The following is a 72,089-nucleotide window of genomic DNA, read 5'->3' on the forward strand; positions in this document are numbered from 1 at the left end:
CTGTGATATTTCATCTTCCTCGCAAAGGACTGTTGGACAGTCAATTGCTTGGTGGAAGTAGTAAAAGTGGTCTTACGACTTCCCCTCTGGGATGACCATCGACTCCCAGCAGCAACAACAGCAGCGCCAGCAGCAGTAGGCGTTACACGCAAGGCTGCATCGGAGGAATCCCAGGCAGGAGAGGACTCGTCAGAATTGCCAGTGACATGGCCTGCAGGACTATTGGCATTCCTGGGGAAGGAGGAAATTGACACTGAGGGAGTTGGTGGGGTGGTTTGCGTGAGCTTGGTTACAAGAGGAAGGGATTTACTGGTCAGTGGACTACTTCCGCTGTCGCCCAAAGTTTTTGAACTTGTCACTGACTTATGATGAATGCACTGCAGGTGACGTATAAGGGAGGATGTTCCGAGGTGGTTAACGTCCTTACCCCTACTTATTACAGCTTGACAAAGGCAACACATGGCTTGACAAATGTTGTCCGCATTTCTGTTGAAATACTTCCACACCGAAGAGCTGATTTTTTTGGTATTTTCACCAGGCATGTCAATGGCCATATTCCTCCCACGGACAACAGGTGTCTCCCCGGGTGCCTGACTTAAACAAACCACCTCACCATCAGAATTCTCCTGGTCAATTTCCTCCCCAGCGCCAGCAACACCCATATCCTCCTCATCCTGGTGTACTTCAACACTGACATCTTCAATCTGACTATCAGGAACTGGACTGCGGGTGCTCCTTCCAGCACGTGCAGGGGGCGTGAAAATGGTGGAAGGCGCATGCTCTTCACGTCCAGTGTTGGGAAGGTCAGGCATCGCAAACGACACAATTGGACTCTCCTTGTGGATTTGTGATTTCGAAGAACGCACAGTTCTTTGCTGTGCTTTTGCCAGCTTGAGTCTTTTCATTTTTCTAGCGAGAGGCTGAGTGCTTCCATCCTCATGTGAAGCTGAACCACTAGCCATGAACATAGGCCAGGGCCTCAGCCGTTCCTTGCCACTCCGTGTGGTAAATGGCATATTGGCAAGTTTACGCTTCTCCTCCGACAATTTTATTTTAGATTTTTGAGTCCTTTTTTTACTGATATTTGGTGTTTTGGATTTTACATGCTCTGTACTATGACATTGGGCATCGGCCTTGGCAGACGACGTTGATGGCATTTTATCGTCTCGGCCATGACTAGTGGCAGCAGCTTCAGCACGAGGTGGAAGTTGATCTTGATCTTTCCCTATTTTTGGAACCTCAACATTTTTGTTCTCCATATTTTAATAGGCACAACTAAAAGGCACCTCAGGTAAACAATGGAGATGGATGGATACTAGTATACTTATGGATGACGAGCGACTGCCGACACAGAGGTAGCTACAGCCGTGGACTACCGTACTGCGTCTGCTGCTAGTATAGACTGGATGATGATGATATAAAAAATATATATATATATCACTACTGCAGGACAGGTATATATTATATAATGACGGACCTGCTGGACACTGTCAGCACTGCAGACTCCTAAAGTAAACTACTAGTATGAAGAAGATAGAAAAAAAAAAAAAACACCACAGGTAGGTATACAATTATGGATGGACGAGCGACTGCCGACACAGAGGTAGCTACAGCCGTGGACTACCGTACTGCGTCTGCTGCTAGTATAGACTGGATGATAATGATATAAAAAATATATATATATCACTACTGCAGGACAGGTATATATTATATAATGACGGACCTGCTGGACACTGTCAGCACTGCAGACTCCTAAAGTAAACTACTAGTATGAAGAAGATAGAAAAAAAAACCCCACCACAGGTAGGTATACAATTATGGATGGACGAGCGACTGCCGACACAGAGGTAGCTACAGCCGTGGACTACCGTACTGCGTCTGCTGCTAGTATAGACTGGATGATAATGATATAAAAAATATATATATATCACTACTGCAGGACAGGTATATATTATATAATGACGGACCTGCTGGACACTGTCAGCACTGCAGACTTCTAAAGTAAACTACTAGTATGAAGAAGATAGAAAAAAAACAAAAAACACCACAGGTAGGTATACAATTATGGATGGACGAGCGACTGCCGACACAGAGGTAGCTACAGCCGTGGACTACCATATTGCGTCTGCTGCTAGTATAGACTGGATGATAATGTTATAAAAAATATATATATATCACTACTGCAGGACAGGTATATATTATGTAATGACAGACCTGCTGGACACTGTCAGCACTGCAGACTCCTAAAGTAAACTACTAGTATGAAGAAGATAGAAAAAAAAAAACACCACAGGTAGGTATACAATTATGGATGGACGAGCGACTGCCGACACAGAGGTAGCTACAGCCGTGGACTACCGTACTGCGTCTGCTGCTAGTATAGACTGGATGATAATGATATAAAAAATATATATATATCCCTACTGCAGGACAGGTATATATTATATAATGACGGACCTGCTGGACACTGTCAGCACTGCAGACTCCTAAAGTAAACTACTAGTATGAAGAAGATAGAAAAAAAAAAACCCACCACAGGTAGGTATACAATTATGGATGGACGAGCGACTGCCGACACAGAGGTAGCTACAGCCGTGGACTACCGTACTGCGTCTGCTGCTAGTATAGACTGGATGATAATGATATAAAAAATATATATATATCACTACTGCAGGACAGGTATATATTATATAATGACGGACCTGCTGGACACTGTCAGCACTGCAGACTCCTAAAGTAAACTACTAGTATGAAGAAGATAGAAAAAAAAAAACCACCACAGGTAGGTATACAATTATGGATGGACGAGCGACTGCCGACACAGAGGTAGCTACAGCCGTGGACTACCATATTGCGTCTGCTGCTAGTATAGACTGGATGATAATGATATAAAAAATATATATATATATCACTACTGCAGGACAGGTATATATTATATAATAACGGACCTGCTGGACACTGTCAGCAGAATGCGTTTATAGAATAAAAACACCACACGACGAGTGTTTAACTTTTTCAGGCAGACAATCACAATATACTGGTGGTCAGTGGTCACTGGTCAGTCACACTGGCAGTGGCACTCTGGCAGCAAAAGTGTACACTGTTAAATATGCACTCCTGCTATAACTGCTCCCCAATCTCCCCCACAATTAAGCTGTGTGAGCAGTGAGCACTCAGCACAGTCAGATATACATAGATGATGCAGCACACTGAGGCTGAGCACAGATATGGTATGTGACTGTGTATCGTTTTTTTTCAGGCAGAGAACGGATTATATTAAATAATAAAAATAAATAAAACTGCACTGGTGGTCAGTCACTAGTATAACTATCAGCAAAACTCTGCACTCTCTGAGTACTCCTCCTAATGCTCCAGTAAATCAAGTGTCTCACTCTCTATCTATTCTAAACGGAGAGGACGCCAGCCACGTCCTCTCCCTATCAATCTCAATGCACGTGTGAATCCGAGTCTCGCGATAGAATCCGAGCCTCGCGAGAATCCAACAGCGGGATGATGAAGTTCGGGCGCGCTCGGGTTAACCGAGCAAGGCGGGAGGATCTGAGTCGCTCGGACCCGTGTAAAAAAAGGTGAAGTTCGGGCGGGTTCGGATTCCGAGGAACCGAACCCGCTCATCACTAGTAAAAAGGGGACACTGTCTGCCATAATGTGTAAAAAAGGGGGACGCTGTCTGCCGTAATGCGTAAAAAAGGGGACGCTGTCTGCCGTAATGTGTAAAAAGGGGAATCTGTCTGCTGTAATGTGTAAAAAGAGGACGCTGTATGCCGTAAGGTGTAAAAAGGGGACACTGTCTGCTTTAATGTGTAAAAAAGGACGCTGTCTGCCATAATGTGTAAAAAGGGACGCTGTCTGTCGTAATGTGTAAAAAGGGTACTCTGTCTGCCGTAATGTGTAAAAAAAAGGACGCTGTCTGCCGTAATGTGTAAAAAAGGGGACGCTGTCTGCCGTAATGTGTAAAAAAGGGGACTCTGTCTGCCGTAATGTGTAAAAAAAATGATGCTATCTGCCGTAATGTGTAAAAAAGGGGACGCTCTCTGCCGTAATGTGTAAAAAAGGGGACGCTGTCTGCCGTAATGTGTAAAAAGGGGACTCTATCTGCCGTAATGTGTAAAAAAGGGGACGCTGTCTGTCGTAATGTGTAAAAAGGGGACACTGTCTGCCATAATGAGTAAAAAAGGGACGCTGTCTGCCGTAATGTGTAAAAAAGGGACGCTGTCTGCCGTAATGTGTAAAAAGAGGACGCTGTCTGCGAGTAAGGTGTAAAAAGGGACTCTACCTGGTGTAGTGGCGCTACTGTGCGGCATAATTTGAATAATGGAGACTACTGTGCACCATTATATGAATTGGTATTATTTTGTGGCCATACCCATTTCCCGTTAAGCCACGCCCCTATATATTTTGCACGCACTGTTGTTGGTTTACGTTAAGGGGGGGGGGCGCCGATGCCGTTTCTTGCACACAGCGCTAAAATGTCTAGTTACGGCACTGGTCATGGGTTTAATTCCCACCATGGCCCTAATTGTGTGGAGTTTGTATATTCTCCCCATGCTTGCCTGGGTTTCATCCAGATACTCTGGTTTCCTCCCACAATCTGCTGGTAGTATAACTGACTACTGGTGTAAGTGTGTTCAAGTCAGGGCCGGATTAAGCCTTGGGGATGCCCAGGGCACTTTAGACAGGGGGGGCCCTGGTGCCATGGGGGGTGGGGGCTGTGTATAAGATTGCGTATACCTCCCAACATGATCCATTCCAGGAGTGAAAATGCTCTTTACATGAATGCTCTTTCCCTCTTAATATATGATTGTAGTCACCAGTGTTGAACTATTTAATTGATAAGAAAGGTGTTTCAGCTGATTGCAATCATAACTTAAGAATCTTGCCCCCCTAGAATGGGTCATGTTGGGATGTATGGATTGTGTATATTAAATTTAGCCCAACGGTGTATATTAGATTTACATCAATAGTTTAATAAAGCCTTGGCACTGATTATAGTTCCTCATAATTGAAAGACGACTATTTTATAAAATGTACTTATAGTGGAACAAACTTAAAATACCCATTAAACAACCTTAAAATATACATAGAAAAATAAAATCTATAATTTATCTTGTCACATGCAAAAATAGCAGCAGCCTCTGTACTACTTACACACTGTGACAGGACTCAGGAGGACTCTGTGTGTGTGTGTCTCTCTCTCCAGACCCTCATTAGATAACAAGTTACACAGGACTCAGACACCCAGGTGTGGAGAGAGCTGTAAGTGACGCAGGGATCCCACCCTGCTTAACAGCTCTCCCCACCCGCCTATCTCTCCTCTGCTTGGGAAGCTTGGTCAATAGTTCATTAAATCTGATACTCCTGTGTCTCTGCCTGCACTGCATACTGTCCTGCTTGCATTCTGGCTGTCTGGTTCTGCTGTTGCATAAGAGGGAAAGCTTGTGATGTCAGTGTGCTCTGGCCGGGGGGCCCCCTGACAGAGGGGGCCCGGGGTACAGTATGCCCTGCATCCCCCCTTTAATCTGGCTATGGTTCAAGTACATGTGACTAGGGAGGACTAGATGGGCCAAGTGGCACTTTGCTGCAAATTCTGTTTTTCTATGATACAGTAAAAGGGTTGGTTGTCATTCTTCTGTTTTTTATCATTTCTTTCATAATTTATTAATGCACCAGTTTAACAAAATATAGCCATAAGGATGATTATAAATCATTGCCTGTTCCTTCAATAAAAAACATCACTTATCACCACAATATATCAATAACGTATTACCAGGCATGTGCCAGCTAACCACTTTCACTGCCACTAGAAAATAAATTGTAAAAAAAAATAAAAAATAGATAAAAAATATGCAAATATGTAACAACCCTTCAACATTGGAAAAAAAGTCTGCATTGATAAAATGTGTTTCAAAATTGATGCAGTAAATGTAACACCTCAATGTTTGCTGAATATCACCTGGGGACAGCATTGGTATATAACTCCTGGATATACAGTATATATATAGCAGGAATGTAGCCAAAATGTCGACATTTACAATGTTGACAGTCTTAATGTTGACATCACAATGTCAACCGATATAAATGTTGACATTTTTAAAATGTCGACAGGCAGCATGTTGACATTGTCAGAATTTTTACATTATTGGCGGTGGCCTCTACCTTGGTGGAGGAGGAGGGCTGTCACTGGCAATGCTCCCGAGTATCCACTGCCGGGATCCAGAGTATGCACAGTAGCAGAAATTATACCACGCATGCGCAAAATCACGAGTTCTATGGACTACATCGGCTGCAGTCCATAGAAGCTGGCTAGGGCTAACGAGGCAGGGAGCAGGCTTCCTACAGGAAGCCAGCACTTTGCCTATTACAGCCCGGTCTGGCAGTCCCGGAGGGAGAAAACATCTCCCAATGGGACTGCCTGTTGTATCTGTGACTGGCAGGTAGGACTTCCAATAGGAAGTCACTGTCAGTCACACTCAGTGGAGCCAGTGCAGTCTCATGGACTGTTTATGGTTTCACTGATAGTGAGCTGGGTGGCAGATTTTACCTGGAGGGTACCTAGCCCATAGGTAAAAACCGCTGTGGGGGAGGAGGGGGGGTGTTAGGCACTAGAGGTAGGGTTAGGGATAAGGGAATAATACATATCGGAACGGAGGTTTGACCCAGAAGTGACGGTCACATGACCACTGGGACCTGGAAAAGATTGCAGGAGCTGTTGCAGCTGTTGGGAGCAGATAAGAAACCTCTAGGCTACCAGGGATGATATGTCAATATGCAAACATGTCGACATTTCATCACTATCTACATAATGAATGTTGACATGTCATACTGAACCCATATAGCAAAGTAATAACAAATCCTATCCCTTTTTGCTCTCGAATTAATATGTCCCTTAGCGTACCTCCCAACTGTCCTGCTTCCAGCGGCAGGTTGGGAGAGCCTGTGATCACCGTTGCTCTGCTCTGCAAAGTAGCCGGTGTTCACTGAATAGATGCTGTGCACAGGTACACAGTGGTGAGGTGAGCTGGGGGGCTGCCCAGCTCCACAGGGACTGCTGGGTACACCGCCAAAATGAAGGTAAGGGGGGTTGTGAAGCGAGGCCACGCCCCACCATCTGAGGCCCCACCCCTTTTCCCGGATTCGGTTGCACCACCGCTTGATAGCTTCAAAAGTTGGGAGGTTTGTCCTTAGTATTACTGTACTACTGTATATTACTTTTAGATTTCTCAGATAGAAAATTTCCCTGCAGTAGCATTACTCCCTATACACAGACGTAACGCCTGTACACGATTGTTTTTTCAATATTTTATTTTTTTTGCAGTATGTTGTTTTCACTTTTTACCCCTGCACAGTATGTTACCAGCGGCAGAAACGTTTTGTGCATTGTTGCTGTGCTATAGAACACTTTTATTTCCTGTAGATGGCACAAGTAGCATTTAAGTTATAATTTGGGCTCAATAGGATAATGTTCCCATTGTACTTGATAAAGGGAGTGTGTACGCTAACATTATTTAATGAATTGCATTATAAATGTTACTTAAAAACAACATTTTTGTTTACTGAAACAATAAGAAATCCAGGTCACCTTTATTACGGTAATAAGTCATGCTTAATTGGCTCTCCTCAGGATAGAGACTCTGTGGGATATGTGAGACTCATCGGTACTTTGTAATAAAAACGCAATATGAAAGCAAAACGCTTGAGGCTGATTAAAGAAAAAACATTCATGTCTGAAGCTGGGTACCGCTGTGGCATCAACAGATCAGTCAATTTAGGTAAGCATATACTGTACACTTACCGATCAGCTGCTCAATATGTCATCCTGACGTAAAACAACTGGGCAGCGAGTCCTGCAGCCTGTGTGCATGCAGAAATATCGTGCATCAGTTGTAATGCAGGGCCAATGCAATATGTCTGTGAACAAATGATAGCTGACCCGCTAGCAGGGCCGGCCCAAGCCTAAATTTTTTGGTAAGCGAATATAGATTTTGGCGACCCCCCCCCCCCCCCCCTATGGTTGATGGAAAATATTATACACACAAAAGCTTAAAGCGCGTTAAGCAAAATATGGGTGAAATCAACTGCCTACCATAAAGTTAAAACTTAAAGGGCAAAACCGTTAAATAAGTGTTTTCTAATTAATCTAACTTTTAAAAATTGGGGTCCTACCTGTCCGTTTCTGGGTCCCATTGGAATGAAGGTTTTTATTAATCTTATTAATTATTCAAATATAAAAACAGAGACTTGATCTGGACACTACAAAGCGTTGAAAGGGGGAGGAGGGGGTGACAGTGCTGCTGGGCTGTGTAGCATGCAGGACACTGCACCAGAGCTATAACTAGACATTTTGATGCCCTTTGGCAGAAAGTAAATTGATGCTCCCCCTCCATATTCGAAACAAGGACAGTGCGCGCCAAAGGCGAGCACCAAAAATTTTGGGGCGTGGCTTCATAGGGAACGAGCATGGCCACATAATAGTACCAATTCACATTACACCACACAGGTAGAGCACGTTACACACATTGCACTAAGTAGAGCACGTTACACACATTGCACCAGGTAGAGCACGTTATACACATTGCACCAGGTAGAGCACATTATACACATTGCACCAGGTAGAGCACGTTATACACATTGCGCCAGGTAGAGCACGTTATACACATTGCCCAGGTAGAACACGTTATACACATTGCACCAGGTAGAGCACGTTATACACATTGCACCAGGTAGAGCACGTTACACACATTGCACCAGGTAGAGCACGTTACACACATTGCACCAGGTAGAACACGTTATACACATTGCACCAGGTAGAGCACGTTATACACATTGCACCAGGTAGAGCACGTTACACACATTGCACCAGGTAGAACACGTTATACACATTGCACCAGGTAGAGCACGTTATACACATTGCACCAGGTAGAGCACGTTACACACATTGCACCAGGTAGAACACGTTATACACATTGCACCAGGTAGAGCACGTTATACACATTGCACCAGGTAGAGCACGTTACACACATTGCACCAGGTAGAACACGTTATACACATTGCACCAGGTAGAGCACGTTATACACATTGCGCCAGGTAGAGCACGTTACACACATTGCGCCAGGTAGAGCACGTTATACACATTGCACCAGGTAGAGCACGTTATACACATTGCACCAGGTAGAGCACGTTATACACATTGCACCAGGTAGAGCACGTTATACACATTGCACCAGGTGACCATTTAGACACATTGTAGCCACCATCTCGGACCCCCAGTTGTCATCCCCAGACACAGTGATTGCGGGTGTCAGTGGAGGGGGTGTCTACAGTGATTGCGGGTGTAAGCGGGTGAGGGTGGTGTCCACAGTGATTGCGCAGGAAGGGGGTGCCCATAGTCATCGCATGTGTCAGTGGAGGGGGTGATCGCAGGTGTCAGCGAGGGAAGGGGGTGCCCACAGTCATCACAGGTGTCAGTGGGGGTGCCGAGGGGAGGAGTGATGACTGAAATGCAGCGCAGCAGCTCTGATTCTCTTCCTGCTCTGGTGCTGCAGCGATGGCCACTGAGCCCAGTGTGACAGATGTAGGAGCCCGCTCTAAACCCCCTACCCAGCACATATAAAGCAACTAGCTCTCCCCTCTCCCCCCGCACAGCGCACACACAGTCACCGGAGCTCACTCCCCCCTTCACCGCAGCACATACTTAGCACCAGCTTTCCCTTCACACAGCGCACACACAGTCACCGGCGCTCACTCCCCCCTTCGCCACAGCACATACTTAGCACCAGCTCTCCCCTCTCCCCTTTACACACCGGGTTCACTGGCTGCAAAGACAGCCCGGCGCCGGCACGGCAGCCAGACCTTTCAGTGGATAGGTCCGGCAGCAACCCGGCAGCCAGTCCGGGGCCGTGCAGTGTGTAAGGACACTACTCCTCACACTGTTCATTACAATGCCGGCACGGGAAAAAGCCATCCGGCTTTTTCACGGGCGGTAAAATCCGTCTCTTGTGTTTTAGCCCATACTCTTACGCGTAACCCGCGTAATGGGCGGGCCGGCCCTGCCCGCTAGTGATATATCATTCACTCTAACGATCATATAATACCCGGTGTGTACTCAGCTTTAACATCCAAATGTGTTGCAGTTACTTTACTGTTATTTTCCAAAACACAATCTGGAGGAAGGCTGTCCCAATCATCTACTACTCTTACTGCAGTAGCTCCGAGAGGGAGAGGGAGGGTGCCGTGCGGGTACTAATTTCCCAGGCCCGGAGGGGGCCAGGGGCGGATTTAGCGGGGGGCGATCAGGGCGAACGCCCCCCTAGATTTACCGGCAGCGGGATGGAGGCCGGGTCCCGCCGCGGTATTGGGAAGGGGTTGTAGAGCGGTGTAGAGCGGTGCAGCGCGGCGGCGGAGGAGGAGAGAGAGGAGCGTCCTGACGCGCGTACAGTGGCCTCTGTTGTGAGCACGCCCCCTCCTCCCTGTACGCGCGTCAGGACGCTCTCTCTGTCTCCGTTCCTTGGCGCGCTGCACAGCTCTCCAACCGTTCCGAATACCATGGCGGGACCCGGCCAGGTCTGTACGGAGGAGGTGTGTGCTATGCTAAAAGGTGGATTTAGGATCATTTACTGTGCTGCACTGTTTTTTTTTTTTTGCCTTATATTCAGTGTGTGCTACAATCTGAGTTTTGGATCATTCCGTGTGCTATCATGTTAATTTAGGATCATTCTGTGTGCTATCATGTTAATTTAGGATCATTCTGTGTGCTATCATGTTAATTTCGGCTCATTCGGTGTGCTACAATGTGAATTTCGCCTCATTCTGTGTGCTATAATGGGAATTTCGGCTCATACAGCGTGCTATAATGGGAATGTCGGCTCATTCGGTGTGCTATAATGTGATTTTCAGCTCATTCAGTGTGCTATAATGTGATTTTCAGCTCATTCAGTGTGCTATAATGTGATTTTCAGCTCATTCAGTGTGCTATAATGTGATTTTCAGCTCATTCAGTGTGCTATAATGTGATTTTCAGCTCATTCGGTCTGCATTATTTTGTCTCATACAGCGTGCTATAATGTGCATTTTGCAGCATTCACTGTGCTAAAAGGTGAATTTCGGATCATTTAGTGTGCTACAATTTTATTTTGGCCTTATTCAGTGTGTGCTACAATGTGAGTTTTGGATCATTCCGTGTGCTATCATGTTAATTTCGGATCATTCCGTGTGCTACAATGTGAATTTCAGCTCATTCAGCGTGCTACAATGTGAATTTCGGCTCATTCAGTGTGCTATCATGTTAATTTCGGCTCATTCAGTGTGCTATGATGTGAATGTCGGCTCATTCAGTGTGCTATCATGTTAATTTCGGATCATTCCGTGTGCTACAATGTGAATTTCAGCTCATTCAGCGTGCTACAATGTGAATTTCGGCTCATTCAGTGTGCTATCATGTTAATTTCGGATCATTCAGTGTGCTACAATGTGAATTTTGGATCATTCAGTGTGCTACAATGTGAATTTCAGCTCATTCAGCGTGCTACAATGTGAATTTCGCCTCATTCAGTGTGCTATAATGGGAATTTCGGCTCATACAGCGTGCTATAATGGGAATTTCGGCTCATTCTGTGTGCTGTAGAAACAGAATTTGTCGGCAGATAAGAACCACTTGGCCCAGCTAGTCTGCCCCTTTTTTTTCTTTCTTTTTTTTTACATTATTTTTTATCTCTAACCTTATCTGATCCTTATTTCTTTGTAAGAATATCCTTATGTCTATCCCATGCATGTTTAAAATGCCCTACTGTCTTATCCTCTACCACCCCTGATGGAAGGAATGGTGATTCGCCAGTCTGTATCACCAGTGCGCAGGGTTCTCTCCACTAACTGGCAACATTTTATTAGTAATGGCAACAATAGGAAATTTTAGAAGCGAACGGGAAGGGCATTACTAAGTGGGAGGGGCTATGATTAGGGGGAGGAGTCATAATTCTTAAACCGCCCCCCCCTAAAAGTTAAGTCTAGATCCGCCACTGGAGGGGGCAAGGGGCCTAATTCAGATTTGACCGCTAGCAAGCAATTTTTGCACTGCTGCGATCAGATAGTTGCCGCCTACATGGGCAGTGTATTTTAGGTGTGCAAGTATGCGAACGCATGTGTAGCAGAGCTGTATAAACGGATTTTGTGCAGTCTTTACGCAGCTCAGGACTTACTCAGGCGCTGTGATCACATCAGCCTGTCCGGGACCGGAATTGACGTCAGACACCCGCCCTGCTAATGCATGGACACGCCTGCGTTTTTCAAAATACTCCCTGAAAACAGTCAGTTGCCACCCACAAATGCCTTCTTCCTGTCAATCTCCTTGCGATCGGATCCGTTGCACAAACCCATCGCTGAGCGGCGATCCACTTTGTACCCATGTGACGCGCTTGCGCTTTGCGGTGCATAAGCATGTGCAGTTTGGACCTGATCGCCCGCTGTGCGAAAAGCCGAAAACGCACAGCAGTGATAAGGTCTGAATTAGCCACAAGGTCCGCAGTTCATGCAGGGCGGCTGCTACCACTGAGCAGCCTAATGGCTACAATATTGCAAATTGGTCCCTAGCCACTAGCATGTGTGCAGCCTAATGGTCGTGCAATTCCATTTCATCAAAAGGGTCAGAAACACAGACGTTACTGAATCACTGGAAAAGCTGGATATCGAAGAGCTGTCTTGGCAAAATTAAATGCAGCATGATGTACATTAATTAACAGTGGTTGCCATCAGGGTTGTATCTAGGGGTCTAAGCGCCCCTGGCAAAGTAAGGGACTGGCACCCCCCACCGCCCCTCCTGTATTCTAAATAAGCATGGTGCGCTGCCAAACATAAAGTAGTGTGGCCTCATGGGGATATGGCGTGTCCACACATTAGTACCAATTCAAATTATGCAACGCAGTAGTGCAACCTTATTCATATCACACCACAAAGTAGTGTCCGCTATTCTGCGTTATTCCACACAGTAGTCCCTGCTATTCACGTTACACAGCATTGAAGTGCCCCTTACTCACATCACACGTCACAGTAGTCCCCTTAATCACATCTGGAATGCCGGGAATGAGGAAAGTATTGGAGATTTGTGATGAAGGAGGCAGAGGCATGAATAGGTCAAGGCATTATACTAGTGTGTATATTATATATAGTGGCATTGCACTCAGAGGGACCAAACCTTTTCAGCGGCATTGCAATAAGATCGAATCAATCTCCAGGCAGTGGCGGATTTAGCGGGGGGCAATTAGGGCGAACACCCCCCCTACATATACCGGCAGCGGGATGGAGGCCGGGTCCCGCCGCGGTATTGGGAACGGGTTGGAGAGCGGTGCAGCGCGGCGGGGGACGAGGAGAGAGAGGAGCGTCCTGACGCGCGTACAGCGGCCTCTGTTTTGAGCACGCTCCCTCCTCCCTGTACGCGCGTCAGGACGCTCTCTCTCTGTCTTCGTCCCCCGCCGCGCTGCACCGCTCTCCACCCGTTCCCAATATCGCGGACCCGGCCTGCATCTATGAGTAGGTGTGTGTGTGTGTCCCAGTGTGTGTCCCAGTGTGTGTCCCATATCTCCCCCCCCCCCTCCCTCTCTTCTCCCTGCATTATGTCCCTGCATTATTTTGCCTCATTCAGTGTGCTATAATGTGCACTTCGCCTCATTCAGTGTGCTATAACGTGAATTTTGGCTCATACAGTGTGCTATAATGTGAATTTTGCCTCATTCTGCGTGCTATAATGTGAATTTCGCATCATTCGGCTCAGTGTGCTATTATGTGAATTTTGGCTCATACAGTGTGCTATAATGTGAATTTTGCCTCATTCTGCGTGCTATAACGTGAATTTTGGCTCATACAGTGTGCTATAATGTGAATTTTGCCTCATTCTGCGTGCTATAATGTGAATTTCGCATCATTCGGCTCAGTGTGCTATAACATGAATTTTGGCTCATACAGTGTGCTATAATGTGAATTTTGGCTCATTCTGTGTGCTATAATGTGAATTTCGGCTCATTCTGCGTGCTATAATGTGAATTTCGGCTCATACAGTGTGCTATAATGTGAATTTCGGATCATTCACTGTGCTACAATGTGAATTTCGGCTCATTCAGTGTGCTACAATGTGAATTTCGGCTCATTCTGTGTGCTGTAGAAACAGAATTTGTCGGCAGATAAGAACCACTTGGCCCATCTAGTCTGCCCCCTTTTTCTTTCCTTTTTTTTTTACATTATTTTTCTCTTTAACCTTATCTGATCCTTATTTCTTTGTAAGAATATCCTTATGTCTATCCCATCCATGTTTAAATTGCCCGACTGTCTTAGCCTCTACCACCTATGATGGAAGGAATGGCGATTTGGCAGTCTGTATCACCAGTGCGCAGGGTTCTCTCCACTAACTGGCAACATTTTATTAGTAATGGCAACAATAGGAAATTTTAGAAGCGAACGGGAAGGACATTACTAAGTGGGAGGGGCTATGATTAGGGGGAGGAGTCATAATTCTTAAACCGCCCCCCCTAAAAGTTAAGTCTAGATCCACCACTGTCTCCAGGCCACCACGTTCATGATCAGCTGCAGCAGCCTGTTCCCGATCAGCAGTAGCCTATTCCCAATTGGGGGAGAGGAGGGGAGGGGGGAAGGTTTGAGGCACTGGTAAGATGAGGGGTAGAGACACAGATATGGTGAGGTGTAGAGGCACAGATGGAGAGGGGGGACAGAAGATGAGGGGGCAGAGGCACAGATAACTGAGGAGGCAGAGGCACAGATAAATGTAGAAGGAACAGGGTCACATATAATGGAGGGGTGGCAGATGCACATATAAATGGAGGGGGGTACAAGTATAGATAATGGAGGGGTGGAGGTGGAAGAGGCACAGATAAAGGAGTAAGGGAAGACGCACTTATAATACAGAAGAGTGACAGCTGCAGCGCTGCCCATTGTAATCAAAGTATATATGGCGCCCATAACTTTATTGTGATTAACATAAACCTTTCTTAAGCTAGCTTATCACTAAAATAAAACGACACACACACTGAAATAAAGACACGGACACGGTAGCTGGAGTTAAAGGTCAGACGATATTTATTGATCGCTGACCAACTCTTTAAACTATAATTGTAATTGAAATTGGAATTAATTTAGATTGTAAAGTTAAATTTAGATTGGAGGATGGCAAAGGAAAAGTCGTTACCAGACACCAGCTCCAGTCACTTAGATAAAATCCAACAAACCAAGGAGGGGACTACCAAAACCCCGCCTCCTTCCTGCATAACCCGCATTGTGCTGGCCTCACCACTCTTTTCTCTGGCAAACGTTCGGTTCCCGCAGGGGAACGTCTAAATGTCCAACCGCAAGAGAAAGACACACCTGCCGTCCTTCTAAAGAGGGTGCCCCACAATGACCACTTATGCCTGTTTGACCGCTGGTTGGTAGCGACTTCCCGCCAATCTGGCTGTCAATAGCCAACTGTAGAGGAGAAGAACAAATAAAAAATAATCAGGGAGGGCGGGAGGGCATACAATAAATGGCAAGAGGAAGTCTGAGGCACATGACCATGCACCATATACTATCCTGAGACCAACCCCTTAAAGCTTGACAGACAACCCTATGATCCTATAGGAAAAAACAACCGGAAACCATGATCTACCTAGCAACTGCTTAGTCATAAAACAACCAATCACAAAAAATTGGGCTCTTATATGGCCTCAGGCTTATGCAGCCTTCAGCTAATCTAAGGCGCCCATAACTTTATTGTGATTAACATACACCTTTCTTAAGCTAGCTTATCAATAAAATAAAACAACACACACACTGAAATAAAGACACCGACACGGTAGCTGGAGTTAAAGGTCAGACGATATTTATTGATCGCTGACCAACTCTTTGAACTATAATTGTAATTGAAATTGGAATTAATTTAGATTGTAAAGTTAAATTTAGATTGGAGGATGGCAAAGGAAAACCAAGGAGGGGACTACCAAAACCCTGCTTCCTTCCTGCATAACCCGCATTGTGCTGGCCTCACCACTCTTTTCTCTGGCAAACGTTCGGTTCCCGCAGGGGAACGTCTAAATGTCCAACCGCAAGAGAAGGACACACCTGCCGTCCTTCTAAAGAGGGTGCCCCACAATGACCACTTATGCCTGTTTGACCGCTGGTTGGTAGCGACTTCCCGCCACAAAGGTTTAACAAAACCGCCACCACCATCCAAACAAGCAAACAAGAACAAACTAACGAGCCCTAACGGAAAGGACCAAAAACATCCTCCAGGAAAACCTGAACTCTGTCCGGAAAAAGATGAACCCCATCCTCCTTGTAGAACTGCCTATTAGGAAAAAAACTGTGTTCCCTAATGCACACCGAGTGAATAATATTACTATATAATAATAGTCAGATAATACGGAGATCTTAGTTGCGTATATCTGCAGATATAGGGTTAAGCCCCCAGGCCGATCGACAAGGCTTCTCCGTCACTGGGGGTCCCTAATACTAGGTATGGGCCTGGGGTGCAGGACCCCACAATGTCGGCACAGGTCGGCCACCCCAGGTCAGCACACAGGTGAAAATTAATAGGGGTTAATAAGAAGCACAGAAGTGCTATGTAAGTGATGTGATTAAAATAATATATACAAAGTGATAGGAAAAATAATAAGTGTAAATAAAGTGTTAGGGTGTGCCGACCTGCAGCAGCCCACCCATACCGACACAGGGGCCACTGCACCCCACACCCACCCCATAAATAATTACATATATATATCTGGGTTAAATTCCCAGTGTAAGGCCACATGGTAATGGCACCTACAGCATCTGAGAGCCAGCTTACCTGGGGATACCCCTGGCTTCCCCTATGGCACTACTAGAGTCAGCAATCCCTCCTAATGCTGACCCATTTCTGCCTCTCTATATACAATACACAAGGTGGAAAGCTGCTCAATCAGATTGTAATGTCACTCAGGTGCTAAAAGGGGAGGGGTAATTCTGTGTAGGAAAAAAACTGTGTTCCCTAATGCACACCGAGTGAATAATATTACTATATAAAAATAGTCAGATAATACGGAGATCTTAGTTGCGTATATCTGCAGATATAGGGTTAAGCCCCCAGGCCGATCGACAAGGCTTCTCCGTCACTGGGGGTCCCTAATACTAGGTATGGGCCTGGGGTGCAGGACCCCACAATGTCGGCACAGGTCGGCCACCCCAGGTCAGCACACAGGTGAAAATTAATAGGGGTTAATAAGAAGCACAGAAGTGCTATGTAAGTGATGTGATTAAAATAATATATACAAAGTGATAGGAAAAATAATAAGTGTTAATAAAGTGTTAGGGTGTGCCGACCTGCAGCAGCCCACCCATACCAACACAGGGGCCACTGCACCCCACACCCACCCCATAAATAATTACATATATATATCTGGGTTAAATTCCCAGTGTAAGGCCACATGGTAATGGCACCTACAGCATCTGAGAGCCAGCTTACCTGGGGATACCCCTGGCTTCCCCTATGGCACTACTAGAGTCAGCAATCCCTCCTAATGCTGACCCATTTCTGCCTCTCTATATACAATACACAAGGTGGAAAGCTGCTCAATCAGATTGTAATGTCACTCAGGTGCTAAAAGGGGAGGGGTAATTCTGTGTAGGAAAAAAACTGTGTTCCCTAATGCACACCGAGTGAATAATATTACTATATAATAATAGTCAGATAATACGGAGATCTTAGTTGCGTATATCTGCAGATATAGGGTTAAGCCCCCAGGCCGATCGACAAGGCTTCTCCGTCACTGGGGGTCCCTAATACTAGGTATGGGCCTGGGGTGCAGGACCCCACAATGTCGGCACAGGTCGGCCACCCCAGGTCAGCACACAGGTGAAAATTAATAGGGGTTAATAAGAAGCACAGAAGTGCTATGTAAGTGATGTGATTAAAATAATATATACAAAGTGATAGGAAAAATAATAAGTGTTAATAAAGTGTTAGGGTGTGCCGACCTGCAGCAGCCCACCCATACCGACACAGGGGCCACTGCACCCCACACCCACCCCATAAATAATTACATATATATATCTGGGTTAAATTCCCAGTGTAAGGCCACATGGTAATGGCACCTACAGCATCTGAGAGCCAGCTTACCTGGGGATACCCCTGGCTTCCCCTATGGCACTACTAGAGTCAGCAATCCCTCCTAATGCTGACCCATTTGTGCCTCTCTATATACAATACACAAGGTGGAAAGCTGCTCAATCAGATTGTAATGTCACTCAGGTGCTAAAAGGGGAGGGGTAATTCTGTGTAGGAAAAAAAACTGTGTTCCCTAATGCACACCGAGTGAATAATATTACTATATAATAATAGTCAGATAATACGGAGATCTTAGTTGCGTATATCTGCAGATATAGGGTTAAGCCCCCAGGCCGATCGACAAGGCTTCTCCGTCACTGGGGGTCCCTAATACTAGGTATGGGCCTGGGGTGCAGGACCCCACAATGTCGGCACAGGTCGGCCACCCCAGGTCAGCACACAGGTGAAAATTAATAGGGGTTAATAAGAAGCACAGAAGTGCTATGTAAGTGATGTGATTAAAATAATATATACAAAGTGATAGGAAAAATAATAAGTGTTAATAAAGTGTTAGGGTGTGCCGACCTGCAGCAGCCCACCCATACCGACACAGGGGCCACTGCACCCCACACCCACCCCATAAATAATTACATATATATATCTGGGTTAAATTCCCAGTGTAAGGCCACATGGTAATGGCACCTACAGCATCTGAGAGCCAGCTTACCTGGGGATACCCCTGGCTTCCCCTATGGCACTACTAGAGTCAGCAATCCCTCCTAATGCTGACCCATTTGTGCCTCTCTATATACAATACACAAGGTGGAAAGCTGCTCAATCAGATTGTAATGTCACTCAGGTGCTAAAAGGGGAGGGGTAATTCTGTGTAGGAAAAAAACTGTGTTCCCTAATGCACACAGAGTGAATAATATTACTATATAATATTAGTCAGATAATACGGAGATCTTAGTTGCGTATATCTGCAGATATAGGGTTAAGCCCCCAGGCCGATCGACAAGGCTTCTCCGTCACTGGGGGTCCCTAATACTAGGTATGGGCCTGGCGTGCAGGACCCCACAATGTCGGCACAGGTCGGCAACCCCAGGTCAGCACACAGGTGAAAATTAATAGGGGTTAATAACTTTATTAACCCCTATTAATTTTCACCTGTGTGCTGACCTGGGGTGGCCGACCTGTGCCGACATTGTGGGGTCCTGCACCCCAGGCCCATACCTAGTATTAGGGACCCCCAGTGACGGAGAAGCCTTGTCGATCGGCCTGGGGGCTTAACCCTATATCTGCAGATATACGCAACTAAGATCTCCGTATTATCTGACTATTATTATATAGTAATATTATTCACTCGGTGTGCATTAGGGAACACAGTTTTTTTCCTACACAGAATTACCCCTCCCCTTTTAGCACCTGAGTGACATTACAATCTGATTGAGCAGCTTTCCACCTTGTGTATTGTATATAGAGAGGCACAAATGGGTCAGCATTAGGAGGGATTGCTGACTCTAGTAGTGCCATAGGGGAAGCCAGGGGTATCCCCAGGTAAGCTGGCTCTCAGATGCTGTAGGTGCCATTACCATGTGGCCTTACACTGGGAATTTAACCCAGATATATATATGTAATTATTTATGGGGTGGGTGTGGGGTGCAGTGGCCCCTGTGTCGGTATGGGTGGGCTGCTGCAGGTCGGCACACCCTAACACTTTATTAACACTTATTATTTTTCCTATCACTTTGTATATATTATTTTAATCACATCACTTACATAGCACTTCTGTGCTTCTTATTAACCCCTATTAATTTTCACCTGTGTGCTGACCTGGGGTGGCCGACCTGTGCCGACATTGTGGGGTCCTGCACCCCAGGCCCATACCTAGTATTAGGGACCCCCAGTGACGGAGAAGCCTTGTCGATCGGCCTGGGGGCTTAACCCTATATCTGCAGATATACGCAACTAAGATCTCCGTATTATCTGACTATTATTATATAGTAATATTATTCACTTGGTGTGCATTAGGGAACACAGTTTTTTTCCTACACAGAATTACCCCTCCCCTTTTAGCACCTGAGTGACATTACAATCTGATTGAGCAGCTTTCCACCTTGTGTATTGTATATAGAGAGGCACAAATGGGTCAGCATTAGGAGGGATTGCTGACTCTAGTAGTGCCATAGGGGAAGCCAGGGGTATCCCCAGGTAAGCTGGCTCTCAGATGCTGTAGGTGCCATTACCATGTGGCCTTACACTGGGAATTTAACCCAGATATATATATGTAATTATTTATGGGGTGGGTGTGGGGTGCAGTGGCCCCTGTGTCGGTATGGGTGGGCTGCTGCAGGTCGGCACACCCTAACACTTTATTAACACTTATTATTTTTCCTATCACTTTGTATATATTATTTCTCTATCGTCCTAGTGGATGCTGGGATTCCTGAAAGGACCATGGGGAATAGCGGCTCCGCAGGAGACAGGGCACAAAAGTAAAGCTTTCCGATCAGGTGGTGTGCACTGGCTCCTCCCCCTATGACCCTCCTCCAAGCCAGTTAGATTTTTGTGCCCGGCCGAGAAGGGTGCAATCTAGGTGGCTCTCCTAAAGAGCTGCTTAGAAAAGTTTAGCTTAGGTTTTTTATTTTACAGTGAGTCCTGCTGGCAACAGGATCACTGCAACGAGGGACTTAGGGGAGAAGAAGTGAACTCACCTGCGTGCAGGATGGATTGGCTTCTTGGCTACTGGACATCAGCTCCAGAGGGACGATCACAGGTACAGCCTGGATGGTCACCGGAGCCTTGCCGCCGGCCCCCTTGCAGATGCTGAAGTAAGAAGAGGTCCAGAATCGGCGGCAGAAGACTCCTCAGTCTTCTAAAGGTAGCGCACAGCACTGCAGCTGTGCGCCATTTTCCTCTCAGCACACTTCACACGGCAGTCACTGAGGGTGCAGGGCGCTGGGAGGGGGGCGCCCTGGGAGGCAAATGAATACCTATTTTGGCTAAAAATACCTCACATATAGCCTCCGGAGGCTATATGGAGATATTTAACCCCTGCCAGAATCCGTTAAGAGCGGGAGACGAGGCCGCCGAAAAAGGGGCGGGGCCTATCTCCTCAGCACACAGCGCCATTTTCCCTCACAGAAAGGCTGGAGGGAAGGCTCCCAGACTCTCCCCTGCACTGCACTACAGAAACAGGGTTAAAACAGAGAGGGGGGGGCACTAATTTGGCGTTAGAAATATATAAAAAAGATGCTATAAGGGAAAACACTTATATAAGGTTGTCCCTATATAATTATAGCGTTTTTGGTGTGTGCTGGCAAACTCTCCCTCTGTCTCTCCAAAGGGCTAGTGGGTCCTGTCCTCTATCAGAGCATTCCCTGTGTGTGTGCTGTGTGTCGGTACGTGTGTGTCGACATGTAGGAGGACGATGTTGTTGAGGAGGCGGAGCAATTGCCTGTAATGGTGATGTCACTCTCTAGGGAGTCGACACCGGAATGGATGGCTTATTTAGGGAATTACGTGATAATGTCAACACGCTGCAAGGTCGGTTGACGACATGAGACGGCCGACAAACAATAGTACCGGTCCAGACGTCTCAAAAACACCGTCAGGGGTTTTTAAAACGCCCGTTTACTTTAGTCGGTCGACACAGACACAGACAGGGACACTGAATCCAGTGTCGACGGTGAATAAACAAACGTATTCCTTATTAGGGCCACACGTTAAAGGCAATGAAGGAGGTGTTACATATTTCTGATACTACAAGTACCACAAAAGAGGGTATTATGTGGGATGTGAAAAAACTACCATAGTTTTTCCTGAATCAGATAAATTAAATAAAGTGTGTGATGATGCGTGGGTTCCCCCCGATAGAAAATTATGGGCGGTATACCCTTTCCCGCCAGAAGTTAGGGCGCGTTGGGAAACACCCCTTAGGGTGGATAAGGCGCTCACACGCTTATCAAAACAAGTGGCGGTACCGTCTATAGATAGGGCCGTCCTCAAGGACCAGCTGACAGGAGGCTGGAAAATATCATAAAAAGTATATACACACATACTGGTGTTATACTGCGACCAGCGATCGCTTCAGCCTGGATGTGCAGAGCTGGGGTGGCTTGGTCGGATTCCCTGACTAAAAATATTGATACCCTTGACAGGGACAGTATTTTATTGACTATAGAGCATTTAAAGGATGCATTTCTATATATGCGAGATGCACAGAGGGATATTTGCACTCTGGCATCAAGAGTAAATGCGATGTCCATAACTGCCAGAAGATGTTATGGACACGACAGTGGTCAGGTGATGCAGATTCCAAACGGCACAAAGGTGTATTGCCGTATAAAGGAAGAGGAGTTATTTGGGGTCGGTCCATCGGACCTGGTGGCCACGGCAACTGCTGGAAAATCCACCGTTTTTACCCTAGGTCACATCTCTGCAGAAAAAGACACCGTCTTTTCAGCCTCAGTCCTTTCGTCCCTATAAGATCATATCTGCCCAGGGATAGAGGAAAGGGAAGAAGACTGCAGCAGGCAGCCCATTCCCAGGAACAGAAGCGTTCCACCGCTTCTGACAAGTTCTCAGCATGGCGCTGAGACCGTACAGGACCCCTGGATCCTACAAGTAGTATCCCAGGGGTACAGATTGGAATGTCGAGACGTTTCCCCTTCGCAGGCTCCTAAAGTCTGCTTTACCAAGGTCTCCCTCCGACACGGAGGCAGTATGGGAAAAAATTCACAAGCTGTATTCCCAGCAGGTGATAATTAAATTACCCCTCCTACTACAAGAAAAGGGGTATTATTCCACACTATATTGTGGTACTGAAGCCAGAAGGCTAGGTGAGACTTATTCTAAAAAAAATTTTTGAACACTTACAAAGGTTCAAATCAAGATGGAGTCACTCAGAGCAGTGATAACGAACCAGGAAGAAGGGGACTATATAGTGTCCCGGGACATCAGGGATGCTTACCTCTATGTCCCAAATTTGCCTTCTCACTAAGGGTACCTCAGGTTCGTGGTGCAGAACTGTCACTATCAGTTTCAGACGCTGCCGTTTGGATTGTCCACGGCACCCCGGGTCTTTACCAAGGTAATGGCCGAAATGATGATTCTTCTTCGAAGAAAAGGCGTCTTAATTATCCCTTACTTGGACGATCTCCTGATAAGGGCATAGTCCAGGGAACAGTTGGAGGTCGGAGTAGCACTATCTAGGATACTGCTACAACAGCACGGGTGGATTCTAAATATTCCAAAATCGCAGCTGATCCCGACGACACGTCTGCTGTGCCTAGGGATGATTCTGGACACAGTCCAGAAAAAGGTGTTTCTCCCGGAAGAGAAAGCCAGGGAGTTATCCGAGCTAGTCAGGAACCTCCTAAAAACAGTGCATCATTGCACAAGGGTCCTGGTAAAAATGGTGGCTTCCTACGAAGCAATTCCATTCGGCAGATTTCACGCAAGAACTTTTCAGTGGAATCTGCTGGACAAATGGTCCGGATCGCATCTTCAGATGCATCAGCGGATAACCCTATATCCAAGGACAAGGGTGTCTCTCCTGTGGTGGTTATAGAGTGCTCATCTTCTAGAGGGCCGCAGATTCGGCATTCAGGATTGGATGCTGGTGACCACGGAGCCCAGCCCGAGAGGCTGGGGAGCAGTCACACAAGGAAAAAATTTCCAGGGAGTGTGATCAAGTCTGGAGACTTTTCTCCACATAAATATACTGGAGCTAAGGGTAAATTTATAATGCTCTAAGCTTAGCAAGACCTCTGCTTCAAGGTCAGCCGGTATTGATCTAGTGGGAAAAACATCACGGCAGTCGCCCACGTAAACAGACAGGGCGACACAAGAAGCAGGAGGGCAATGGCAAAAACTGCAAGGACTTTTCGCTGGGCGGAAAATCATGTGATAGCACTGTCAGCAGTGTTTCATCCCGGGAATGGAAACTGGGAAGCAGACTTCCTCAGCAGGCACGACCTCCACCCGGGAGAGTGGAAACTTCATCGGGAAGTTTTTTCCACATGATTGTAAACCGTTGGGAAATACCAAAGGTGGACATGATGGCGTCCCGTCTGAACAAAAAACGGGACAGGTATTGCGCCAGGTCAAGAGACCCTCAGGCAATAGCTGTGGACGTTCTGGTAACACCGTGGGTGTACCAGTCGGTGTATGTGTTCCCTCCTCTGCTTCTCATACCTAAGGTGCTGAAAATTATAAGACGTAGAGGAGTAAAAACTATACTCATGGCTCCGGATTGGCCAAGAAGGACTTGGTACCCGGAACTTCAAGAGATGCTTACAGAGGTCTTATGGCCTCTGCCGCTAAGAAGGGACTTGCTTCAGCAAGTACCATGTCTGTTCCAAGACTTACCGCAGCTGCGTTTGTCGGCATGGCGGTGGAAAGCCGGATCCTAAGGGAAAAAGGCATTCCGGAAGAGGTCATTCCTACCCTGGTCAAAGCCAGAAAGGAGGTGACCGCACGACATTATCACCACATGTGGCGAAAATATGTTGCGTGGTGTGAGGCCAGGAAGGCCCCACAAAGAAATTTCAACTCGGTCGTTTCCTGCATTTCCTGCAAACAGGAAGTGTCTATGGGCCTCAAATTGGGGTCCATTAAGGTTCAAATTTCGGCCCTGTCGATTTTCTTCCAGAAAGAATTGGCTTCAGTTCCTGAAGTCCAGAAGTTGTCAAGGGAGTATTGCAACCCCCTTTTGTGCCTCCAGTGGCACTGTGGGATCTCAACGTAGTTCTGGGATTCCTCAAATCACATTGGTTTAAAACCAGTCAAATCTGTGGATTTTAAGCATCTCACATGAAAAGTGACCATGCTCTTGGCCCTGGCCTGGACCAGGCGAGTGTCAAATTGGTGGCTTTTTCTCAAAAAAGCCCATATCTGTTGTCCATTCGGACAGGGCAGAGCTGCGGACGCGTCCCCAGTTCTCTCCCTAAGGTGGTGTCAGTGTTTCACCTGAACCAGCTTATTGTGGTGCCTTGCACCTACTAGGGACTTGGAGGACTCCAAGTTGCTAGATGTTGTCAGGGCCCTGAAAATATGTTCCAGGACGGCTGGAGTCAGGAAAACTGACTTGCTGTTATCCTGTATGCACCCAACAAACTGGGTGCTCTTGCTTCTAAGCAGACTATTGCTAGTTGGATGTGTAATACAATTCAGCTTGCACATTCTGTGGCAGGCCTGCCACAGCCAAAATATGTAAATGCCCATTCCACAAGGAAGGTGGGCTCATCTTGGGCGGCTGCCCGAGGGGTCTCGGCTTTACAACTTTGCCGAGCAGCTACTTGGTCAGGGGCAAACACGTTTGCTAAATTCTACAAATTTGATACCCTGGCTAAGGAGGACCTGGAGTTCTCTCATTCGGTGCTGCAGAGTCATCCGCACTCTCCCGCCCGTTTGGGAGCTTTGGTATAATCCCCATGGTCCTTTCAGGAACCCCAGCATCCACTAGGACGATAGAGAAAATAAGAATTTACTTACCGATAATTCTATTTCTCGGAGTCCGTAGTGGATGCTGGGCGCCCATCCCAAGTGCGGATTATCTGCAATACTTGTACATAGTTACAAAAATCGGGTTATTATTGTTGTGAGCCATCTTTTCAGAGGCTCCGCTGTTATCATACTGTTAACTGGGTTTAGATCACAAGTTGTACGGTGTGATTGGTGTGGCTGGTATGAGTCTTACCCGGGATTCAAAATTCCTCCCTTATTGTGTACGCTCGTCCGGGCACAGTACCTAACTGGCTTGGAGGAGGGTCATAGGGGGAGGAGCCAGTGCACACCACCTGATCGGAAAGCTTTACTTTTGTGCCCTGTCTCCTGCGGAGCCGCTATTCCCCATGGTCCTTTCAGGAACCCCAGCATCCACTACGGACTCCGAGAAATAGAATTATCGGTAAGTAAATTCTTATTTTTAATCACATCACTTACATAGCACTTCTGTGCTTCTTATTAACCCCTATTAATTTTCACCTGTGTGCTGACCTGGGGTGGCCGACCTGTGCCGACATTGTGGGGTCCTGCACCCCAGGCCCATACCTAGTATTAGGGACCCCCAGTGACGGAGAAGCCTTGTCGATCGGCCTGGGGGCTTAACCCTATATCTGCAGATATACGCAACTAAGATCTCCGTATTATCTGACTATTATTATATAGTAATATTATTCACTCGATGTGCATTAGGGAACACAGTTTTTTTCCTACACAGAATTACCCCTCCCCTTTTACCACCTGAGTGACATTACAATCTGATTGAGCAGCTTTCCACCTTGAGAACTGCCTATTACGCAGCACAAGTAAAGGATGCCTGACAGCTACCTATCTCAGACCACACAATACGGACTCCTGGTCATTGCAAACGAATCGCCACCAAATCCGCCTTAATTGAAAAAATTAAATCAATGCCTTTAACTCGGCCCAAATCATTGCCTCCTAAATGCAGGAAAATACAACTGGGGCGACCCCAGCAGCGCTCACGGTGAAAAAGGAGACCCAACAAATCACCCCAAAGCATGCCCCTGACACCTAACCAACGCAACTCTCTAGACCCAAAAACATCAGCCGCCCTAAGTGCCATAGGATGCCTTGCCGCTCTAAAAAATATAAGAATGGCCAACCAGCCACACATGCTCCCCAAAATCAACGACAGCTGAAAAAGAAAAACACCCTAACATCAGAAATTTGAACACAAAACTTATATAAATGCAATAAACAATTAACCCAAGTGAAGGAGAAAACTCAAAAAACCTCCCGTGGACCTTAAGAGAACAGCCAATTGAAATTAGGCACCCTTGGATGAAAATGTAAAAATTCACTTCACACCCTCGATTCCTGAATGGTAAGCGTTCAAAAACCGACGAGTAAACAAGTTTTTGGGTTCGCGCAACAGGCGCACCTAGATCTTATCAAAATGAACATAAGACTTATAGGAGGCAGACTTCCAACGGCCCAGCTCCCGAATAGCCGACGGGTATGAGCCCGTAGCCGCGGCATGAGTAGCTGCCCCATTCCAAAAGGAATGGGTACCGAAGTCCGTCGGCGCAAGCCTAGCGCCTCCAAACATTTCTTAAACACTGCAGCAAATTGGAACTTAGTCAGCGGGCCAGCATGCGCATGCACTAGCAACTGTTCGCCACCCGAAGGCCTCAACCAGAGGTACTCCTGCGCCAGCTGCAGCGGGAAAACACTAGAGATGTGCACCGGAAATTTTTCGGGTTTTGTGTTTTGGTTATGGGTTCGGTTCCGCGGCCGTGTTTTGGGTTCGAACGCGTTTTTGCAAAACCTCACCAAATTTTGTTTGTCGGATTCGGGTGTGTTTTGGATTCGGGTGTTTTTTTCAAAAAACCCTAAAAAACAGCTTAAATCATTGAATTTGGGGGTGATTTTGATCCCATAGTATTATCAACCTCAATAACCATAATTTACACTTATTTACAGTCTATTCTGAATACCTCACACCTCACAATATTATTTTTAGTCCTAAAATTTGCACCGAGGTCGCTGGATGACTAAGCTCAGCGACCCAAGTGGCCGACACAAACACCTGGCCCATCTAGGAGTGGCACTGCAGTGTTACGCAGGATGGCCCTTCCAAAAAACACTCCCCAAACAGCACATGACGCAAAGAAAAAAAGAGGCGCAATGAGGTAGCTGTGTGACTAAGCTCAGCGACCCAAGTGGCCGACACAAACACCTGGCCCATCTAGGAGTGGCACTGCAGTGTCACGCAGGCTGGCCCTACAAAAAACTACTCCCCAAACAGCACATGACGCAAAGAAAAAAAGAGGCGCAATGAGGTAGCTGTGTGAGTAAGCTAAGCGACCCTAGTGGCCGACACAAACACCTGGCCCATCTAGGAGTGGCACTGCAGTGTCACGCAGGATGGTCCTTCAAAAAACTACTCCCCAAACAGCACATGACGCAAAGAAAAAAAGAGGTGCAATGAGGTAGCTGTGTGAGTAAGCTAAGCGACCCTAGTGGCCGACACAAACACCTGGCCCATCTAGGAGTGGCACTGCAGTGTCACGCAGGATGGTCCTTCAAAAAACTACTCCCCAAACAGCACTTGACGCAAAGAAAAAAAGAGGCGCAATGAGGTAGCTGTGTGACTAAGCTCAGCGACCCAAGTGGCCGACACAAACACCTGGCACATCTAGGAGTGGCACTGCAGTGTCACGTAGGATGGTCCTTCAAAAAACTACTCCCCAAACAGCACATGACGCAAAGAAAAAAAGAGGCGCAATGAGGTAGCTGTGTGAGTAAGCTAAGCGACCCTAGTGGCCGACACAAACACCTGGCCCATCTAGGAGTGGCACTGCGTTTTTGGTGTTGCTCCAGTCTTCTGTACGTGGTGCCTGTACGCCGAAAGTGTCCCGCAATTCTTCTGGCCACCGACAGCATCTCCTGCACGCCCCTGTCGTTTTTTAAATAATTCTGCACCATCAAATTCAAGGTATGTGCAAAACATGGGACGTGCTGGAATTTGCCCAGATATAATGCACGCACAATATTGCTGGCATTGTCCGATGCCACTAATCCACAGGAGAGTCCAATTGGGCTAAGCCATTCTGCAATGATCTTCCTCAGTTGCCGTAAGAGGTTTTCAGCTGTGTGTGTATTCTGGAAAGCGGTGATACAAAGCGTAGCCTGCCTAGGAAAGAGTTGGCGTTTGTGAGATGCTGCTACTGGTGCCGCCGCTGCTGTTCTTGCGGCGGGAGTCAATACATCTACCCAGTGGGCTGTCACAGTCATATAGTCCTGAGTCTGCCCTGCTCCACTTGTCCACATGTCCGTGGTTAAGTGGACATTGGGTACAACTGCATTTTTTAGGACACTGGTGAGTCTTTTTCTGAGGTCTGTGTACATTTTCGGTATCGCCTACCTAGAGAAATGGAACCTAGATGGTATTTGGTACCAGGGACACAGTACCTCAAACAAGTCTATAGTTGGCTCTGCAATAATGATGGATACCGGAACCACGTTTCTCACCGCCCAGGATGCCAAGGCCTGAGTTATCCGCTTTGCAGCAGGATGACTGCTGTGATATTTCATCTTCCTTGCAAAGGTCTGTTGGACAGTCAATTGCTTGGTGGAAGTAGTAAAAGTGGTCTTACGACTTCCCCTCTGGGATGACCATCGACTCCCAGCAGCAACAACAGCAGCGCCAGCAGCAGTAGGCGTTACACTCAAGGATGCATCGGAGGAATCCCAGGCAGGAGAGGACTCGTCAGAATTGCCAGTGACATGGCCTGCAGGACTATTGGCATTCCTGGGGAAGGAGGAAATTGACACTGAGGGAGTGGGTGGGGTGGTTTGCGTGAGCTTGGTTACAAGAGGAAGGGATTTACTGGTCAGTGGACTGCTTCCGCTGTCACCCAAAGTTTTTGAACTTGTCACTGACTTATGATGAATGCGCTGCAGGTGACGTATAAGGGAGGATGTTCCGAGGTGGTTAACGTCCTTACCCCTACTTATTACAGCTTGACAAAGGCAACACACGGCTTGACACCTGTTGTCCGCATTTCTGTTGAAATACTTCCACACCGAAGAGCTGATTTTTTTGGTATTTTCACCAGGCATGTCAATGGCCATATTCCTCCCACGGACAACAGGTGTCTCCCCGGGTGCCTGACTTAAACAAACCACCTCACCATCAGAATCCTCCTAGTCAATTTCCTCCCCAGCGCCAGCAACACCCATATCCTCCTCATCCTGGTGTACTTCAACACTGACATCTTCAATCTGACTATCAGGAACTGGACTGCGGGTGCTCCTTCCAGCACTTGCAGGGGGCGTGCAAATGGTGGAAGGCGCATGCTCTTCACGTCCAGTGTTGCGAAGGTCAGGCATCGCAACCGACACAATTGTGGATTTGGGATTTCGAAGAACGCACAGTTCTTTGCTGTGCTTTTGCCAGCTTAAGTCTTTTCATTTTTCTAGCGAGAGGCTGAGTGCTTCCATCCTCATGTGAAGCTGAACCACTAGCCATGAACATAGGCCAGGGCCTCAGCCGTTCCTTGCCACTCCGTGTGGTAAATGGCATATTGGCAAGTTTACGCTTCTCCTCCGACGATTTTAATTTAGATTTTTGAGTCCTTTTTTTACTGATCTTTTGTGTTTTGGATTTTACATGCTCTGTACTATGACATTGGGCATCGGCCTTGGCAGACGACGTTGATGAAATTTCATCGTCTCGGCCATGACTAGTGGCAGCAGCTTCAGCACGAGGTGGAAGTGGATCTTGATCTTTCCCTATTTTTGGAACCTCAACATTTTTGTTCTCCATATTTTAATAGGCACAATTAAAAGGCACCTCAGGTAAACAATGGAGATGGATGGATACTAGTATACTTATGGATGACGAGTGACTGACGACACAGAGGTAGCTACAGCCGTGGACTACCGTACTGTGTCTGCTAGTATAGAGATGATAATGATATAAAAAATATATATATATCACTACTGCAGGTATATATAATATAATGACGGACCTGCTGGATGCTGTCAGCAGACTCCTAAACTACTAGTATGAAGAAGATATTAAAAAAAAACCACCACCACAGGTAGGTATACAATTATGGACGAGCACTGACGACACAGAGGTAGCTACAGCCGTGGACTACCGTACTGTGTCTGCTAGTATAGAGATGATAATGATATAAAAAATATATATATATCACTATTGCAGGTATATATAATATATAATGACGGACCTGCTGGACGCTGTCAGCAGACTGCTGAACTACTAGTATGAAGAAGATTGAAAAAAAAACCCCACCACAGGTAGGTATACAATTATGGACGAGCACTGACGACACAGAGGTAGCTACAGCCGTGGACTACCGTACTGTGTCTGCTAGTATAGAGATGAAAATGATATAAAAAATATATATATATCACTACTGCAGGTATATATAATATATAATGACGGACCTGCTGGACGCTGTCAGCAGACTGCTGAACTACTAGTATGAAGAAGATAGAAAAAAAAAACCCACCACAGGTAGGTATACAATTATGGACGAGCACTGACGACACAGAGATAGCCACAGCCATTGACTACCTTACTGCGTCTGCTAATATAGAGATGATAATGATATAAAAAATATATATATATCACTACTGCAGGTATATATAATATATAATGATGGACCTGCTGGACGCTGTCAGCAGACTGCTGAACTACTAGTATGAAGAAGATAGAAAAAAAAAACCCCACCACAGGTAGGTATACAATTATGGACGAGCAATGACGACACAGAGGTAGCTACAGCCGTGGACTACCGTACTGTGTCTGCTAGTATAGAGATGATAATGATATAAAAAATATATATATATATCAATACTGCAGGTATATATAATATAATGGCGGACCTGCTGGACACTGTCAGCAGACTCCTAAACTACTAGTATGAAGAAGATAGAAAAAAAAAAACCACCACAGTTAGGTATACAATTATGGACGAGCACTGACGACACAGAGATAGCCACAGCCGTGGACTACCGTACTGCGTCTGCTAATATAGAGATGATAATGATATAAAAATATATATATATATATCACTACTGCAGGTATATATAATATATAATGACGGACCTGCTGGACGCTGTCAGCAGACTGCTGAACTACTAGTATGAAGAAGATAGAAAAAAAAAAAACCCACCACAGGTAGGTATACAATTATGGACGAGCACTGATGACACAGAGGTAGCTACAGCCGTGGACTACCGTACTGTGTCTGCTAGTATAGAGATGATAATGATATAAAAAATATATATATATCACTACTGCAGGTATATATAATATAATGACGGACCTGCTGGATGCTGTCAGCAGACTGCTGAACTACTAGTATGAAGAAGGTAGAAAAAAAAACCCCACCACAGATAGGTATACAATTATGGACGAGCACTGACGACACAGAGATAGCCACAGCCGTGGACTACCGTACTGCGTCTGCTAATATAGAGATGATAATGATATAAAAAATATATATATATCACTACTGCAGGTATATATAATATATAATGACGGACCTGCTGGACGCTGTCAGCAGACTGCTGAACTACTAGTATGAAGAAGATAGAAGAAAAAAAAACCACCACAGGTAGGTATACAATTATGGATGAGCACTGACGACACAGAGGTAGCTACAGCCGTGGACTACCGTACTGTGTCTGCTAGTATAGAGATTATAATGATATAAAAAATATATATATATCACTACTGCAGGACAGGTATATATTATATAATGACGGACCTGCTGGACACTGTCAGCACTGCAGACTCCTAAACTACTAGTATGAAGAAGATAGAAAAAAAAAACACCACAGGTAGGTATACAATTATGGACGAGCGACTGCCGACACAGAGGTAGCTACAGCCGTGGACTACCGTACTGCGTCTGCTAGTATAGACTGGATGATAATGATATAAAAAATATATATATATCACTACTGCAGGACAGGTATATATAATATAATGACGGACCTGCTGGACACTGTCAGCACTGCAGACTCCTAAACTACTAGTATGAAGAAGATAGAAAAAAAAACCCACCACAGGTAGGTATACAATTATGGACGAGCGACTGCCGACACAGAGGTAGCTACAGCCGTGGACTACCGTACTGCGTCTGCTAGTATAGACTGGATGATAATTATATTAAAAAAATATATATATCACTACTGCAGGACAGGTATATATTATATAATGACAGACCTGCTGGACACTGTCAGCACTGCAGACTCCTAAACTACTAGTATGAAGAAGATAGAAAAAAAAAAACACCACAGGTAGGTATACAATTATGGACGAGCGACTGCCGACACAGAGGTAGCTATAGCCGTGGACTACCGTACTGCATCTGCTAGTATAGACTGGATGATAATGATATAAAAAAAATATATCACTACTGCAGGACAGGTATATATTATATAATGACGGACCTGCTGGACACTGTCAGCACTGCAGACTCCTAAACTACTAGTATGAAGAAGATAGAAAAAACAAAAAACCACCACAGGTAGGTATACAATTATGGACGAGCGACTGCCGACACAGAGGTAGCTACAGCCGTGGACTACCGTACTGTGTCTGCTAATATAGAGATGATAAAGATGATAGAGATGAACAAAAAAAATATAACACTACTGCAGGTAAATATTTATATAATATAATGAATGACGGACCTGCTGGACACTGTCAGGCAGACAATATACTGGTGGTCAGTGGTCACACTGGCAGCAAAAGTGTGCACTGTACTCCTGCTATAACTGCTCCCCAGTCTCCCCCACAATTAAGCTGTGTGAGCACTGGCAGTGAGCACTCAGCACAGTCAGATATACATACATACATAGATGATATATCATTATCATATTATCATGCAGCACACTGAGGCTGAACACAGATGTGGTATGTGACTGTGTATCATTTTTTTTCAGGCAGAGAACGGATTAAAATTAAACTGGTGGTCACACTATCAGCAAAACTCTGCTGCACTGTACTGAGTACTCCTCCTAATGTTCCCCAAATTAGTAAATAAACTCAAGTGTCTCTGACTCTCTAATCTAATCTAAACGGAGAGGACGCCAGCCACGTCCTCTCCCTATCAATCTCAATGCACGTGTGAAAATGGCGGCGACGCGCGGCTCCTTATATAGAATCCGAGTCTCGTGAGAATCCGACAGCGGGATGATGACGTTCGGGCGCGCTTGGGTTAACCGAGCAAGGCGGGAGGATCCAAGCCTGCTCGGACCCGTGGAAAAAAAGCTGAAGTTCGGGCGGGTTCGGATTCAGAGGAACCGAACCCGCTCATCTCTAGAAAACACTCGCATCCTCCCAGGCCTCCAAGGGCACCCAGCGACCCTGACCTGTTTGATCTGTCTTGGACCGCACAATCCTACAGAGCAACAGGCCATCCTGCAAGCGCACATTCCCGTAAAGCATACCGGACTCACGAGAGGACTTACTGCATGCCACTAACTCGCTCACTCGGAAAGCCCCAAAGAAAGCTAGGGCAATAGCACAACTAAATAGGGCCACCTCGAACTCCGAGGTCGCAATTTGAGGTAGCACACGCAGCAACTCCATTAGAAGCTGCAAAGTCACGGGTCTACGGGAGTCCTCGGGCGCCGGTCGCATCCTAGCCCATCCCTTAAGCGCTCTGGAAAGGACAAAAGACCCGGTGGGGTCCGTCATCCCGTGGAGCCGAGAGTGAAAGGAAATTCCCGCAAGGGCAGAAGACATGGCCGCTTTTGACCTACCACTTTGATAATGTTCCCAAACAAAGGCCATCAAAACGTCAGCCGGGGACTCACCTGCCACACCGTACCTACTTTGAAAGGCCCACCAATCACGCCAGGCCGCATCATACGCCCTGAGCGTGGAAGGAGCCAATGCACACCTGGCCAGAGCTGCTAACCCAACTCGACAATCTGCCAGACAGAAGGCGGGCACGGTAAACACTCAGCCGCCGCTCCCGGAACCAACGCCCGGAATTTATCAACCTGGAACCGAGACAACGCATCCGCAATTCCGTTGTCGATTCCGTGAACTTGACGGGCCCTGAAATTAATATTGCGCCACAAGCAAACTAGCACCAGATGTCGCAAAAGCCGCAAAGCCTGTGGAGAGGAAGAACGCTGATTATTGATAGCGTGCACCACTCCCAAGTTGTCGCAACAGATCGAAATGTCCCGATTCGAGAACTGGCAGGCCCACAACTCCAGGGCAACTATGATCGGGAACAACTCTAGCAAAAGGAGGTTCTTGGTGAAACCCGGTGCCACCCAAGAGGACGGCCAAGCAGCAGCTTGGCCGTCCTCTTGGGTGGCCGTCCTCTTGGTGCCACCCAAGAGGACGGCCAAGCCCCAAAGCCCTGACTGCCCGAGGCATCAGTGAACAACTGGAGCCAACTGTTGGAACAACAAGGGGGAGGCCACAAAACCTCCCTGTTGAAGGACACCAGGAAAGAAACCCAAATCCGCAAATCATCCCTGATCTCATGGGAAAGGTACACAATGTGATGCTGCCGGACCGTCCCCATCGTGGCCCGTTCGAGTTTGCGACAGAAAACCCTACCCACGGGGATAATCCAGCACGCAAAGTTGAAGGAACCCAGCAAAGACTGTACCTGCTTAAGCCGAACCCTGCGCTTACCCAAACAATCGTGAATTAAACCCAACAGCTTACGCACTTTATCCTCTGGGAGGCGACAGCAACCCGCCACCGTGTCTATTTCAATCCCAAATAGCTAAGACAACTGCAGGGGCCCTCACACTTGTCCTGGCAACCGATAGAATATCACTACAAAGTGGGTAGTTCCGCGACAGGTTGAAACATCAGACTATTAGTCCCTAACCGACTGTATTACCAATTTACACATGGGGGTATATGCAATTGCGGTCGAATTGCCGAAAATGTCGAAAAACGGGGCATTTTCGACCAAAAAAAAAAATCGACAATGCAATACAGTACTTTTCGACTAAAAAAACGGACTTTTCAGATTCGACTTTTTGAAATTCGATAGTTCACAAATTCGACATGTCTGCATTGGTAAAAATGCGGCTTTTCGACAAAAGTATATTCAATTGAAAAATGTCGATTCGACAACAGTGCTTTTCGACAGTAAATTGGTCAATTTCATTCCGCCTCACTTTGCTGGCAGAATCTAATAAAAGAAAATTAAAACATGTTTTTTTGTGTGTTTTTTTTATTGCTAATAGCATATCTATTTATATTAGAAGGGATTAGGTACTTGGTTTGTCTATTAGGATTTTCAACTATTATTTATATATTTTTTTAAATAATATTTTTTTTTTTAACTTGAGAGAGCATGGTTTTCAGTGGGAAGGGGTGGGAATGGGTTAAAATTCTGAAAAAAAAATGCGTGGGGTCCCCCCTCCTAAGCATAACCAGCCTCGGGCTCTTTGAGCCGGTCCTGGTTGTAAAAATACGGGGAAAAAATAGACAGGAGATCCCCCGTATTTTTAGAACCAGCACCGGGCTCTGCGTCCGGTCCTTGTGCAAAAAATACGGGGGACAAAAAGCGTAGGGGTCCCCCGTATTTTTTGAACCAGCACCGGGCTCCACTAGCTGGGGAGATAATGCCACAGCCGGGGGACACTTTTATACCGATCCCTGCGGCCGTGGCATTAAATACCCAACCAGTCACCCCTGGCCGGGGTACCCTGGAGGAGTGGGGACCCCTTCAATCAAGTCCCCCCCCTCCAGCCACCCAAGGGCCAGGGGTGAAGCCCGAGGCTGTCCCCCCCATCCAAGGTCTGCGGATGGGGGGCTGATAGCCATGTGTAAAAATGAAAGAATATTGTTTTTTGCAGCAGAGCTACAAGTCCCAGCAAGCCTCCCCGCAAGCTGGTACTTGGAGAACCACAAGTACCAGCATGAGGGGGGGGGGGAATGGGCCCGCTGGTACCTGTATTTCTACTGGGGGAAAAAATACCCAAATAAAAACAGGACACAGACACCGTGAAAATAAAACTTTATTACATACATGCCGACACACATACTTACCTATGTTGACACGCCGACTCTGGCCACGTCTCCGTCTGTTGACAGAGTCCGGGGTACCTGAAAATAAAATTCTACTCACCTAAATCCAGTGTCCTGTTATTATTTGTAATCCACGTACTTGGCAAAAAAACAAACCGCATTTACTCGATCCACACGGACTGAAAGGGGTCCCATGTTTACACATGGGACCCCTTTCCCCGAATGCTGACACCCCCTGTGACTACTGTCACAGAGGGTCCCTTCAGCCAATCAGGGAGCGCCACGTCGTGGCACTCTACTGATTGGCTATGCGCGTCTGGCTGTCAGACAGCGCATCGTACAGCCCCTCCATTATATTCAATGGTGGGAACTTTGCGGTCAGCGGTGGGGTTACTCGCAATTTTTGGGGGAGTTTTTTTAACGATTTTTGTGCCGTCGGAAAAGTCGAATACAGGACGCACTTATCCATCAATTGGTCCATTTTTCGACAGCGGGACTGTCGAATCCGTTTTTTATTGAATATGTCGAATTCCGGCACCCGCCGGCCGGAATTCGACGGTCGAATTGTGTCGAATATAAAAACGGGCGAAAAAATGCCGCAATGCGCCCGGAATTGCATATACCCCATGGTGTGTTGATTTCAAATGTCGGTGGTTCTCCCAGAGTTAGTAGAATGCATAGCAAAAAGGAAAGAGAAAAAGCAGAGTCTTTCTTTTTTCTCTTTCCTTTTTGTTAACCGACAGAATATCGCCACAGACCGAACTTCCCCCTAGGCCCATAAAGAGAAAATCGTCCAGGTAGTGGGCCACCCCGGGTTGCCCGGAGTCGGCCTGGACGCACCAGTGCAAAAAAGTGCTAAATCTTTTCAAAATAGGCGCAGGAGACTGAACAGCCCATGGGAAGACACCGATCCACGTAAAACTCGGCCCCCAATTTGAAACCCAGGAACCGCAGGGAATCCGAGTGCAGCGTCTAATTTTGCCAACAGGGGGGGACCACAGTCCCGCACCAAGCGCAGAGCGGCATCAAAAGACTGATAACGCACCCTGCACACGGCCTCGGGAATGGAGTCATTAACCGAAACGCCAGGAGGATGCGACAAGTGCTGTATCAGGCGGAACTTACCCGGGGCCTTCTTTGGCACCACCCCCACGGGGGAGATGCTCAAGGAGGGCAGAGGGGGAAAGGAGTAGGGCCCACACATGCGCCCCAGGCCGATCTCCGCGTCCACTTTCCGCCGGACCTCATGCGGGAATTCGCGAGCCGACTTCAAATTCTGGCGCGCCATCACGTGCACCAAATCCGAAATGGGCAGGCGAAAACCATGCCTAAAACCCTCCAAAAGCAACAAAGCTGCCGTCTTGTCGGGGTATAAACTAAGCCAGCGACGCAATTTGGGAACTCGAATAGGGGAGGGGCCTTACTTACCAATTCCCCCGGCCTCGGCTGGAGGGCTTACCGCTCGCCGCCGAGGTGCAGTCTTTGGTCGGGTGACCGGCCCTGCACAACTTACACGAGTGGCGAAAATGACAATTTATGCCCCTAGTGCATTTTCCCTCGTTGTAGGCAAAACACTTGCCTTTTCCCGAGGAGCGGGAAGCCGAAACCCCGGCCGCCGCGGGCTTCTTGACCGCGGCGTCCGGAGAGGGCTTGACCTGTTGTGTGACCTCCAACCACACCTCGACATCCTTAAAACCCGCAAGCAGAATGGGGAAGCCATCCTGATTACGACGGAATTTCTCGTCGTAATCTCGCCAAGCGGAACCTTTGGATTTTGTGTCATGCACCAGAAACAGATATTTAACCAAATTGGGATATTCTGCGGGCCGCGATTCGGTGTAGCAAGCCGTGAAAACCAAGAAACCCTGCAACCACTGGTGAAAATTACGGAAAGCACTCTCCCCAATGCCCCCCGGTTTCTTAGCTGCGTCAAAAGCCTGCCGCATCTCATCAACGTACTTCCCCTTCCTGATTTTTTCCCGCATCTGCTTGCAAACCTCCCGGGTAACGGCCGTATTGGCGCAATGCATCATCTCCGTATAACGGGGGGGTCAGGGGGACCCGCCGACGCCGTCGCTGTCACCTTTCGCGATTCCTTAGCCATGCGCCGCGCAATAAGTCTAGCTATTTTCTGCGGGCGCCGCAGAGAACCAGAAGAAACACTGCTAGAAGAGGTGGTAGAAGTGCTAGAAGAACAATGGGAAGTAACAGCGTGCTCACCAGCGCCTGAAGGACCCGGAACAGCGTCATCCGTTTCACCCGACTCCGGTGGCGGTGGAACATCTCCCGTCAGTGTCACGGCCGCAGCTCCCTCCGACCTCTGGCCCCCCCTGCCATCACCTGAGAGGAGGAAACAGAAGGGACAACAGGCGCAGGAGAAACCAGAAATGGGGGCAACAGGCGGGAGGGGGGGCAAAGCACATTCGCTCGGCGGAGGGGGGCCAGCGGTAAGCAGCGGGAGAGGACCCCCAACGGAGAGGGACGAAACGGCGTGGGGAAAGGCAGACCCGATCCCCATCGTGCCACCAACGGTGTAGGCAGGACGCCACGCGGGAGGTGGAAGGTAACCGGCCGACCCAGGAAATCCCGACAAAACAGGATGGAACGGAGTAGGCGCGGGGGGCGGCTGCCAAAAGTGGGCAAAAGCCGGGGAGGACCCGGTATACGAGCCCGCAAAGGCAGGGGGGGACCGCAACCCGGGGGCCACCAACCGACCACGTGGGTTGGACGCCAACAGCCGAACTAGCAAAATACGGTGAAAAGTGTGGCGAAGACGGAACCGGGAGGACTATGAAAGGCGTTCCGGAAGACGTGGGAAACGCCTGTGCAAGAGGCCAGGGAAGGCCGCCGGGGAAACACTGCCGTGAGGTGCGGCAAACGACAGAGGAGGGCCAGGCAGGTGGAAAGCCACAGCAAATGATGACTGTGTCGCCACCAGCTGCACCGCCCCCACCGGGTCGGGGGGGGGGGAGCCTGGAGCCCGACGCCCGGGGATCCCGACGCGGGAAGATGCGCAACGGGTGACGGGAAGCCTAGCAAAAAGGCTCCCTCTGCGGGATCCCCAGCCGGGGGCCCCAGCCCAGAAACTGTATGTGCGGCTTGCACCACGGAATTCCCTGCCATCCCCACCCCCCTTAACACCTCGGGGCCTGTCCTAACCACCCCATCCCTAACCCTATATGCGGGCGAAAACGGGCCCCCCGTGGGCAGGGGCCCATCCGCAGCCGCCCTGGCTCGATAAACATAGGGCACTGGAGCATCCTGTAGCCCCACATTGAGATGGGCCCCTTGCAGTTGATGCCCCACATCCGTCCCCCCCGCGCAGCCCGCCCACGGACGCCCGGCACCACGTGGGCGCCCGCACCGCTGTTCGGAGCCGCCTAAGGGGAGGGAAGGGGAGTTGCGCCGCTGACAGCCGCACCGGGCGAGGGAGCCGCCCGGCGCACAGAGGCCGAGACGCGGTTCTCAGCGGCATGGGCAAAGAGGCCGACGGCCGCACGATCCCCGCTGGCAGGGGCGCGGGCCGCAGCGGCCCGGCCCTACCGCGATCCCGGCGCCGCCAGAAGCAACCTCCGGGGGGGCGCACTCCGGGAGCAGGAGCAAGGGGTGCCCACGGCTTCCACGAGGCGACGGGAGGGGGGAGCGGAGCGGCGTGGACGCGGCATAGTCAGGGCAGCAGCAGACAAAATCACAGAGCGGACTTGATATAAAGGAAGGGAAAACAAGGGGGGGCAGCAAAGAAACAATATAAATGAAACAAAGGGTCAAACAGCATGAAGTAAACCTGAGGCAATATGCTCAGCCTCCCTGGGCCATACAATAAATGGCAAGAGGAAGTCTGAGGCACATGACCATGCACTATATACTATCCTGAGACCAACCCCTTAAAGCTTGATGGACAACCCTATGATCCTATAAGAAAAAACAACCGGAAACCATGATCTACCTAGCAACTGCTTAGTCATAAAACAACCAATCACAAAAAATTGGGCTCTTATATGGCCTCAGGCTTATGCAGCCTTCAGCTAATCTTAGTAGAAGTGTGTCCGGTAGAGTCAGATACAGTGCTACTTTTATACCTTACCGTGGGCAGTGCTGCAATGACGCATACATAAGTGGGCAATGCGGTTGGCGGATGGTGAACAGTGCTGAGCATTAATCCATCTTTGGCAATGGGTGGCACCGCCAGGCGGCGCCCCCCTCCCTTGGCCGGCGCCCCGGCAGAGTGCCTTCCCGGCCAATAGCTAGATACGCCCCTGGTTGCCATGGTAGTCCATGGCACTCTGATTGGCTGGAGCACCATTTATCATACGCAACATGTTTTATCAGTCACAACGAGTTTTATCACGCATTAATAAATGATCCATACAAAATATGGATTATACCACCCATCCCTAGTGTACTGAAAGTATATATTCTCCAGTCCTTTAACTCTAATGGCTAGATTTACTGAAACATCTAAAAGTAAATAACCAAGTGGAGGTGTTTCCCAAAGCAACCAATCAGATTCTGTCTATCATGTCCTAGAATGCAAAAGAGAATTGATAGTTAGATTCTGATAGGTTTCTATGGGCAACACCACCACATTTCATTTTAGGAGCTTTAGCAAATTTACTCCTAAATATTTCTATAGCTGCTAAATAAAATGGGTTCCAGACACTGGATAGACAGTGTATAGTTAGACAGTCAATAAGTCGATCCCATATGGTCGACATGCAATAGGACGACATAGTCAAAAGATCACCAGGTAAAAGGTTGACAGTGTCTAAGGTTCAAAAGGTCGACATAACAATTGTCAACACGCAAATAGTGGACACAAGTTTTATTAAAAAATGTTTTCCTTTTGTTCCAACTTGTGCTTCATATACCATCCACATAGACTACGACTGGGAACAGTAACCTGTGCACTAAATGGGGGTCACATATGATGAAACACACAAAAAAATAAACTTGTTGACCTCTTCTGTGTTGACAATTTGCATTTTGAACTTTTGACCCTGTCGACAGTTTGTACCTATCGACCTTAAGGTGGGTACACACTGGCAAATAGAACGTCCGATATATCGCGGGTCTGTCAGCCAGTGTGTACGGGCGATATGTCTGTGAACTCCGTCTTTCACAGACACATCGCATCGGCCCCGCAGCACAGCTGACGGCCAATATATCTACCGATATATTGGCGCGTCGCTGTATGTGTACGGGCAGTCGTCCGACCGCCCGTATACATGCTGTGGCAGCTGGCAGTGACTGACAGCTGAACTGGGCGGGCGTGTGTACACGCCCGCCCAGTTCATGACGTCAGTCCCCGACGGATCAGGCAGTGTGTATGCACAGCACACTGCCCGATCCGTCCATAGATATATCTGCCGATCAATTGATCTGCAGATATATCTATCAGTGTATACCCACCTTTTTAGACACTTCAATATTTTTTTTGTGGATCTTCTGACTCTGTTGACCTTTTGACCCTGCTTACATTTTACATGTCGCCAATGCCATATGGGGTAGATCTATTGACTATTTGCTGTAGTGTAGATCAATTGAACCACATCCAAATAATATGCATGTAATACGAAAGAGATTTATCAAATCTTGGAGAGAGATAAAGTGGGGAGAGATAAAGTACCAACCAATCAGCTACTGTCACTTATTTAGCACAGCCTGTAACATGACAATTAGTAGCTGATTGGTTGGTACTTTTTCTCTCTCCACTTTATGTCTCCAAAAGTTTGTGAAATCTCACCCCAATGTTTCATTTTCCATCTACTAGTGTCAATTATAAAAGGTACAAAATACTCGTCAGGTCCTACGTCTACAGGAACATGTCCATCAGCTAGAATCCCAGTCTGAATAGATTTGGTGAAGTGCTCATTAACGTCAGTAAAACATCTATCTCTGCATGCCTGTAGGATCGCAGTAACAAGAATAAAATACTTTTCCTCTATGATATGTCTCCAGCAATGCTCAGAGAACCTTGCATTTAATGTGAGTACAGTCACATGTGAGGTCTCTCTGACCTGGTCTTTCCCAGCTTTGCTCTGCATTCCTATGGTCTAAAGGAACTATTACAGTGGTTCTCAAACTGTGAGCTGCGGCACCCTGGGGTACCATGGGGCACTTGCAGGGGTGCCTTGGATTGGTGGTTCAGGACCAATTCAAATTATTAATGGTCAATGTAATAGGTTAAACCAGTGCTGGTGGCTGTCAATCATAAAATATGTGGGCAAAAAAAAACAGATCATGTCCCTCACCTCACAACTGAACCTAAGGATGACCTATAAACACAATTTACTTAATTAAATATTTCTTTGTAAATACAGGTTGAGTATCCCATATCCAAATATTCCGAAATACGGAATATTCCGAAATACGGACTTTTTTGAGTGAGAGTGAGATAGTGAAACCTTTGTTTTTTGATGGCTCAATGTACACAAACTTTGTTTAATACACAAAGTTATTAAAAATATTGTATTAAATGACCTTCAGGCTGTGTGTATAAGGTGTATATGAAACATAAATGAATTGTGTGAATGTAGATACACTTTGTTTAATGCACAAAGTTATAAAAAATATTGGCTAAAATTACCTTCAGGCTGTGTGTATAAGGTGTATATGTAACATAAATGAATTCTGTGCTTAGATTTAGGTCCCATCACCATGATATCTCATTATGGTATGCAATTATTCCAAAATACGGAAAAATCCGATACCCAAAATACCTCTGGTCCCAAGCATTTTGGATAAGGGAGACTCAACCTGTATCTCAACAAGAAACTTTTGGACTAGGGGTGCCATTAAAAAAATTCTGATACTCTAGGGCGCCGTGATTGAGAACCACTGAACTATTGCATAAGACACTCATCGCTCTGCAATAATATACAGTACCTTCAAGACACCAGGTGATAGTCCTACTGTGTCTGGCATGTACAATGGCCCTCATTCCAAGTTGTTCGCTCGCTAGCTGCTTTTAGCAGCATTGCACACGCTAAGCCGCCGCCTACTGGGAGTGTATCTTAGCTTAGCAGAATTGCGAACGAAAGATTCTCAAAATTGCGAATAGAAATTTCTTAGCAGTTTCTGAGTAGCTCGACACTTACTCTGCCACTGCGATCAGTTCAGTCAGTTTCGTTCCTGGTTTGATGTCACAAACACACCCAGCGTTCGCCCAGACACTCCCCCATTTCTCCAGCCACTCCCGCGTTTTTCCCAGAAACTGCAGCGTTTTTTCACACACACCCATAAAACGGTCAGTTTCCGCCCAGAAACACCCACTTCCTGTCAATCACACTGCGATCACCAGAACGAAGAAAAAACCTTGTAATGCCGTGAGTAAAATATCAAACTAAACATCCTAGTGATATCTGGTGGACCCCCTTTCTTTAAAGTAAAGCATTCGTTACCCTCAACCAGAAATAAAGACACGGAGACTTGAATTTTGGCAGAAAAATTGCTAGCTATTTATTTGACCCTAACCAATAGCAAACCTGTAATAGAAAGTTTTTATTAAGATGCCGATCCAGCCGGCATATGGTGGCAGAAAAAAGAACGGCTCTATTAACCTAAACTATCCGTAAAATACTAAAAATTCGAAACCCTCCTAATTTTACTACAACTATCAAAAACCGGTAATAGGTGACAACTCAACCCCCACAGTGACTACCCACCCTGATGGGTGCCCTGCCGCTGCCTTCCCGGACGGGTGGTCAAGCGGCCAATAAGTCGATGGAGGTGAGTGCACCTAAACCATACCAAACTGTAAAACACTACAGCTTACCATACAAATACAAACTGCCGTTCTTTTCCGCCGATAAATAGCCAACGATAAAACCAGCCAACAATTTAACGCCAAGGCACCACGTGCCAGAACTTCTGACAAAAAGGGGCGGGAGGGGGGGAAGGCAAATCACCACAAGAGAGAACTAAAATGGCCTCACCTTCCCTATATATATTAAACCCTCCCCTTCAAAGAAGGCTGTACTTTCCTCACAGCTAGGTCCACCCCTCACCAAATGTTTAACTCTTTCCTTTCCTATGCAGTCAATTCTCTCTCCTTCTTAGCAAATTTACTTGACGCAGCCGCAGTGCAAACATTGCACTTGCACAGTTAGCGGAAATTCACACCGATGCGAAGAAAAATAACGAGCCAACAACTCGGAATGAGGGCCAATATGCTGTCTTGTTCTCCATAGATAAAACCTTGGTTCTGGTATGAATGGTCGACCATGTTAAGGTCGACAGTCATTAGGTCGATTACTGTTGGTTGACATGGACAGAGAGTCGACACATGAAAATGGTCGACGCGGGGCAGGCTGACACATGAAAAGGTTGACATGGATTTTTGAACACTTTATGGTGTCATTTTGTGTGTAACATGACCAGGAACCCCAATTAGTGTACCGCGTCCCCTTGCCTGGCTCGCTTTGCTCGCCGCGCTGCGGACAATGTGCCTCGCTCCTCTACCGCTGCACTCGGCACAGGTTACTATTCCCAATATTGGTCGACCTAGTGACTGTCTACCTAAGTAGGGTCGACCTGCCAAACGGATGCCAAAAACCTTGACTGTGAGCCTGTGAGGGTGCCATGAGGACCGAATTCAATAATCCCTGCCATAAATATTTTTGCCTATTCAAATTGCTACAATTCACTGGGCTACACTCAGGTTCACAGGGAAATGTGCTACGTTAAAAGACTTTTTTTCATAGACTAAATTCCACAAAAAGTAAATGTACAAATTGAGTGCAGAATGATGAAGCTAAAATGAAGCTTGAAGATCGTATCGCACTTTTAAACAGCCTGTCCTGCTGCAAATCTCAGCTCGCTCACAGTTTCACAACTCCTATCTACAGAATCTGTCTTGTGAATGGAATACATAAGTGGAAAGAGGACACAGACAAAAAGAATTGGGGACTCACAGATAAAAAATCTCTGTATTGCCTTTATTAGTTGCATGAGTGTGCGCCAAAGAGGTAACATCTCGTGTTGTGTTTTGTTCTCCATAGCAGCACACCTCATTCCTAACTGACACAACTCCACTAGAGGAGTAAAAAAAAAAAAAAAATGACATCCCACAATGCATAGGTAAAATGTGTATGGGATAAAACATGTCACAACTTAAATGAGTTTAATTGAGTTGAAAGTATTTGAAGATTAGCTAGTAATAATGGGTATGTTAAAAATAGGCTGCTTGTTTCAATGAGGACACCTTGTAGAACATTTTTCGCTCAAGGCCACTGTGACAGCAGTTCCACTGTACTTTACTAACCCTGTACAATATTTACTTACATTTAAATGGTGAGTACTGGGGGGATTTATCAAACCTTCTAAAGCCGATAAGTGGGAGTGTTGCCTATAGCACTGGTCCTAAAGCACAAATGGGTCTGGAAGACTGGACTTCTTATACATTTTGCACTGGATTTTTCATTAAAATCATGGTAAGTCTGAAGGCCGACACCCGTTTCTGCAGGATAGAATAAAGCAAGGCAATGCGAGTCCTCATCTGATGTTCACTGTATTTGCTGACCGCTGCTGTCTAGAACCTGTGAAAGTAGAAATGTACAGGAAACCAGGAAGTCATGCAAATGTCTGGGCACAGTTATTATTTTTGGCAGCATTTTTCTAAAACAAAAGACTGAGAGAAAACAGACTCAAATCAACATCTTCCTGCAGATCACCATAGAATCAGGGCAGGATCAAGGCCCATTCCAGTAGAGCAGCTAAACAAGGGTGCCACCCCATAGTCAGTGTAGTGCGTCCGTCATCGGGACCCACACCCACTTTAGCCAGGCCTGGCCGGTGCTGGACTTTACCGAGTGGCTTAGACTTCTAATCTTTGTTCCCAACCCTGAACCAGCCCCATTATAAGTAAATTAAAAGCAAGTTTATAGTGTTTGAACAGACAACTGGTTAGTGCCATTAATGTCACCCATACAGGGCCAGATGAATGATGGGCCAAATATGGCTATGCTACAGCCCCAGGACTCACATAAAAAGAGGCCCATATTAATGACAGCATGATGATGATAGAGATGTATGCCATTTTTGCTGGTTTTGGTTCTAATTCGTTGTTTGGTTTTGGTTTTGTATCTTTTTCAAAAAATTACAAAAAAAGCTAAAATCACATAATTTGGGCCTTTTTGTTACTACAGTATTATTAACCTCAATAACAGTCATTTCCAGCCAGTTTTGACCACCTCACAGCTCACAATATTGTTTTCATTCAGTTTAGGCTAAAGGCTAGAGCAAGCTGGCTGGTTACTAAGCGACTGAGCAGCAGTACAAACACACAGCAACTTAGAGCACATCTATGAAACATTGCCACACAGCAGTGGCAGAAATGAAAAGTGTGTCAAGATGGAATTGTCCTTGGGTCCTACAATCCACTCTTATCTGGGATATTAAAAAGGACATGCACAGTTTAACAAACCAAGCATTTCAGTGACAGGGACTGCAACTTTTGTGGCTTAAGTGCTTGATTGGTTTGGGCCACTACAAAACAAAATACCATTGGGCTCAAGGCAGCTAAGCTAACAGCCCTGCAGTTCCAAGATGTCATCGTCACTACCATCCTCATCCTCACACTTATCAGTGTGTACATCAGAGGTTCCCAAACGTGGTCCTCAAGGCACCCAAACGGTCCAGGTTTTAGATGTATCCATGCTTGGCCACAGTTAGCACCTCAGTCAATTTGATTTAACCATCTGTGCTGAGCTATGGATATACCTGGACTGTTGGGGTGCCTTGAGGACCACATTTGGGAACTTCTGGTGTACATCGTCTGCACACAATATTAATTCATCCCGATGTAATCGATGTACTTTGCTGTAATTGCCAGTAAAAATCTTCCTCATGGAATTTATAGTTCATTTTGATGAACACCAACTTTTCCACATTTTGAGAAAGTAGCCTCCTACGTCGATCGCTAATAAGTTTCCTGACTGTGCTCTGAAAACTCTTGCAGAGTACACACTGGAGGGTGGGCAGCTTAAGTAATGCAAAGTGAGTTTGTACATGGGCCTCCAAGTTGCCTTTTTTTCCTTTCAGTAGTCAAAGAGACAATGTGACATGTCTATTTGTACAGTGTCATGCAAATAATCCTGCACCATTCTTTAGATGGTGATCAGATGGCGTTATGGTAGAGGTGTCACTAATTTTAGCCAATTCTTTTAAACATGTCAAAATGTTGTGTTGACCCCTCTGCCTCACCACTGGGTCTTTTGGGAAAGCTGTGTTTTTTCCTGGTAGCTGCAGGAGAAACTGAAGGTGAATATGTTGGTGTGTCGTGTACCACTTGAGCTGCCGACTTGCTCGCCAGGAGCTCTTTGTATCTCTTAAGATCTGGGTCAATTGAAAAGAAAGACACAACATATGACTTAAACCTAGGATCAATATAAGAAAAGATAAGAATAATTTATTGTTACTATAGCATGAACATGTACAGATGGGTCCACAGTTATCTTGACTAGTTTGCTGTGCCTAGGCACAACATAGTTTATTAACATAAACCCTTCATCTATTGTTCTCAGCTGCAATACAATACAGAGAACAATACAGCAGGGGATTAAGTCCGACTGCCCAGTCTCAGTTTATCCTATTAAAGGTCAAGATAAACATGGACCCATCTGTATAGCGAAATTACATGCAGTTCTCATATCATATACACCAGATAAAATACATCACATAAAATTTAGCAAAATTGAGAATTCAGACTAACAATCACAGAAGGGAAGAAACTATTCCTTAACCTAGTGGTACGACATCTTAAACACCTATAACGTCTCCCCGATGGCAAAAGGAAAAAAATATTACAGGGGTGACCCATATCTTCAATAATCTTAATTTCCTTCGACAGACTCCTTGCAGTGAGTACATCCGCCAACCTAGGCAAGGATTGGCCAATGATCCTCTCTGCAGATTTGATCACTCTTTCCAGGGCAACAAGATCAGAACACTTGGCATTTTGCATTACCATACCACACCGTGATCACGTAGGTCAGCAAGCTCTCAATCACGCAGCGGTAGAAATTAACAAGAGTTGATTGCTGCAGACCTGCTGCTCGGAGTTTACGTAAGAAAAAAAGATGCTGCTGAGCCCTCCCAACCACTGACGTGATATGCAAGGACCATGATAAATCCTCTGTAAATTTAATCCCCAAAAATGTCACATCGGTAACCCTATCCACCTCCTCACCATTCAGTATCAACGGGCAGATGCTAGTTTTTTTAGATTTCCTAAAATCTATCACAACCTCTTTAGTTTTCTTACCGTTTAATAACAGGTTATTTGTTAGCCCCCACTCAGCGAGTCTTCTCACGTCCTCTCTATAACTACTCTCATCTCCGCCAGTTATCAAACCCACCAGAGTGATATCATCCGCAAACTTTATCACAGAGATTGTTTCCAAATTAGACTCACAGTCGGAGGTATACAAAGAATATAAGAAGGGGCTTAAAACACAACCCTGGGGAACTCCTACGTTTAATACCAGTTCCGAAGACAAGTCAGATCCCAGTCTGACTGTCTGCGGGCGATCTATCAGGAAATCCAATAGCCAATTGCATATGGCTGTATCATATCCGATCTCTAAAAGCTTTTTTACTAACACCGCTGGCACTACCGTGTTAAAGGCGGAGCTATAATCCACGAATAACAATCTAGCATAGGAGTCTCTATTTTCAAGATGACAAAGTACCTTGTGAAGCACCATAAGAGCTGTGTCTTCAGTTGATCTGTTCGACCGATAGGCAAGCTGATTAGGGTCAAATCCCAATGGTATGACACTTTTTAGTTGGACCAGAACAATTCTCTCAATACATTTCATAATCAATGAAGTGAGAGCAATTGGCCTACAGTCGTTCAGACCAATGAATTGGAACGATTATTGAAGTTTTAAAACACCGTGGGACAGTACATTGACTCAGTGAAAAGTTAAAAATCTTTGTAAAAATGCCTGCCAACTGCTCAGCACACGCCCGTAATACTCTGCCCAGAATACAATCCGGGCCATGAGCCTTCCTTACGTTCATTCTGATGAAAGAATCCCTAACCTCCGCTTCAGTCAGGGTAAAAAAACTATCTGAGTGAAGTCTAGAGGAATAGACACGAGCACTGCAGCCGCTATGTATCGACGCGCCACCATATTTTTGTTTTGGCAACCAAAAGGACTTGATCTACAAGTCTGACATAATTCATCTACTTCAATTTCTCAAACTTATTTTCTAAAAGCCTAATTAGGGGAATTATCTGCAGGAATTAAGCTTAAAAGGGTTTGAGCACCTTGGACAAGACAGAAAGTATTCTCGGTTAAGGTACACCCCCCTACTTCCTCCTAATGTCATGGCTTGTTGTATAGCTCTGAAAGGCTTTTTGCTTGTTCCTCCATCCGCTGAAGCATACAACTGGTGGATTTCCACCTGGTTACCGCTAGAGATGTGCACCGGAAATTTTTCGGGTTTTGTGTTTTGGTTTTGGGTTCGGTTCCGCGGCCGTGTTTTGGGTTCGAACGCGTTTTGGCAAAACCTCACCGAATTTTTTTTGTCGGATTCGGGTGTGTTTTGGATTCGGGTGTTTTTTTTCAAAAAACCCTAAAAAACAGCTTAAATCATAGAATTTGGGGGTCATTTTGATCCCAAAGTATTACTAACCTCAATAACCATAATTTCCACTCATTTTCAGTCTATTCTGAACACCTCACACCTCACAATATTATTTTTAGTCCTAAAATTTGCACCGAGGTCGCTGGATGACTAAGCTCAGCGACCCAAGTGGCCGACACAAACACCTGGCCCATCTAGGAGTGGCACTGCAGTGTCACGCAGGATGGCCCTTCCAAAAAATACTCCCCTAACAGCACATGACGCAAAGAAAAAAAGAGGCGCAATGAGGTAGCTGTGTTACTAAGCTCAGCGACCCAAGTGGCCGACACAAACACCTGGCCCATCTAGGAGTGGCACTGCAGTGTCACGCAGGATGGCCCTTCCAAAAAACACTCCCCAAACATCACATGATGCAAAGAAAAAAAGAGGCGCAATGAGGTAGCTGTGTTACTAAGCTCAGCGACCCAAGTGGCCGACACAAACACCTGGCCCATCTAGGAGTGGCACTGCAGTGTCACGCAGGATGGCCCTTCCAAAAAATACTCCCCAAACAGCACATGACGCAAAGAAAAATGAAAGAAAAAAGAGGTGCAAGATGGAATTGTCCTTGGGCCCTCCCACCCACCCTTATGTTGTATAAACACTTTAACCAACCCATCATTTCAGTGACAGGGTCTGCCACACGACTGTGACTGAAATGACGGGTTGGTTTGGACCCCCACCAAAAAAGAAGCAATTAATCTCTCCTTGCACAAACTGGCTCTACAGAGGCAAGATGTCCACCTCATCATCATCCTCCGATTCATCACCGTGTACATCCCCCTCCTCAGGCCCGGCGCTACCCGCTCAGCAAAGGGACGCAAAGCAGGTAGGCGCCTGATTGGAGAGGCGCCTTCCTGCTCTGCATTCCTGTGCTGCGCTGCCCTGAGCCTGGCCTGACCCCCTGCTGCTGCCGCCTGCAAAAGCAAACTGACAGGCAGCAGCGCCGTCCGTTTAAAGCCCTCCCTCCTTCCCTACAGAGGCATGATGAGCGGATGGAAGGTGGGCGGAGCTACACGGACTAAAGGGGGCGGGGTTACATGAACAAAAAGGGGCGGGGCTAAACGGGATCCCCAAGCTGAGGCAGATCCCTTCCCTCCAACCAGCCTGTGATACTGTCTGTAAGTTGATGGAAAAAAGGTGAGAGAAAGTGTGTGTATGTACTGTCTGTATATATGTATATGTGTGTATGTATGTGTATATGTATGTGTGTATGTATGTATATGTGTTTGTGTGTGTGTGTATAAGTTTCACTTCTGCAGCCTGGGGGAGTGCATGGGCCAGCTGAGGGATCTGCACAGAGCTCAGATAAGTAAAGTACGTGTTTCACGTATTACACAGTCCATTTCACGCTTGTACATGTGGGGGAAACATAAACTAGCATTTTAGCACTTTTCCTGAGTATGGGGTTGCAGTTGCAGCAGGATTATCATACAACTCCGATTCCGCCCTATAAACAAGTTGATGTCTAAACTCACTGCATGATGAATGAACGCCTCTATTTTCGGCCTATCCAGCATCCAGGTGGTATAAACAACAACATACTTCGTATAAATCAATAAATCCCTACTGTATAAAGTCTGCTTATAATGCAGAGAACAGGGTGCAGGACACCTCCACCACAAGTTGGTATCAAGCTGCAAGTGCTTACAATCCCTTACTCATGCAGTATTTACCAGTTACTGGTAAACATAAGCAGAGTGAGGGAAGAATCTGTATAGATGTACGTTACAATGTCACACATCGGCTGATACAGCCACTTGTCTAAACTCGGCTCAGTTTGCCAATTGGGCTAAATAGTTGAATCATGTCTGGTTTTGCTGTGGCCTGTTAGTACACAGATGGATGATGACATGATAGATGATAATAGTCATCTTTCACCTGCATTTGCTAATATGCCCCCTCCTGCTCCCATCCTGTCCCCTCCTGCTCCTCACCACTGATCTTATCCTGCCCCCTCCGGATTGGCTGCAGGTCCACGGCGGATTTGAAATAGTGGTGCTGTGGTCATAGGAGCCGCAGTGCCGCCAACCACAGCTTCCTCCTCCTTGCACAGCCCTCTGCCTCCTCCTCTGCTACACCGCCGCCCTCAGTCCTTCTCTGCACTTCAGTACCATGCTGACCACAGCCTCCTAATACACCGCACCGCAGACCACAGCATCCTCAGCACAGCCGCTGCAAATAGGTAATCTTACCCTGCTGCCTTTCTCTCCCCCTAGTCTCTATTGTATGCCCTTACTATCCCTCTCTCTCACGCTCCCTTTCCCTATGTCCCTGCTGTCACTTTCCCTCTCCCTGTCCCTATGTCCCTGCTGTCACTTTCCCTCTCTCTCTCCCTGTCCCTGCTGTCACTCTCCCTGAATTTTGTCTCTATATGGCATCATTTGAATTTCGGCTCATTCTGTGTGCTATAATGTGAATTTCGTCTCAATCTGTGTGCTATAATGTGAATTTAGGCTCATTCTATGTGCTATTATTTGAATTTCGTCTCATACCGTGTGGTATACTGGGAATTTTGGCTCATTCTGTGTGCTATAATGTGAATTTCAGCTCTTACCGTGTGGTATAATGTGAATTTTGTGTCCTACCGTGTGCTATAATGTGAATTTTGGCTCATTCTGTGTGTTATAATGTGAATTTCGTCTCATTCTATGTGCGGTAAAATGTGAATAAGATTGTGCTACTGTGTGACATAATTTGAATTGGGGGTACTGTTGTGTGGTCACACCCCGTGGGAAACCATAATCCTTTTTTGCGGCCTCCGACGCACGCTCTCATTTTATTAACTACGGTATGAGAGGGAGGGCGCAAATTTATAGTTTGCAGGGGGGCGCCGAACACCCTAGCACCGGCCCTGCCCCTCCTCACAGATTATCAATTCGTCCCCCTGGAATCCACCATCACAGCTCCCTGTGTACTTTCTGGAGGCAATTGCTGCTGGTGAATGTCTCCACGCAGGAATTGATTATAATTCATTTTAATGAACATCATCTTCTCCACATTTTCTGGAAGTAACCTCGTACGCCGATTGCTGACAAGGTGAGCGGCGGCACTAAACACTCTTTCGGAGTACACACTTGTGGGAGGGCAACTTAGGTAGAATAAAGCCAGTTTGTGCAAGGGTCTCCAAATTGCCTCTTTTTCCTGCCAGTATACGTACGGACTGTCTGACGTGCCTACTTGGATGCGGTCACTCATATAATCCTCCACCATTCTTTCAATGGTGAGAGAATCATATGCAGTGACAGTAGACGACATGTCAGTAATCGTTGGCAGGTCCTTCAGTCCGGACCAGATGTCAGCATCAGCAGTCGCTCCAGACTGCCCTGCATCACCGCCAGCGGGTGGGCTCGGAATTCGTAGCCTTTTCCTCGCACCCCCAGTTGCGGGAGAATGTGAAGGAGGAGATGTTGACAGGTCGCGTTCCGCTTGACTTGACAATTTTCTCACCAGCAGTTCTTTGAACCCCTGCAGACTTGTGTCTGCCGGAAAGAGAGATCCAACGTAGGTTTTAAATCTAGGATCGAGCACGGTGGCCAAAATGTAGTGCTCTGATTTCAACAGATTGACCACCCGTGAATCCTGGTTAAGCGAATTAAGGGCTCCATCCACAAGTCCCACATGCCTAGCGGAATCGCTCTGTTTTAGCTCCTCCTTCAATGCCTCCAGCTTCTTCTGCAAAAGCCTGATGAGGGGAATGACCTGACTCAGGCTGGCAGTGTCTGAACTGACTTCACGTGTGGCAAGTTCAAAAGGTTGCAGAACCTTGCACAACGTTGAAATCATTCTCCACTGCGCTTGAGACAGGTGCATTCCACCTCCTATATCGTGGTCAGATGTATAGGCTTGAATGGCCTTTTGCTGCTCCTCCATCCTCTGAAGCATATAGAGGGTTGAATTCCACCTCGTTACCACTTCTTGCTTCAGATGATGGCAGGGCAGGTTCAGGCGTTTTTGGTGTTGCTCCAGTCTTCTGTACGTGGTGCCTGTACGCCGAAAGTGTCCCGCAATTCTTCTGGCCACCGACAGCATCTCTTGCACGCCCCTCTCATTTTTTAAATAATTCTGCACCACCAAATTCAAGGTATGTGCAAAACATGGGACGTGCTGGAATTTGCCCAGATATAATGCACGCACAATATTGCTGGCGTTGCCCGATGCCACAAATCCACAGGAGAGTCCAATTGGGGTAAGCCATTCTGCGATGATCTTCCTCAGTTGCCGTAAGAGGTTTTCAGCTGTGTGCGTATTCTGGAAAGCGGTGATACAAAGCGTAGCCTGCCTAGGAAAGAGTTGGCGTTTGCGAGATGCTGCTACTGGTGCCGCCGCTGCTGTTCTTGCGGCGGGAGTCAATACATCTACCCAGTGGGCTGTCACAGTCATACAGTCCTGAGTCTGCCCTGCTCCACTTGTCCACATGTCCGTGGTTAAGTGGACATTGGGTACAACTGCATTTTTTAGGACACTGAGGACTCTTTTTCTGAGGTCTGTGTACATTTTCGGTATCGCCTGCCTAGAGAAATGGAACCTAGATGGTATTTGGTACCGGGGACACAGTACCTCAATCAAGTCTATAGTTGGCTCTGCAGTAATGATGGATACCGGAACCACGTTTCTCACCGCCCAGGATGCCAAGGCCTCAGTTATCCGCTTTGCAGCAGGATGACTGCTGTGATATTTCATCTTCCTCGCAAAGGACTGTTGGACAGTCAATTGCTTGGTGGAAGTAGTAAAAGTGGTCTTACGACTTCCCCTCTGGGATGACCATCGACTCCCAGCAGCAACAACAGCAGCGCCAGCAGCAGTAGGCGTTACACGCAAGGATGCATCGGAGGAATCCCAGGCAGGAGAGGACTCGTCAGAATTGCCAGTGACATGGCCTGCAGGACTATTGGCATTCCTGGGGAAGGAGGAAATTGACACTGAGGAAGTTGGTGGGGTGGTTTGCGTGAGCTTGGTTACAAGAGGAAGGGATTTACTGGTCAGTGGACTGCTTCCGCTGTCGCCCAAAGTTTTTGAACTTGTCACTGACTTATGATGAATGCGCTGCAGGTGACGTATAAGGGAGGATGTTCCGAGGTGGTTAACGTCCTTACCCCTACTTATTACAGCTTGACAAAGGCAACACACGGCTTGACACCTGTTGTCCGCATTTCTGTTGAAATACTTCCACACCGAAGAGCTGATTTTTTTGGTATTTTCACCAGGCATGTCAATGGCCATATTCCTCCCACGGACAACAGGTGTCTCCCCGGGTGCCTGACTTAAACAAACCACCTCACCATCAGAATCCTCCTTGTCAATTTCCTCCCCAGCGCCAGCAACACCCATATCCTCCTCATCCTGGTGTACTTCAACACTGACATCTTCAATCTGACTATCAGGAACTGGACTGCGGGTGCTCCTTCCAGCACTTGCAGGGGGCGTGCAAATGGTGGAAGGTGCATGCTCTTCACGTCCAGTGTTGGGAAGGTCAGGCATCGCAACCGACACAATTGGACTCTCCTTGTGGATTTGTGATTTCGAAGAACGCACAGTTCTTTGCTGTGCTTTTGCCAGCTTAAGTCTTTTCATTTTTCTAGCGAGAGGCTGAGTGCTTCCATCCTCATGTGAAGCTGAACCACTAGCCATGAACATAGGCCAGGGCCTCAGCCGTTCCTTGCCACTCCGTGTGGTAAATGGCATATTGGCAAGTTTACGCTTCTACTCCGACGATTTTAATTTAGATTTTGGAGTCCTTTTTTTACTGATCTTTTGTGTTTTGGATTTTTCATGCTCTGTACTATGACATTGGGCATCGGCCTTGGCAGACGACGTTGATGGAATTTCATTGTCTCGGCCATGACTAGTGGCAGCAGCTTCAGCACGAGGTGGAAGTGGATCTTGATCTTTCCCTATTTTTGGAACCTAAACATTTTTGTTCTCCATATTTTAATAGGCACAACTAAAAGGCACCTCAGGTAAACAATGGAGATGGATGGATACTAGTATACTTATGGATGACGAGTGACTGACGACACAGAGGTAGCTACAGCCGTGGACTACCATACTGCGTCTGCTAGTATAGAGATGATAATTAATGATATAAAAAAATATATATAACTACTGTAGGTATATATAATATAATGACGGACCTGGTGGACACTGTCAGCAGACTCCTAAACTACTAGTATGAAGAAGATAGAAAAAAAAACCCACCACAGGTAGGTAGGTAGGTATACAATTATGGACGAGCACTGACGACACAGAGATAGCCACAGCCGTGGACTACCGTACTGCGTCTGCTAGTATAGATATTAATATACTAAATATATTACTACTGTAGGTATATAATATAATGACGGACCTGGTGGACACTGTCAGCAGACTCCTAAACTACTAGTATGAAGAAGAGAGAAAAAAAAACCCACCACAGGTAGGTAGGTATACAATTATGGACGAGCACTGACGACACAGAGATAGCCACAGCCGTGGACTACCGTACTGCGTCTGCTAGTATAGATATTAATATACTAAATATATTACTACTGTAGGTATATAATATAATGACGGACCTGGTGGACACTGTCAGCAGACTCCTAAACTACTAGTATGAAGAAGAGAGAAAAAAAAACCCACCACAGGTAGGTAGGTAAACAATTATGGACGAGCACTGACGACACAGAGATAGCCACAGCCGTGGACTACCGTACTGCGTCTGCTAGTATAGATATTAATATACTAAATATATTACTACTGTAGGTATATAATATAATGACGGACCTGGTGGACACTGTCAGCAGACTCCTAAACTACTAGTATGAAGAAGATAGAAAAAAAAACCCCACCACAGGTAGGTAGGTATACAATTATGGACGAGCACTGACGACACAGAGATAGCCACAGCCGTGGACTACCGTACTGCGTCTGCTAGTATAGATATTAATATACTAAATATATTACTACTGTAGGTATATAATATAATGACGGACCTGGTGGACACTGTCAGCAGACTCCTAAACTACTAGTATGAAGAAGAGAGAAAAAAAAACCCACCACAGGTAGGTAGGTATACAATTATGGACGAGCACTGACGACACAGAGATAGCCACAGCCGTGGACTACCGTACTGCGTCTGCTAGTATAGATATTAATATACTAAATATATTACTACTGTAGGTATATAATATAATGACGGACCTGGTGGACACTGTCAGCAGACTCCTAAACTACTAGTATGAAGAAGATAGAAAAAAAAACCCACCACATGTAGGGAGGTATACAATTATGGACGAGCACTGACGACACAGAGATAGCCACAGCCGTGGACTACCGTACTGCGTCTGCTAGTATAGATATTAATATACTAAATATATTACTGCTGTAGGTATATAATATAATGACGGACCTGGTGGACACTGTCAGCAGACTCCTAAACTACTAGTATGAAGAAGATAGAAAAAAAAACCCACCACAGGTAGGTAGGTATACAATTATGGACGAGCACTGACGACACAGAGATAGCCACAGCCGTGGACTACCGTACTGCGTCTGCTAGTATAGATATTAATATACTAAATATATTACTACTGTAGGTATATAATATAATGACGGACCTGGTGGACACTGTCAGCAGACTCCTAAACTACTAGTATGAAGAAGATAGAAAAAAAACCCCACCACAGGTAGGTAGGTATACAATTATGGACGAGCACTGACGACACAGAGATAGCCACAGCCGTGGACTACCGTACTGCGTCTGCTAGTATAGATATTCATATACTAAATATATTACTACTGTAGGTATATAATATAATGACGGACCTGGTGGACACTGTCAGCAGACTCCTAAACTACTAGTATGAAGAAGATAGAAAAAAAAACCCACCACAGGTAGGTAGGTATACAATTATGGACGAGCACTGACGACACAGAGATAGCCACAGCCGTGGACTACCGTACTGCGTCTGCTAGTATAGATATTAATATACTAAATATATTACTGCTGTAGGTATATAATATAATGACGGACCTGGTGGACACTGTCAGCAGACTCCTAAACTACTAGTATGAAGAAGATAGAAAAAAAAACCCCACCACAGGTAGGTAGGTATACAATTATGGACGAGCACTGACGACACAGAGATAGCCACAGCCGTGGACTACCGTACTGCGTCTGCTAGTATAGATATTAATATACTAAATATATTACTACTGTAGGTATATAATATAATGACGGACCTGGTGGACACTGTCAGCAGACTCCTAAACTACTAGTATGAAGAAGATAGAAAAAAAAACCCACCACAGGTAGGTAGGTATACAATTATGGACGAGCACTGACGACACAGAGATAGCCACAGCCGTGGACTACCGTACTGCGTCTGCTAGTATAGATATTAATATACTAAATATATTACTACTGTAGGTATATAATATAATGACGGACCTGGTGGACACTGTCAGCAGACTCCTAAACTACTAGTATGAAGAAGATAGAAAAAAAAACCCACCACATGTAGGTAGGTATACAATTATGGACGAGCACTGACGACACAGAGATAGCCACAGCCGTGGACTACCGTACTGCATCTGCTAGTATAGATATTAATATACTAAATATATTACTGCTGTAGGTATATAATATAATGACGGACCTGGTGGACACTGTCAGCAGACTCCTAAACTACTAGTATGAAGAAGATAGAAAAAAAAAACCCACCACAGGTAGGTAGGTATACAATTATGGACGAGCACTGACGACACAGAGATAGCCACAGCCGTGGACTACCGTACTGCGTCTGCTAGTATAGATATTAATATACTAAATATATTACTACTGTAGGTATATAATATAATGACGGACCTGGTGGACACTGTCAGCAGACTCCTAAACTACTAGTATGAAGATAGAAAAAAAACCCCACCACAGGTAGGTAGGTATACAATTATGGACGAGCACTGACGACACAGAGATAGCCACAGCCGTGGACTACCGTACTGCGTCTGCTAGTATAGATATTCATATACTAAATATATTACTACTGTAGGTATATAATATAATGACGGACCTGGTGGACACTGTCAGCAGACTCCTAAACTACTAGTATGAAGAAGATAGAAAAAAAAACCCACCACAGGTAGGTAGGTATACAATTATGGACGAGCACTGACGACACAGAGATAGCCACAGCCGTGGACTACCGTACTGCGTCTGCTAGTATAGATATTAATATACTAAATATATTACTGCTGTAGGTATATAATATAATGACGGACCTGGTGGACACTGTCAGCAGACTCCTAAACTACTAGTATGAAGAAGATAGAAAAAAAAAACCACCACAGGTAGGTAGGTATACAATTATGGACGAGCACTGACGACACAGAGATAGCCACAGCCGTGGACTACCGTACTGCGTCTGCTAGTATAGATATTAATATACTAAATATATTACTACTGTAGGTATATAATATAATGACGGACCTGGTGGACACTGTCAGCAGACTCCTAAACTACTAGTATGAAGAAGATAGAAAAAAAACCCCACCACAGGTAGGTAGGTATACAATTATGGACGAGCACTGACGACACAGAGATAGCCACAGCCGTGGACTACCGTACTGCGTCTGCTAGTATAGATATTCATATACTAAATATATTACTACTGTAGGTATATAATATAATGACGGACCTGGTGGACACTGTCAGCAGACTCCTAAACTACTAGTATGAAGAAGATAGAAAAAAAAACCCACCACAGGTAGGTAGGTATACAATTATGGACGAGCACTGACGACACAAGAGATAGCCACAGCCGTGGACTACCGTACTGCGTCTGCTAGTATAGATATTAATATACTAAATATATTACTACTGTAGGTATATAATATAATGACGGACCTGGTGGACACTGTCAGCAGACTCCTAAACTACTAGTATGAAGAAGATAGAAAAAAAAAACCCACCACAGGTAGGTAGGTATACAATTATGGACGAGCACTGACGACACAGAGATAGCCACAGCCGTGGACTACCGTACTGCGTCTGCTAATATAGAGATGATAGAGATGAGAAAAAAAAATAACACTACTGTAGGTAAATATTTATATAATATAATGAATGACGGACCTGCTGGACACTGTCAGGAGAATGCGTTTATAGTTAGAATAAAAAAAAAAACACCACAGGAGTGTTTAACTTTTTCAGGCAGACAATATACTGGTGTTCACTGGCAGCACAAGTGTGCACTGTACTCCTGCTATAACTGCTCCCCAGTCTCCCCCACAATTAAGCTGTGTGAGCAGTGAGCACTCAGCACAGTCAGATATACATAGATGATATATCATGCAGCACACTGAGGCTGAGCACAGATATGGTCACTCACTGGCAGCAAAAGTGTGCACTGTACTCCTGCTATAACTGCTCCCCAGTCTCCCCCACAATTAAGCTGTGTGAGCAGTGAGCACTCAGCACAGTCAGATATACATAGATGATATATCATGCAGCACACTGAGGCTGAGCACAGATATGGTATGTATCGTTTTTTTCGGCAGAGAACGGATTAAAATAAAACTGGTGGTCACTATCAGCAAAACTCTGCACTGTACTGAGTACTCCTAATGCTCCCCAAAATTAGTAGTAAATCAATCAACTCAAGTGTCTCTAATCTAATCTAAACGGAGAGGACGCCAGCCACGTCCTCTCCCTATCAATCTCAATGCACGTGTGAAAATGGCGGCGACGCGCGGCTCCTTATATAGAATCCGAGTCTCGCGATAGAATCCGAGTCTCGCGAAAATCCGACAGCGGGATGATGACGTTAGGGCGCGCTCGGGTTAACCGAGCAAGGCGGGAGGGTCCGAGTCTGCTCGGACCCGTGCAAAAAAGGCTGAAGTTCGGGGGGGTTCGGATTCCGAGGAACCGAACCCGCTCATCTCTAGTTACCGCCTCTTACTTCAGTTGGTGGCAGGGCAAAATTAACTTTTCTTGAAGCTGCTGCAATCTCCTTCATGTTGTGACGGAATGCCAAAGATGTCCTGCCGCTGATTTTTCTGCATGCACCTGTCATTTAAAAAAAAAATAAAAAAAAAATGTACCACCAAGTTCATTGCGTGAGCATTTTGCTTGACATCCCTTAGTTTTTCTTAAAGGTTGTCAGAGGTATGCCTCTTAATGAAACCAGTGATACACAGAGTAGCCTGCCTCTGAACGAGTTGGAGCTGTTTGCTAGATAATGCTGCTGAAAGTGATTCACCCACCCAGTGGGGTGACACAGTCATGTGATCTTTAGTTTGCCCACTACCGCTTGTCCACATATCTGTTGCTAAGTGCACAGTGAGTAAAGTGGCATTTTGTAGGCCAATAGTTAGGGCTTTTTTAATGTCCTGGTACAGATGAGGAATGGCTTATCGGGTAAAATGGAATGGAGATGGTATATAGTACCGGCGACACAGGACCTCAATTAATTGTGTAAAACCCACAGCATTAATGGTGGATATTGGACACAGATCTAATACTAGCATAGCCATGATGGCGGGGCCAAATTTAGAGGTCAGGCTGCCCCTAGGCTCATTATTGGCTGTCGCCCCCAACTCTATCATGTCATCAGTAGCGGATCTTGCCACGGGCAAGCAGGACTTTTGCCCGGGGCGCCGCCTTCCGGAGGGCGCAGGGCGCCATCTGGAGGGCGCCGCACCAGGGCAAGATCTGCTGCTGCAGTGTGTGCCCCCCAGCCCCCGCTGTCGCCCTGCTGCCGCTGGCCGCTGGGAAGGGAAACTAGACGCGTACGCGTCTAGTTTCCCTTCGTGGAGAGGTCCTTTACCGTGCGGTGCGCGATGACGTCATCGCGCACCGCGCAGCATTCCAGTCTGTACAGGGGGCGTAAATGACCATGCCCCCTGTATGAAGCCACGCCCCCAATGTCGCCTGGGGCGCCAGAAGCCCGGAACCGGCCCTGCATGTCATTGCCCCCTTAATTTCGGCTGCCAGTCCGGATGCCTCGAGACCACCACAGCAGGCCCATACTCACCATACTACCAACTCTTGGACCACAATTTGCTGCCCATTGTCTTACCCCTATCATTTGTTAAATAAAATATATATGTCTAAAAAAAAAAGTTGTAATGATGGGGGAAAAAATCATCTGGCCCTTATCAGCCAGGTGTGCCGACCCCTCAGCAAGTGCCGCCCCTAGGAACGTGCCTCCCATGCCTAGTGGGAAATCCACTACTGCATGATGGCGTCAGTGAAGCGCTGTGTGACTGGGTAAGTACTGTCAGCTTGCTTCACCTTGCAAAGGATTGTTTCACAGTCAATTGTTGTTGTTTTTTTAAATAGTAGTCTATTTGGTCCACTTCTGTGATGAAGATTCACCCAAGCAGCAGCAGGCCTAGTGCTGAAAGATTCTTCTTAGGAATCCTGGATAAAGGGAGGAGTCATCTAGCCATATCAAATTGGATTACCTCTGATCATTATGACGTAACAGGTACCTAGATATATAACATTCCTCCTTCTACTTAATGTGATTTTACAAATGCTACAGATGACTTGACAATTGTTTTCAGGTTTCCACACATAGAAGGTGGATTTTTTGGTCCTATGCCCAGGCAAAATGGCCTCCTTCTTATCTTGACCAAGAGATGCCTCCACTGGTGCCTGACTTACACAAACAACTTCCTCATCTTCAACATCCTCATTAGTGCTGGCGTCAGCTACACAAATATCCCCCTCATCCTCTTGCACTTCCTCGATGTCCTCCTTTATATCTGTGGGGGTAATTCAGAGTTGATCGCAGCAGCAAATTTGTTAGCAGTTGGGCAAAACCATGGTGGTCATTCCGAGTTGTTCGCTCGCAAGCTGCTTTTAGCAGCATTGCACACGCTAAGCCGCCGCCTACTGGGAGTGAATCTTAGCTTCTCAAAATTGCGAACGAAAGATTAGCAATATTGCGAAAAGACTTCTCTGTGCAGTTTCTAAGTAGCTCGAGACTTACTCTGCCACTGCGATCAGTTCAGTGCTTGTCGTTCCTGGTTTGACGTCACAAACACACCCAGCGTTCGCCCAGACACTCCTCCGTTTCTTCAGCCACTCCCGCGTTTTTCCCAGAAACGGTAGCGTTTTTTCACACACTCCCATAAAACGGCCAGTTTTCGCCCAGAAACACCTACTTCCTGTCAATCACATTACGAACACCAGAACGAAGAAAAAACCTCGTAATGCCGTGAGTAAAATACCTAACTGCATAGCAAATTTACTTGGCGCAGTCGCAGTGCGAACATTGCGCATGCGCAATAAACGGAAAATCGCTGCGATGCGAAGAAAATTACCGAGCGAACAACTCGGAATGACCACCCATGTGCGCTGCAGGTGGGGCAGATATAAACATTTACAGAGAGAGTTAGATTTGGGTGGGTTATTTTGTTTCTGTGCAGGGTAAATGCTGGCTGCTTTATTTTTACACTGCAATGTAGATTTCAGTTTGAACATACCCCACCCAAATCTAACTCTCTCTGCACGTTATATCTGCCCCTCCCCCCGCAGTGCACATGGTTTTGCCCAACTGCTAACAAATTTGAGGCTACAATCAACTCTGAATTACCCCCTATGTCATCAGCTACACTTCTGGTGCTCATCCCCACATTTACAGAGTGGAAATGGTGGAAGGCGGCTTCTCTTCAAGTACAGTAAAAGAAAGGTCAGGCTCACACATAGCACTTGTCACGTCTGAGGATTCTTGTGGATCCGGATTTGGGGAAGATGATTCTGTTGCACTTGGATCTCTGAATAACAAATGAGCGGGACGTATGAAGGTCTTGCGCATTTATTACTTGGAGTAGTTTAACAGGGTTCGCCAAAAGACAGTTGAATAGAGATATGACTGTAGGTTAGCGGGTGGCTGGGGATACCGGAACCGTGACCCAGTACTTTAAAGGAGGAATTCTGAAGGCTGGTTACTGCGGCAAGGGAGCTAGTAGGACACGGGAACAGAGTCGGTAGTCTGCGTAAGGCTATATCAGGAGGCTTGGGTACTTTGCGGTAACAAGAACCTGACACGGGAGCACAGAGAACTAGCTTCACAGATACTGTGAAAGACGTTGCACTGGCAAATTCCCTCCTCCTGGCCTTCCTGTCTTATAGCAGCTGCTCGGAGCTAATTGGCCACAGGAAAGTGATAAATTGGTGAAGTGTGGGAAGACAGGCTTTTTGCCCACATTCAAGATGGCAGGCGGGAACACAGCCCAGCCTGTACACAGAAGCGCTGGCTCCACAGCAGCACCACTAACCCGTGCCGGAGGGACATGCTGCCAGTCTGCAGACCTGCCAACCATTGCCCCTGCCTGTCCTCCTAGCGCACCCTGCCCAGCGCCAGCAGCCCGCACCTCCGCCAGCTGGACCTCTCCAAAGGGACCGGACAGGTAAGAGCTGGCTCCCCTGAACAGTCTCCCGCCGGACAGTGACAGCACTCAAGGACACTCAAACTCTCCTCAGGGATTTGTGACATTTCTGTTTCTGAATGCACAGTATGTTTTACTGCCTTAGTGGTTTTAATTTTTTTTACACCACTTCTAGACTCACTGACAGTTGCAGAACCACCACTAACAAATAAAGGCCAAGGCCTGAGTCTTTCCTTGCCACTGTGTGTGGTGAATAGCATGTTGACAATTTTATGTTTTTGTGCACCAAACCTTCCCTTTACAAGAGGTGTCTTTTTCTTTAACCATGTATATTGGGTTTTTGATTTTAGATGCCCTGACTTAAACCCTCTATGCTCTTGAGCATCGGCTGTAGATTACGTTGAAGGACTAGTATTGTTATCATGACTGGTTGCAGCAGCTGCAGCGATAGTCTTTGCTGCTCTTGCTCTTCTCTAAACTGGTCATTATCCATTTTTTAACTGGAAGCCTGGTTTACACTTTGTGGAGTCAGACCACTTTTATGCACGCGCACTGGTGTACAGAGCGTACTGTGGTAGGTAGAGTGCGCATGACAGTACAAACAAATGACACTATATATATATATATATACACAGCATATATATATATATATATATATATATATATATATATATATTACAGGCAACTTGGCTCATAGTCACTTGGATGGACTCTGCACAGCCACGTAGATGGACACAGCACACCCACTGGACACTGCACAGCCACTTAGATGGACACTGCACAGCCACTTAGAGGGACACCACACTGTCCTTAGCTGGATTGACACAGCAGAGCAGAGCGCAGCATACAGCAGCGTGACTGGAGTGAACGCCGCTGAGTCCTTATATGGAATCCAAACCCTCAAGAATCCTATGACTAGAGAATTACGTTTTGCCTTGGAATGCGAGCCTGGTGGGAAAACTTGAAAAGTTCATCTGGCCAGCTGGCCAAACAGTTGGTCATAAATCATAATTATTAAAACTGTCATTCTATTTTCCTCACAAAATTTAGCAATATCTCTGCTTTTACATATTTAGGTAGACATTGGGGCTGATAGTGTAGGGCAATGGCCGACACGGCACTGGCTACACCCATACAGCACTGGTCACACCCACACTACACTAGCCACACCCACACAGCACTGGTCATACCCACACTGCACTGGCCACACCCACACAGCACTGGTCACACCTACATAGCACTGGTCATACCCACACAGCACGGGTCACAGCTTCTACTCCTCTCTCAAAAAGCCCACGATCATTTTCAGGCCCAGACCGATGTGCCCCTTTATCCAGCCCTGAACCCATAGCCACTAGCCCATAGGCTACACCAATATTTACTTTTGTTATATCATAATCACAATGAAGGGGACTCTGAGGGATGAGAAAGTGGTTTATTTTTGTTTGTTTTTTAACTGGAAAGGAACAATGCCAGCAGAATGATGAGCTCTACCAGAAGATGTATTGGCTACTTTATAGCAACTAGCAAAGTCATATAGAGGCCTGGATCTCTGTATGGGCGCAAATGGTGAGTTCTGCACACACTACAAGCTCAGCCGTGAATTTACGCATATCTCCGCCCTATTTTGACTAGAGATGAGCGGGTTCGGTTCCTCGGAATCCGAACCCGCCCGAACTTCATGTTTTTTTACACGGGTCCGAGCGACTCGGATCTTCCCGCCTTGCTCGGTTAACCCGAGCGCGCCCGAACGTCATCATCACGCTGTCGGATTCTCGCGAGGCTCGGATTCTATCGCGAGACTCGGATTCTATATAAGGAGCCGCGCGTCGCCGCCATTTTTCACACGTGCATTGAGATTCATAGGGAGAGGACGTGTCTGGCGTCCTCTCCTTTTATAGAGATTCGAGAAGAGAGTGAGACAGAGAGAGACACAGTAGTAATTTGGGGAGCATTAGGAGGAGTACTACTACTACTAGTACTTGCTGAAGTGATAGAGAGAGATAGTGTGACTGTATTATCTGACTTGTGGGGGAGACACTGACAGTGGGGAGCAGTTAGAGTCTGAGAGCAGGACTCAGGAGTACATATAACGTACAGTGCACACTTTTGCTGCCAGAGTGCCAGCCACACTGCCATTGTTTGTGACCACACTGACCACCAGTATAATATATATTGTGATTGTCTGCTTAGGACTCAGGAGTACTACTTCCAAGTTGCTGATAGTGTGACCAGTGACCTGACCACCAGTTTAATAAATCACCACCAGTTTATGAGTTTAATATATATTATATATATATATATATATATATATAATTGTATATAATATATATATAATATTGTATACCACCTAGCACCTACCCGTGTTTTTTTTTTTTTCTTTCTTCTTTATACATACTACTATAGTAGCTTACTGTAGCAGTCTGCGGTGCTGCTGAGCTGACAGTGTCCAGCAGGTCCGTCATCAGTCATTACATAATAAATATATAATATATACCTGTCCGGCTGCAGTACTAGTGATATTATATATACATATATATTGATTTCATCTCATTATCATCCAGTCTATATTAGCAGCAGACACAGTACGTTAGTCCACGGCTGTAGCTACCTCTGTGTCGGCACTCGGCAGTCCATCCATAATTGTATACCACCTACCCGTGGTTGTTGTTTTTTTCTTTCTTCTTTATACATACTACTATAGTAGCTTACTGTAGCAGTCTGCGGTGCTGCTGAGCTGACAGTGTCCAGCAGGTCCGTCATCAGTCATTACATAATAAATATATAATATATACCTGTCCGGCTGCAGTACTAGTGATATTATATATACATATATATTGATTTCATCTCATTATCATCCAGTCTATATTATCAGCAGACACAGTACGTTAGTCCACGGCTGTAGCTACCTCTGTGTCGGCACTCGGCAGTCCATCCATAATTGTATACCACCTACCCGTGGTTGTTGTTTTTTTCTTTCTTCTTTATACATACTACTATAGTAGCTTACTGTAGCAGTCTGCGGTGCTGCTGAGCTGACAGTGTCCAGCAGGTCCGTCATCAGTCATTACATAATAAATATATAATATATACATGTCCGGCTGCAGTACTAGTGATATTATATATACATATATATTGATTTCATCTCATTATCATCCAGTCTATATTAGCAGCAGACACAGTACGTTAGTCCACGGCTGTAGCTACCTCTGTGTCGGCACTCGGCAGTCCATCCATAATTGTATACCACCTACCCGTGGTTGTTGTTTTTTTCTTTCTTCTTTATACATACTACTATAGTAGCTTACTGTAGCAGTCTGCGGTGCTGCTGAGCTGACAGTGTCCAGCAGGTCCGTCATCAGTCATTACATAATAAATATATAATATATACCTGTCCGGCTGCAGTACTAGTGATATTATATATACATATATATTGATTTCATCTCATTATCATCCAGTCTATATTATCAGCAGACACAGTACGTTAGTCCACGGCTGTAGCTACCTCTGTGTCGGCACTCGGCAGTCCATCCATAATTGTATACCACCTACCCGTGGTTGTTGTTTTTTTCTTTCTTCTTTATACATACTACTATAGTAGCTTACTGTAGCAGTCTGCGGTGCTGCTGAGCTGACAGTGTCCAGCAGGTCCGTCATCAGTCATTACATAATAAATATATAATATATACCTGTCCGGCTGCAGTACTAGTGATATTATATATACATATATATTGATTTCATCTCATTATCATCCAGTCTATATTATCAGCAGACACAGTACGTTAGTCCACGGCTGTAGCTACCTCTGTGTCGGCACTCGGCAGTCCATCCATAATTGTATACCACCTACCCGTGGTTGTTGTTTTTTTCTTTCTTCTTTATACATACTACTATAGTAGCTTACTGTAGCAGTCTGCGGTGCTGCTGAGCTGACAGTGTCCAGCAGGTCCGTCATCAGTCATTACATAATAAATATATAATATATACCTGTCCGGCTGCAGTACTAGTGATATTATATATACATATATATTGATTTCATCTCATTATCATCCAGTCTATATTATCAGCAGACACAGTACGTTAGTCCACGGCTGTAGCTACCTCTGTGTCGGCACTCGGCAGTCCATCCATAATTGTATACCACCTACCCGTGGTTGTTGTTTTTTTCTTTCTTCTTTATACATACTACTATAGTAGCTTACTGTAGCAGTCTGCGGTGCTGCTGAGCTGACAGTGTCCAGCAGGTCCGTCATCAGTCATTACATAATAAATATATAATATATACCTGTCCGGCTGCAGTACTAGTGATATTATATATACATATATATTGATTTCATCTCATTATCATCCAGTCTATATTAGCAGCAGACACAGTACGTTAGTCCACGGCTGTAGCTACCTCTGTGTCGGCACTCGGCAGTCCATCCATAATTGTATACCACCTACCCGTGGTTGTTGTTTTTTTCTTTCTTCTTTATACATACTACTATAGTAGCTTACTGTAGCAGTCTGCGGTGCTGCTGAGCTGACAGTGTCCAGCAGGTCCGTCATCAGTCATTACATAATAAATATATAATATATACCTGTCCGGCTGCAGTACTAGTGATATTATATATACATATATATTGATTACATCTCATTATCATCCAGTCTATATTAGCAGCAGACACAGTACGTTAGTCCACGGCTGTAGCTACCTCTGTGTCGGCACTCGGCAGTCCATCCATAATTGTATACCACCTACCCGTGGTTGTTGTTTTTTTCTTTCTTCTTTATACATACTACTATAGTAGCTTACTGTAGCAGTCTGCGGTGCTGCTGAGCTGACAGTGTCCAGCAGGTCCGTCATCAGTCATTACATAATAAATATATAATATATACCTGTCCGGCTGCAGTACTAGTGATATTATATATACATATATATTGATTTCATCTCATTATCATCCAGTCTATATTAGCAGCAGACACAATACGGTAGTCCACGGCTGTAGCTACCTCTGTGTCGGCACTCGGCAGTCCATCCATAAGTATACTAGTATCCATCCATCTCCATTGTTTACCTGAGGTGCCTTTTAGTTGTCCCTATTAAAATATGGAGAACAAAAATGTTGAGGTTCCAAAATTAGGGAAAGATCAAGATCCACTTCCACCTCGTGCTGAAGCTGCTGCCACTAGTCATGGCCGAGACGATGAAATGCCAGCAATGTCGTCTGCCAAGGCCGATGCCCAATGTCATAGTACAGAGCATGTAAAATCCAAAACACCAAATATCAGTAAAAAAAGGACTCCAAAACCTAAAATAAAATTGTCGGAGGAGAAGCGTAAACTTGCCAATATGCCATTTACCACACGGAGTGGCAAGGAACGGCTGAGGCCCTGGCCTATGTTCATGGCTAGTGGTTCAGCTTCACATGAGGATGGAAGCACTCAGCCTCTCGCTAGAAAAATGAAAAGACTCAAGCTGGCAAAAGCACCGCAAAGAACTGTGCGTTCTTCGAAATCCCAAATCCACAAGGAGAGTCCAATTGTGTCGGTTGCGATGCCTGACCTTCCCAACACTGGACGTGAAGAGCATGCGCCTTCCACCATTTGCACGCCCCCTGCAAGTGCTGGAAGGAGCACCCGCAGTCCAGTTCCTGATAGTCAGATTGAAGATGTCAGTGTTGAAGTACACCAGGATGAGGAGGATATGGGTGTTGCTGGCGCTGGGGAGGAAATTGACCAGGAGGATTCTGATGGTGAGGTGGTTTGTTTAAGTCAGGCACCCGGGGAGACACCTGTTGTCCGTGGGAGGAATATGGCCATTGACATGCCTGGTGAAAATACCAAAAAAATCAGCTCTTCGGTGTGGAAGTATTTCAACAGAAATGCGGACAACAGGTGTCAAGCCGTGTGTTGCCTTTGTCAAGCTGTAATAAGTAGGGGTAAGGACGTTAACCACCTCGTAACATCCTCCCTTATACGTCACCTGCAGCGCATTCATAATAAGTCAGTGACAAGTTCAAAAACTTTGGGTGACAGCGGAAGCAGTCCACTGACCAGTAAATCCCTTCCTCTTGTAACCAAGCTCACGCAAACCACCCCACCAACTCCCTCAGTGTCAATTTCCTCCTTACCCAGGAATGCCAATAGTCCTGCAGGCCATGTCACTGGCAATTCTGACGAGTCCTCTCCTGCCTGGGATTCCACCGATGCATCCTTGAGTGTAATGCCTACTGCTGCTGGCGCTGCTGCTGTTGCTGCTGGGAGTCGATCGTCATCCCAGAGGGGAAGTCGTAAGCCCACTTGTACTACTTCCAGTAAGCAATTGACTGTCCAACAGTCCTTTGCGAGGACGATGAAATATCACAGCAGTCATCCTGCTGCAAAGCGGATAACTGAGGCCTTGACAACTATGTTGGTGTTAGACGTGCGTCCGGTATCCGCCGTTAGTTCACAGGGAACTAGACAATTTATTGAGGCAGTGTGCCCCCGTTACCAAATACCATCTAGGTTCCACTTCTCTAGGCAGGCGATAACGAGAATGTACACGGACGTCAGAAAAAGACTCACCAGTGTCCTAAAAAATGCAGTTGTACCCAATGTCCACTTAACCACGGACATGTGGACAAGTGGAGCAGGGCAGGGTCAGGACTATATGACTGTGACAGCCCACTGGGTAGATGTATGGACTCCCGCCGCAAGAACAGCAGCGGCGGCACCAGTAGCAGCATCTCGCAAACGCCAACTCTTTTCTAGGCAGGCTACGCTTTGTATCACCGGTTTCCAGAATACGCACACAGCTGAAAACCTCTTACGGCAACTGAGGAAGATCATCGCGGAATGGCTTACCCCAATTGGACTCTCCTGTGGATTTGTGGCATCGGACAACGCCAGCAATATTGTGTGTGCATTAAATATGGGCAAATTCCAGCACGTCCCATGTTTTGCACATACCTTGAATTTGGCGGTGCAGAATTTTTTAAAAAACGACAGGGGTGTGCAAGAGATGCTGTCGGTGGCCAGAAGAATTGCGGGACACTTTCGGCGTACAGGCACCACGTACAGAAGACTGGAGCACCACCAAAAACAACTGAACCTGCCCTGCCATCATCTGAAGCAAGAAGTGGTAACGAGGTGGAATTCAACCCTCTATATGCTTCAGAGGTTGGAGGAGCAGCAAAAGGCCATTCAAGCCTATACAATTCAGCACGATATAGGAGGTGGAATGCACCTGTCTCAAGCGCAGTGGAGAATGATTTCAACGTTGTGCAAGGTTCTGATGCCCTTTGAACTTGCCACAAGTGAAGTCAGTTCAGACACTGCCAGCCTGAGTCAGGTCATTCCCCTCATCAGGCTTTTGCAGAAGAAGCTGGAGACATTGAAGGAGGAGCTAACACAGAGCGATTCCGCTAGGCATGTGGGACTTGTGGATGGAGCCCTTAATTCGCTTAACAAGGATTCACGGGTGGTCAATCTGTTGAAATCAGAGCACTACATTTT

Source organism: Pseudophryne corroboree, chromosome 1 (assembly GCF_028390025.1).
Source record: "Pseudophryne corroboree isolate aPseCor3 chromosome 1, aPseCor3.hap2, whole genome shotgun sequence".
Lineage (NCBI taxonomy): Eukaryota > Metazoa > Chordata > Amphibia > Anura > Myobatrachidae > Pseudophryne > Pseudophryne corroboree.